A 69,682-nucleotide genomic window follows, 5' to 3' on the forward strand; every position below is an offset into this window, starting at 1 on the left:
ATTCCGTCTCTTTGTGGACTCAGACATCTGAAAACGTGACAAGGGCTCCCAACCATAGACTGTATATAAAGATGGACAGCTTGACAGCTTCACAAAGGAAGCCAAAACATCTTGATCATGGCTGGCAGCAGTGAACTAGCAAACTAGTACATGTCAGATAATTTCTGTTCTTATCTGCTTGTTCAAGTGCTCATTTCTTTTCGGATAAATTTGTTTTAATTAATGATTTGATCCAAAAAGGGGTGAAATGTCATGTTTAACGCCTGTGATTGACTCACTACTGCGCAGACATGGTTATGAAATTGCATGATGCCAGTGCCCAGCATATTTTGGCTTCACGTTTAAACAATGGGAGGAAATGGAGACGAATCTTTAGGTTACACGTTACTTGAAGGCATCTACATAAGAGTGACATGACACTGTCATGAGCGTGTCATAAACTATGTAAACAAGTCATACGCTTATGACATAACGCTTCTTTAGTAAGGGTCATTCGCTTTTGTCATGACAAGTTATGGAATACCTGTCACATTTCGGCCAAAATCCTTGAGGATTTGTGCAGGGGCATGGCAGCGTGACGGGGTGTTACTGTTAAGCGTACTGTAAGTCTGAACTACCAACATTGCCATCTTGAGTTCAGCTTGCTTCCGTTTCTGCCTCTGTTCTTTCATGATGAAGTTGATAAAATCGCCCGCGGTGCCCTTATAAACCTTCTTCTGACGATGGTGCCCGCTGTGTTTTAATGTGCTGGGTAATCATTTTCCCGCGTGGCGCCGCTACCTTAAAATCAATCGTACACTACAAAAAAGCGTGGATGTTATCGATATGACTAGGTAAGATGCATGTAAATTGTTACGCCCAAAAACTGTTGAAATTTAAAGCTGTATTTGGATTTCTTTGCGAGAACACCACCTTCACCCGTCGTTTTTATCTGCTCACTTCCCGGGTCTGAACTTTCCGCCAAGCTTCATGCGAGAGATCAACTGCTCAACTGGGTTATAGTTGCCAGGTTGAGGTGACAAACGGTTAAAAATTGTACAAGGGTGAGTGGATTGTGTGAATAGGATGCGTTTACACAACATTCAAGCAACCGTCAACATTAAACAAACGAGTTGGTCTTATTTTATTTATAAAGTGAGCTAATATGCTAAATTACGGAGTTTTCCAGGAGAAATAACAAACTGGGAGGTCCGGGAGATAGGGCTAAAAACGGGCAAACCCTTGGAAAACGGAGTGTTGGCAGCTATGAGTTATGTTTATGGTTAGAGTTAGGGTTAGTTCATGTGTCATGACCGTGTCATGACAGTGCTCAGCGTTCATGATAGTGTCATGACACTCTTTATGTAATTACCTTCAAGTAAAGAGTTACCCATCTTTATATACAGTCTATAGTCCTGTAACTAGAACAAAGAACAATATGTCCCTCTGAAAAGTAGCAAAGTTGAAGTATCAAGTATAGCATATGATAAAACACTGTAATTTGGTACAGTACTTGGGTAAATGTACTGAACTTGTATGTGAGTTCCTTTTTCACTGCTACTAAGATTGTATTTGTCTTTGGGAGAGCAAACCTCTGTGCTCCCTGCATGATGTAGCTTTTTACGGGTTTAGACATTTTCCATCCAGCCCCTCCCTTTTTTTGTCACCTAAAGTTCTCACCCCTCCTTGGGTTTTGTACGCTCTCTTTCTTCCCAGTGCATAATATCCTCCCTCTTTCTCCCCCCCTCACCTATGGGAAATGGGCAGTGTCCCTCGGTTTGCAGAAGCTGGCTGATCTCCTCGTCCCACCCTCCTCAGCCCTCCAGGTCTTTCTCCAGCACCTCTAGGTCTCGCTCCAGCCCTCCCAACCACCGCTCGGCTCCCTTGCCTCCAGCCTTGCTCGGCCCTGAACAGCACACAAGTACAGCATGGATGCAATCAAACCGTTTGTTGCTAATCTTTTTTGCCTGTGTGTGTCTTGTTTAAGCGTGAAGTTCTGCTAAGCTCTTTTTGTTTCTTTGCATTTAAAGCTTTAGTGCATAACTTTTGATATTAAAAAGGTCCGATGGCATGACAATTTACTTTAGAGTTTCTTTTGGCATTAATATGCATTCCCCCAGCCTGCTCATGGTCACCCAGTGGCTAGAAATGGTGATAGTGTAAACCGAGCCCCTGGGTATCTGCCTTGAGAAAAAATGAAAGCTCACGGGGCCAACAGGGAATCTTCTCCTTAGAGGTCATAAGGAACAGGCCGGCCTCCCTTTCTCTGCTTTGCCACCAGAGAATTTGGCCCACCCATGAGAGAGAAAGAGACATCATGGCTTTCAACGAAAGCAAAGTGGCAGTTGGTCCATGCCACACCCCCACCCTCCACCCCGCCCCCCCTCTCTCCTCCTCAATAGCAACAGACACAGAAATGGCACATCCTAAGGAAAGCTCATTGTGGGACTGGCTCTAGTGGCTGTAATTCTACACACAGTGCGCTCATGGAAGTTTGTATCATGTGGACGCCAACCCTTTTTGTTGTCATAACTTAGGGAATTCCTCGGGGGGGCGGACGAAGCTTCATTACTATAGTTTTAAAAAGACAGGGGACTACAGATACATTTTTTTTTTTGCTAATTCTGGCATTTTTAACCCATGTAAAACCATGTGCTTTTTCATTTGCAAGGTCACCTTCTTGAATCAACTGAATTGATTTGAAGGGCACTGGACAGAACTGAGCAACTCCAGTCATTTTAACAAACATATCAGAATTATTATTTTGTAAAGCATTGTAGTACTATTAACTACAGTTCCCATTAACCTCATCAGAGCTGTTTAAATGTATTACTTGTGCTACATTTACAGCTTCTGCTACAATTACAACAGGAACCATTGCTTCTAAAGAGGCCGTTTACACGGCAACGTTTTTCAACATAAACGCGAAAAGATGTTTTCGTTCTAGCGGTTCCTTTACACATCACTGGCATTTGGGGGCTGCAAATGGAAACTTTTGAAACCGTGGGTTCCAGAGTGAAATCTTTTGAATCGTGACCCCAGCATCGCCAACGAAAACTAACAAACTGGTGTCTGTGAGCCAGACCCGAAACGGGCGCCTCTCATTCCCACATAGCCCTCGTGACCATAGTAAAACTCCCAGGTGGACCTCAGCAGTCCATTCAAAACAATGCAGTCTAAACACTGAAGCTTTTAAAAACGAGACTGTTGTCATCTAAACGTAGCCTAAAGGCTACTTTAGCTACTCTTCTGAGTAGTGCTGCTACTACTAGTTGCCAGGAGAATCCCCTGCCATTATAACTACCACTCTAGTCTTGCATGGCCAGACCTTCCTCCACAGTGCTGCAAAGGAGGGTCTGGCTAGTCTACACAGCATTCTGGGATGGGAGAAAAATGTGCTCTGGTTTCATTGGCATTTCTTTAAACCAATCACAATCGTCTTGGGGGGCTAAGCACAGGACGGGAGCAACGACTCTTCAAAAATAGCCTCGAAGGAACTTGTTTTGGTGGAACGTGTGTCAACGTTCAAGGTTGTTTTTAGTAGTGCGAGAGAAAACTCAGATTGGACAGATAGTCTAGCTAGCTGTCTGGATTTACTCCTGCAGAGATCTGAGGAGCAGTTAACCATAGTCCTCAGGAAATCCACCAGAGTTTAAAATGCCAACACAAAGCGGAAAGTGACGGACATCCGGTTGAAAATTAGGACATCCGGTATGAATTTGGGGCGGCACCTGAACTATCCTGGACATTAAACGTCGTTGATATAGACTACTACCACTCCAACTGCTACATCTATTGGTATCATTACCAACCGGTACTTTAGCCCCTACTCCTCACCTCTGCCCTTGGTTTTCTCAGGCGGAGTGCCATGTCTGCAAACAGAGCATCACTGTCATCCAAAACAGCCACGACACTGACAACTGAAACACAAACACACAAACAAGTTGTCAGAGTAAAACAGTAAATACTTAAAGACACCATGAAGCACAGAATTCCAATCTCATCTGCAAAAGTACTGCCAAAGAAAAGCTCTGACCAATAAAGCACAGGTGAATCCACTGATACTTCTCAGCTATATGTCATCAATAATATCTCATAGTTTTTACAGTTTAGAAAAGGCGTGTTAAAAACCCGTTTCAACCAACAGGAATCTTATTAGATTGAGTAAAGTTGTCATTTCATTTTAACACGGGAATTTGTGTTTTGTCTCCTATCTTCTGTGTTTTACAACTTCCAACCAACTTTACATGAACTAAGAAAAGCTGACCCGCTTTGATATGTGACAATACTTATTTTTAGAAAATCCAATGGCTTTTGGTATAAAATATGGTTTATTTATCCTAAGACGCAGGAGGATTTAATCAGCCCAAAAAGCTATACAATGCAGAATCTCTATTCAGTTTCAGACAGCTACAATGTTTTTGTACATAGTTTTGAACAATAGTTAAATGAGCAAAAACAAAAAAAATTACTAAAAGTTTTCTGAGATTTTAAGCCATCCAACAATAATTTTTCACCAATCTTTGGTGCTATTGTTCTTTATTAATTGTCCCACTAAATATATATCGAGGGCCTGAAGTGTCTGCCAAAATTCTATTTCTAGCAGGCCTAAACACTTTCATATAAGACATTAAGACCACTGGTCCCCAAATTTTCACACCAAGGACCTCCTTACTAAAACAGTAGCAGTAGACAAAATAACAAACCAACATCTGATAAAAAGCCAATTTCTGACTGATGTTTTAGTGAGCTAATACAGTGGTTTTGGTGAGCAGTTAGAGCAGCCACTTGAAAGCAGGGGATGGATGGAAATGAGACTCGGGGAAGGGAGAAGAAAAAGGCTCTTCCTGGAAGACTAAAAGAGTTGTTTAGAAACTGGAACTTAAATAAGCTTTGCAGTGAAACCACACAACAGCTCCTGTGGCTGTGTGTGTGAGAGAGTGTGTGTGTGTGTGTGTGTGTGTGTGTGTGTGTGTGTGTGTGTGTGTGTGTGTGTGAGTGAGTGAGTGAGTGAGTGAGCCCGATGTTTTGCCCGGGCAGTTGTGAAAATGTCAAGCCAAATCTATTTATATAACCCTTTATCTTATGTGCTTTACATGGCACATGCCATACAGTACTGCATTGTATGATAAGGCTGCATGACCGGCATTAATTACTTTGCTTAATGTTAAGATCACAATCATTAATCACAATTTTATTAATCCATCCTTGAGAAAATACTCATTGCAGTGGGAGAGAAAACAGTTGCAAACTATACTTAATCAACCTATAATTTAGAATAAGTAATAATAAATGATAATCGCCTGATCTCGATAATTTGAAGTGAGCGTCAACGCCGACTAAAATGACAGCCCTCAACGTGCACAGACCATACCAACACTTTAAGAGTGAAGGTCAGATTATGGTTGTGCATAGAATCGACGGCGCATCCCCGCAGACCCCTCTGCGTCAACGCCGGGACCCTACGCCCGTAGCTCACGCACACCTCTCAAAAAATGTAACCACATGTCGACAGAGGGTTAACTTTTTCCTGCTACACATTTCCAACCGTGGTCGAAAGCACAAGGGAGAAACTTGTTCCTCCCACTAGTAGGGTTGACATCGAGAACCGATTCCTAATCGGAAACGTTTCAAAAATTACAATTACATCGGAATCGCTTTATTGGAATCGTTTGGAGGATTTGGTTTCATATCCGATCATCACTTTCCCAACTTAACATGCGCAAGTTTTGGTTTCCGTAGTGGCCAGCTGCTTGTTGTGTTGCAGCCATGGAGCACAGTAAGCGCTGTGCTCTAGTGTGGCTTTTATTTTACGTTGAAAAGCTGTAAAACTGCAAACCACCGCTGAATCAAAATAAAACTTTTTTGTCTTATTTGTGAAAATAGGCATGTGTCCTGTTTCAACTCCACCCTCAAAGAATCGGAATTGAGAAGAACCGAATCAGAAGGAAGAATCGAATTAGAATCGTTATCCAAATCCAAATGATGCCCCACCATACTCACTAGGACTCTAAAGTCGGTACTGCCCAAAGCTAAACGCTGTCACTCTCTCACTTCTCCCTCGCCCAACACACACACACACACACACACACACACACACACACACACACACACACACACACACACACACACACACACACACACACACACACCTTACGAGGCTACAGCTTAAAGTTTCACGGAGCCTCCGCAGAAATGTAAAACAGGCTTAAAGTTACTTGAAACCATGTGAGAAGCATGTTTACTGTGTCATGTTTTCTTCAGGAGGTAAGGTGTTGGATAAGAACGGTATGTTCCAGGTACATTTCCATGTTCTAACACTTGGGACTCTCAACTTTATTGTGAATAATAAATGTTAGTTCTTGAAGGTTGTGAGCGCCTGTGTCACCTTGAGGGACTCCAGGCTTTGTTGAAACTCCTCCAACTTTCTCTCCACTCAGTGTCCTTTCTTGAATCGTCCTCTGAGATCCCTGGAGCTGGAGCTGACACACACAAAGACAGTCAATAGACAACATTCAGGTATTTGTGAGGAGCATCTCTACTACGTTCTCGTATAATTAGTTAATTTGTATAATTAGTTTGTCCATTAGGTGAAAGCTGTGGTGATTTTGTTATGCACTGTAGAGGTTTTATCTATTAAGTTTTGTCATGGTTTATATGTACAGAGTTGTTAAAAAATACTGGAAGCACAAACAAGAATGTTTAAAGTTGAACTTAACAGTTTAGTACAGTACGCCATGCTTGGAATATAGGCTCCCACTGGATTTTCATGTGAAAATTGATTTTTTTTTTGCACATTTTGCTGGTATAGAGTCTAAAGAACAAGATGTTTTTTTATCTTCAAATTTTCACGATCCATCTTTAGTGTTTTTATCTGTACGTTTTAAAATAAGCGATTATATCTAGTCCGAAAAGTGATTTTCACATTTTCTTCTAATTTTTCAACAATTAATTCCACTTTTGCACACAAAACCCCAGTTAATGTAGAAAGGTTGTTTGTTCTAAAACAATATCCATAGTTTTCAAACTCTGAGTGTCTGAAAAGTGCAAAAACACCTCCTCCCTAGTTGCCTATGTCAAAAACTTTGACAAGCTTTCCTTGACCGGCCATGTCATTCTATTGTCTACCTTAAGAGAAATATGTCTTGAAATAACCTATAAGAGTACAGTCATCTCACATGTAACAGAGCTACACAGCACACACTGAAGAGCACACACAGTAAGTTGGGTAGGACTGTTTTGCTAGCTCATTTCATGATGCTAGCTTGAAGAGAACATGGAACCTGCTTCATTTGTGACAAAGAGTTGAAGTGTTCTGACAATAATTCAAAGTTCACATCTTGTCCAAACTCTGAGAATACCGTCAGAAATATATTATCCCATGCTAAAAAGAGAAGCTCTCGCTGGTGACCACCGTGTGTTAGCTTCTGCAACAAGGAACGGAGCTCCTGTGCAGGTTTCCGTTAGTATTGCTGTAGAAGCTTGGTCAACAAAACTAACTTGCTGAGACTTAAAGACACATATCTGAAATCAGATAATACCAGGCCACCCTCTGCTTCTTCTTAGGTCGAGGCTGATGCTGGACCATCAAGAACAAAGAGAAAAAAGCAGATTATATGACAAAAACAAAATGTGTTTTTTTTGCCAGAGTGACCATGAAAGCCATCAACTCCACAATGTTCCGACTGCATCCATGGGTGGTAGAATCATACGCATCCTGGGAAATTCAAACAACCCCATCTACAACGTAATCAGAGCTACATTTGTAGACAACTTAGATGTTCAAGCACATGACACAAACTAATATGAGCTGTCAGCTTACCCCTGGTCCCTATTTACATCGGATGGCTTACTCTATATTCCAACAGACCAATCAGAACTGTTGAAAGCAACACAGAGGTTGCATAAAGAAGATGCCTCAGTACCAACAGACTTTTCGGTCATTGTCATAGATGGTACGGTTGAATTGCAGGCCTTAAGAAAAGACACTCATTCAAACAATTGTGCAAAGTTGGCAGATCAGTTCCTATCACTTATCTGCAATAGAGGAAAAGGTTCACATGAACTGTGGGTCTTGTTTGACTGTTACCTTGATAAGTCATTGAAAGATCAGACACGAGCTAAACGCACCAAAGGCTCTGAACCATTTCTCTTCTAAATCTCAGATGCCATGGATGTCCAAACATAACCATGAAGCAGCTCCCTCTCTTAAAGAAATGAAGAACAAACTTACTCTGTATCTTCAAGGGAAGTTGCTACAAACCTTTGCATCAAGTGGTCAATTGCTTGTTTGTGCAGCTGGCACAGAGGTAATGTCAATTTGGCAGATGCAATCCCCATTGGAAATGCAAGAACATGACCATGAAGAGGCAGATACATTGATGTGCCTTTATGCTGCCTCATCACACCCTGGTTGCACAATTCATGTGCACTTGGTGGACACTGACGTTTATGTGCTGCTTGTCTTCATCTACAGTATTCTTCAACCATGTCAGTTGCTTTTGCACGCCCGGAGGGGAAAGAACACAGCCCTGAGGGGATCCGGTGCTGATGGTCTGTGAGTTGGAGACGTGTTTCCCCAGCTTGACATGCATGAAAGACCTCAGGTGGGAGCTATTTCGAAAAGGAAAAGAGGGGGAAAAGCTTCCACCTTCACCAGCTGCCTTTCTTCCTCATGTATCCCGGACAGACTATTTGACCCATGTATGGAAGTCCTGCACTAAAGCAAAGCTCAAGCTGCCTTCTCCTGTAGATCATGGGTGGCACTTGGAGGGACATTCGTTTGTGCCAGTTTATTGTTTAAATGACCCAGCACCTCAAGAGCTTCTGGCTTTTGTAAAAGTGTGGCTGCCTAAAGATCAAGTGTGAAATCCTGTACTGAAATGGACTGCCATGCACACCAGCGTGCACTTGTGTAGACTGTGAAAACCAGGAGGAGGTCAAAAATGACAGGAGTGATGTTGATGAAAGTGAGGAAGATGAGTGAGAATCCAGAAAAAGTTCTGAAGGCAAACCTGAACCTGACTACATCCAATGTTAACTATCCAATGTTCAGATGTCTGTAATTGAAATGTATGCAAATTAGTGCATAATTAATGAGATACTGTTAAATTACATCCATAAACATATATTTTTCAGAAAACTTATAATGCAAAAAATATTGTCTCAACATAAATAATCAACTAGTGAAGTTTCATATGAATATCAAGGAGTTAAATTTTTACCCTATTCACCGGTTCTATGTTACCTATGGAGGACAGTTTTAGGCTGCATATGCTAATTAGCAGGTTTACAACTAAGAAAATCAGCTAAGTAAATATGATATTCATAATCAGCATCCAAAAATTAGGCAAAATACCCTCTTTACCAGCATTTTCTCACATTTGACACCCGAGTGATAGTAGTCCCAGTCTTAATTATGCATTATATAAATGATGATGTCATCTAAGTGTGAAAATGGATCGTGAAAATTTGAAGACAAAAAAATAATAAATCTTGTTCCTTAGACTCTATACTAGCAAAATATGCACAAAAAATCAATTTTCACAAGAAAATCCAGGGATTACACAAGACATCATACTAGTTGTAGATTTAGTCTGAAGCGTGGCAAAAGGTGCTGCAAGTCATCAAAAAAAAACAGATGCTACTATACAAACACAATTTTGAACGGTTTCAATTATTGTTTGTTATGGGGTTTATTTAATCTACGACCATTATTTATTAATTTTGCCGTCGTTTGATTGGATTTTGATTTTTGTCTACTAGTGACCACTAACAGTGTGCAATGCACTTTTACACAATGTATTCGCCACTTATGAGACATCAAGGTCTCTCCGTCTTCTGGCACACCCGTCGGTGTGCAAAACACACCTCCTCCAGTACGCTTTCATCCATCCATACGACAATGGCAAAGTTTGGACCATTAAATCCACACTGCCCATGCGCTACATGTAAACTATAGGGCTTGTAAACAAAAGTCAAGTTGACTTAGTTTAGCATGACTGCATTTTGCCATCAAATTTGTTTGATCAACATTCAATATTCTAACACTTTCTATTTCGAGGTAATGTCTGGGAGATCTTTTTTGGAAGAGGACAGAGAACTGTTTGTTGGTTGTCAGTTAATGACAGAAATGTGATTTGACATGATGGCTTATTGTTTCGAATTCAATTAGATTAAAGTCCTTTATTGGCCGTGTCAGTTTCTTAAAGCAATTTAGTTTGGGTTGACTTGACTCAAATGGATCAACACAGTAAGTAATACACAACATCAGGTTTGTTAACACATATCTGTATGGGTTCCACAGAGAAAGAATGTGACAATCTCTGGTCTTAAGTGTTTTATTCTAGTATCTGGTGATCCTTTAATAGCTGTAAATGTTATTGTCAGAGATTTTGCCACTTGAGAATTTGGAAAACTCCTGGATCAAATTCATCTGTGCATCCCTGGCATTAATAATACACATAATTTGAAGATCAGATTATGGAGCCCTCCTCTAGTAGAGAGACTTTGAAAACTGATAGTGTAAAGTCTGAGAAAACCAAAATATGTAATCTATTATGAAACCTCAAGTGTGTCTCTGTACCTGTCTCCTGGCTCTCTGGGCGTCCACACTGTGCACTTCCTCCTGGTCCGCCTCGCACAGCAGACAGTCCCCGCTCCACTCCACCGGGGCCTCCGCCTCAGAGCCGCTCCCCGCGGGCTCCAGACCCAGGCGGTGCTGGGCGCACATCCGCTCCGCCAAGCACTCCACCGCGGCCACCAGCTTGTGCCGCCGCAGCGTGCCGACCTCCCGGTGCGGCAGAACGTGGAGCTCGCAGAAAGACGCCAGGCAAACCAGACACGACTTAGCCGCCCTCAGCTTGCTCTCCGCCGGGCAAAAGTCGCACGGTACTTCCCCGACTCCCTCCAGGTAAAGCTCCGGCTCTGGAACCATCTCACTCAGCTTGAGTTTGTCGACGACTTCGGCTAGCACCGTGTTCCTCCGGAGCACCGGCCGAGGGCTGAACGTCTCCCGGCACTGCGGGCAGCTGAACTGGCCCGAATCCGCCTGGTCCCAGTAGTTGTTGATGCACGACATGCAGTAGGTGTGTCCGCATGGGGTGGACACTGGGTTCTTCAGGAGGTCCAGGCAGACGGGACACCTGAACTGGCTCTCCGCCACCGAGATATTTGCCTGGGCCATGTCTGGTGGCGTCTCCTCTCACCTCGGGTGGCTTCTGAGCCGCCTGTTGACTCCCGCTCGCGTTGAAGCTTTTTCCCGGCTGCAAAATTACGAATCCCACTATGGCCACGCCAAGACCCGCCCTTCAATAGCGTTCACACACTACTATTGGCCAGGCGTCCATGCTTACGTGTACAGGTCCTATCCCCTGACCAATCCCCTAACCCTAACCTTAACCACTGAGGTGAAATGCCTAAACCCAACCAATCAATCAACGATACCATGGGAACGATACAGCCATGGATATGGAATACAGCCCAAACGTCTCTGGCACTTCCGCAATGGCATCCAGCCTGTTATTGTGGTAATTCCAATGGGTAATTCGGCCCTCGGTTATATCTGACAGACAGGATCGGCTTTAAAGGACCAGTTCCCCCAAATTTCAAAGAAACACATTTTCTCACAAATGATTTGTTCAGTGTTTCCATTTCTGCCTCCACCCCCAGTTCAGTGGTGGTGAATGGAATTTTATTTATCACATTTTGAAGTGTTAACAGGAATATATGCCATATTTAGCCCTTTGTTATGAACTTTATAGGCATTTTTTTTACTTGATAAACTCTGCATATTGACAAACATAATAGAAAAGGTAATATTTTTAAAACTGTGAACTTAGAATTTGATTTCAACCCGTTCTTATTTTAATGAATTTTTATTCAATGTATGTTAAATATTTTTTTTTTTTAATATTTAGCTTATTTATTCTTTGTTTTATTTTATATACATTGTGGGATTTTGTGTAACTGTTTTGATTTCTAATTGTTGTCTCCTTTGGCTGATGATGAGTAGGCTACATTGATGCTAATGTCACCATTTGTGATATGCTGTGGTGGAAAAATTGTTCAGACACTTTACATAAGTACATGTTCTAATACCACACTGTGAAAAATGATCCACACCAAAGTGCAGTTAAAGTTTCAGCGCATCAAGAAAAGTTTCCCCAAGGGGACAATAAAGTATAATTGAATGTAATTGAATGGATGAATATCAGCAGGAGATTTACAGTTTTAGCAACATGGAAGGGGGACAATACACTTTTTATGACGCATGTCTTCAAAATTGCTAACATGAGAATCAGAATTAGATCTATTGCCAAAGTAAGTTTGCACTTGCATGGAATTTGCCTTGGTGTGTTTGGTGCATACAATAAGCATATTAGAAATGGAACAATAAACAATAAGGAGAGACATATTTAATGAATACATCTAAGAGTTCTTTTTCATACATGGTTTGAATGTGTTGTTGCATATGATGCACTTATGTGGAGAGAAGTTGTTTATAGAAAGTTGAAAGCAGCAGGGTGATACTGTAAAACTGCATACAGTTTGAGAATATGCGACGCCCTCTGCTGACCATTTCCCATAGCACACATCACTTCTCTTTGCCATAAAGAATAAAGTGAAACCTCCAGTGTTTTTCAAATGATTGTGTGCATTAGTTCTTGTAACCCCTTTTGGGCCATATTCAATCATATCCAAACAACAACAGGTGCTCATGGTAATACATTTCTGCCTTTTATTATGTATCTTTGATTATTCTGAACCACCTCATGTGAATGCTGTAAGTGAATAATAGCTGTGGTGATTTTGCTGCCATATGTGCACATTTTATTTACAGCTGGATTCAAACTAGACATCTGGATGGGATATATCAAACAGGAATGCCATGACCACTAATTCAGTGACAGTTGTATAGATCAGTGGTTTTCAACCTTTTTGAGCCACGGCACAGTTTTTACATTAAAAAATCCCACGGCACACCACCAACCAAAAAATGACACATTATAGCATAATAATCAGAATCTGCATTTTTCTTTTTTAAAATGTATCCATCGCTTTTGCAGGCTTACATCGATGATCTCAGCCCTACTGCTTACATCCTGTCACTGCGGATGTGCGAAAAAGATGGCAGCAGGGCTCCAGACTAACTTTTTTTTCATTAGGAGCATAGTGGCTCCCAAATGAAAATTTTAGGGCACAACCAAAAGGTGCTGTAGAAATAAAGTTGCCTTGCCTTACAACCTCAGCCTATCAGTCAGTCACCAGGGCACAGAAACCACTGCTGTGCCTGCTCGGGTCCGAGGAAGTGTAACGTCAACAGCACCGCGAACGCTTTCGGCTCGCCATTAATATCATATTACAGCAAACGCTGTCTGCTTGAAGTTATGAAAAACTGTAACCACACTTGAAACCACTTTATCGGCATTTCCGTGACTCACTGTGACTTCCACAAAACTGCAGAGCCGACGTAGTTTGCATCGTCTGCAGCTCTGCGTGTGTGCGAGTGTGTGCGTGTGTGTCAGAGCTCTGCTATCTGTCAATTTTCAGAGAGGTCAGATAAGCTCTCAGGTACCGAAATGTCAACGTTTAACGTGAAAAAAAGGGGGCAAATTTACTGGTCGCACATGTACGACTGGATGTAAAATTCAGTCGCACACTCTCAAATTTTGGTCGCAAAATGACTGCCCTGCTGGCAGTAATTCTATTGTCTTTAATCAACAAGGTCATTATTGCGCTATACTGCCACCTACTGACACAGAATAGTATTTAATTTCTCTGCCAGTCAAATTGAAGCACAGATGCGCAACAATGGAAAATTATTAGCAGTAACTCAATAAAAGATTTGTTGGACCAATTAAGTAAAATCGGATAATTTCTCACAATGGTTGATAATCACTGGTATAGATAATAGATGGTTTCACCTGATGAAAGATTTCATCAAGTGTCAATATTTACTTACTAAGATTCCTGCGATATTACAACGTGAAACATTTTTAGATTGGGTTCCAACTACAAAATAATTGCTTACTTTTTTTTTTAAGGGCTCTTGGTCGTTAAAACAAAAGGAGAATATGCCAAATTTTGAATTGTTACTTATGAATATTATGTGAGTTATATGTTGTCTGCTGTCATCTCTGATGTTTCTGTCATTCTGTGCCGGCTCCGTGAATTGAATTTCAGCAACAGTTGAGCCAGAGATTGAAAGTAAACCCTACTGTTGTCCTTGGGTCAAATTGGGTTTCATAGTTTTCATATGTATTAGAAATTTGGGTTCCTTTCAACCTAATTTCCACAAAATAACATGGATGGTTCCATACAATGCTCTGCGCAAGTTAAATAAAGGATCAGTTCACTACTTTCATTGAATTTGGGGTGTTTTATTCAATGATAGCATTTAAAAAAATAAAAATTGCTTTTTAAAAACGCACCCTGACTAAAACTACATACCTTCCTCTGATCTTAAGTATTAGTCAAAATAGTTCACAATTTCAGCTTTTTAACTCAAACATTAGGTATCATTTCATATAAATTAAGTTTATTAACCATTAGTTCCGGAAAAAAAGTGTAAAACTAATAAGTTGGTGTTAGTGGTGAAAAAGAAGCACAGAAAAGTGTTAATTTTGGACCCTGGAGGACAACAAGTTGAAGGGTTAAGAGGGGGGCATTCAGGTGCTACAGTAAGCTTTGTTCTGTGCCAACACACACACACACACACACACACACACACACACACACACTTTACCTCTGGTGGGTTTAGTTTGTCAGTGGGAGCCAGGATTAGTGCTCCATGTCACCTTAAATGCACCAATACTTTTACAAAATGATTTGTAGGATGCAAAACGAAGCGAGTAATAACACTACAAATAGGATCCCTGGAATTGTTGAAATGACCTGCATCACACTTACAGTAAATATTAAAATGTTATTGAAATAATGATCATCAAAAGACATATTTTTTCATGTAAATTTTGTCCAGTTTTAATGTAGAAGTCAAATCAGTGCTTACTGGGGCTGTGGGCCAGGGACTTATTTCCATCCTGGTTTTAAAAGTTTATGTTTTGTTTGGCTGACGTGAAAATGCAGTAAAATATCCTACAGGCCTTGATCGTATGTCTTCCTCACTTGTGTATCTGTAAATGTCTCTCCAATCCCAGTTCTTGAGTGCAGTCCAAGTCTCTGTCTGACTCAGAGCTTAGAGCAGGCGGACAGACAAAGCCCTGAAAGGGGGTCTGGTCCCTTGACTCCCCTGGCCCCTTTTGTTCAAAGTGGGGATCTGATGTACTCACTGTTTTAGAAAGAGCCCTTTTCAGCTAGGCCGTAAGGCGATCCTGGGCCTTTCCTAGCTAGGGTGTGCCTCGGGCGTCTCTGGTTTACCCAAGGGGAACAAGGATGGGTGGGGTGGAGTGGGCTGGTCCTCCCTGGGCCAGGTAGTAGTGGTGAGGGGTGGAGAAGAGGAAAGCAGCTGGTCAGTGGAAGAGGGAGAGAGAGAGAGAGACCTAGAGAAAGGGAGGGATAGAGGGATGCATGTAAGGCGAGAACGCTGAGAAAGGACAAATAAACAAAGGTGGCGATGAGGGTCTGAGGTGAATTAATTGTATCAAGCTCTTTCTCTCTTTGGTGGCAGTCTCCAGAGACAGCAGCACAGAGAACAGCAGACAATGGACACACTATTAGACTATAGACCAGCTTAGAGAGACCTGCAGCTCTTAAAGAGGCAACTTGCTGGGTAACATGTACATTTAATGGGTCCTCTCTGAAACATTTACATACAATGTTTCTTCAGTTCTACACTGAATAAATGTAGATGAAATGACACGGTGTCTGTATGTTCCCACGGCTGATATCATTTCACTTAATCGCAAAGATTTGTTTTAAGCTCTCTCCAACATCAACACTTAACATTGGATTAGATTAGATTTATAGATATGCAGACGTTCAACGGTCAGACAGGGAGAGATAGCAGCTGCAGCACAAGCAAACCAGAATGCAGTGGAGTAATGCAGCATGCGTCTTTGCAGATCTGCGGTTAGTTGCATGCAGTGGTGTAGTCTAATGCAGGGGTCTTCAACGTTTTTTAAGCCAAGGACCCTTAACTGAAACAGAGACGGATCAGGGACCCCCTACTACATATATTGTATAGAATTAAGTTGTATATTAATCTGGGCCTACAATAAATTTTAGGGCAGCCTTAAGCCTTTATAGATACCTTTTTTTTTTTTTTTGCATAGAATACTAAGCTATTCAAGCTATTCAAATAGCCTAATAATTGTTGCCATGATTTTATGAATTCTTTTATAAATCATGATGTGGAACAGTTAATCCTTTGGGATGAACTATATCTGTGCTACCTTAGTGACTACCTTACCTATATGGGCCAGTAAGCCTATCACCAGTGTGGATTTATATTAAGACTTTTTAATCTTTTTTAAATGTTCAAAACGAATAATTTGGAGGCCCCTGCAGTGACTCTGATGGGCCTCTAGGGGTCCCAGACCCCTGTTGAAGATCCCTGGTCTAATGTGTATTGTAGTGGGTATACTGTACTGTATATGTATGGGCCAGAATGGGACTTTGGGGGAGAGGGGGGTTGGGTCTGGGTGTCCTCCCCAGGAAATTTTGAGTGTCAAAGACTTGATTTCCTGCATTTATACACTTGTATGCACCAATTCAAAGCTGAAATACATTTGTTTAGCCTATGCAAAAAAAAAAAAAACACATGACAATTTAAAATATGTCAAAAATATAATGGAAAGTATGTTGTTGTGTGTCATTGCGCATTTTTAAGTGGGTATATGGAAATCCTGGAGCTTTCTTAGTGAGTATACTGCGTATGCCTGCGTATCACGTAGACTACACCACTGCCTTCTTTGACACATTGGTACTAAAGGCCCCAGCATCATAGATCTGTCTTTACTCACTTTTCCTCAACTGGAAAACCTATGCTTTGTCTTCTCTCCATCTACACAAATCATACAACAAGACTAGAGAGTCTGCAGCCACACTAGCAATCCCAGGCCCGTAGCCAGCCTAGTGGAAGGGGGGGGTTCTTTTTTTTTTTTTTTTTTTTTTTAAAGTGGACTTAGCAGTTTCCCCCCTCATTTTGTATTTAACTATGAGGTTCAAATACTTCATTTTTGGTGACTTTTTATGCAATAATTTGTGCACAAGTCGCATGCCAATGCTTTTAACAAGATTAGGGCCTCAGTTTGGTTTAGATCATTTTTATTTGGGGGGATTCTAATTATTGGGATTCTAATTAACAAAAACACTTGTTTATTACAACAACAAAAAAAGTAGTTCACAAAAAAATAACTTAGATTATGTGAGGCTGTATTTACTTAGGCCCAGCGGTGCTTTAAGATAAATGCTAATGCCAGCTGTTAAAGGTGCAGTAGGTAAGACTTATAAAACTAACTTTCTGTCATATTTGCTGAAACTGACCCTATGTTCCAGAAGAACTACAGGAAGTAGGTCATTAAAAAAAATCCGGCTCCTCTGGCACCACCTACAGCCTGTAGTGTGATTTGCAAAATTCCACCGATTCCTGTTCAGATGCACCAATCAGGGCCTGGGGAGGTGTGTCTAACTGTGTGTCAATCACTCATCATGCACACACATTAATTCTCCCTTGTGGGGGGAGGGGCTTAGGAGACCGTTTTGGGCTTTAGCAGAAAGTGGGGAGGGACTGAGAAGTTGTCGATGTTCAAATTTTTTGGCTAAGTCCTGGATCTTCACAATCCTACCTACGGCACCTTTAACAAGCTCACAATGTCAATGCTTGCATGCCGTCATGCTAAGAATATTAAAATCTGATCGGCAGATTTAAAAATGTACAGATAGCACTTTCATGCTGCACAGAGTATGCACCTATTTCATTTTGGAAACTCCATGAGCTGTTTGACATTTGAACACTAGATACTGACATTGAATTTGTTGGACTCATTCTTGATTCCCAGTGGATGAACCCTCTTTTTAAAGCAACACTAGAGAATTTTTCCCACTTCGGCCCCCCTACAGGTTGGAAGCGGAATTGTCCATTATATTACATTATGCAAGTTTGCTAGATCGGGTAGAGGATCTGTAGTTTGAATGAACTGGACAATGTAATGTAATGGACAATTCCGCTTCCAACCTGTAGGGGACCGGAGCGGGAAAAAAGTTCTCCAGTGTTGCTTTAATAGCCGCTTTCCGACCAAGTAGTTACAGGAGCGTAGTTATAGGAAAAGTCCACTTCTAAACAGATCTACTAACTACTCTCCCCCATTTGCATTCGTGACTGGCCAAGTGGCCATAGGGGACTATAGGAGGGTAAGGGAGTGATGCAAGCACGGCAATGGTCTTTATAGCGTTAAAATCAGAAAACAAATACACCAAAAAAGTATGAACTAAATACTAAATCTAATGTATATAGCATATTATTCATAATTTAAACAAGTCTCCCAAAGAGAAACAGGTAGCCTACCCCTCTCCTCCACCTGCTCTGCCTGCTGCGCTGTGTGTGTGTGTGTGTGTGTGTGTGTGTCCACGCCAGTGGAGTTTAACTCGAAAAGACAGTTCACCACAGGTTCCCGTTAATCTTATGATGGACATGTGTTGTGATATTTAAACAAATGAACCGTCAACGGTGAAATAACAACCTCTTATTATTTAGAGTGGTCTCAGAGACCTCCAGCTGACAGCGGGTCTCTGAGCAGGACTGTCCGAGCGACGAGCCAGCGGCCGGGGCGGGCGCCTGCTGGCTGTTGTCTCACTTAATGGCGCTTCTCAACTCCAAAAACTTTGAAGCAAATTGTCAATTCGGCATCAATTTTCGCAAGAATGCCTATATTCGAAATCTTAACAGTTAATTTCTCCCCTAAAACGCGTTGTCAGAAGGGAATTTAGTGATGAATAAGATGGCGAAAATTGTTAAAATTGTCCCGTTGTTGGTCTGTCTGTTCCCGGAAACCCGACCCTCGTTGACCTAGGTTACTATGCTGAGAAGGGAACAGCAAAAAAGACCCTGCCCGGAAGTAGGAGCTGAAAGAGTTACAGGAACTGTGGCCAGAGGAACTTAAAAATCCCCAAATTGGTCCAGTCGGAACACGAGAAAAAAAGGGGTTCTAGGAATTTTATGTTCTCTTAACTGCAAAAATCCCTCCGGTCGGAAAGCGGCTAATGACCACTCTGACTTTTGTTGGTCTGCCTAATCTGAAGCAGCCAGCCAAGCAAAGTTGCGAGGTTCAGTTTTACACTGACGATTTGATTTTACTCCCCACTTGCTCAAGGACACTTGCCAGTCCTAATCCCTCAGAAAGTAATTTTTCCTTTTACTTGTTGCATCTTTCTCATTAATCATGTTGTGTCATCTAAAAAAAGAGAAGGCTTTCTTTTAATGTGTCCTGACTTTTCTTTATCATTCATACTTTTAAAAGAATTCACAGCAACTCAGCTTCAAAAACTCACACAGGAGCATAAATAATGTAGATAATTTCTTTCACATCCAAAAATATACTCACGACCCTACATCAGCGTTAGAACTGTTCTCAAACCTTCGCCTGTAGTGCACCGTGGACGAGACTGGCCTTGTGGGTTTGGATCCTGACACACAGTTCCCTTTCAAAATAAGATGGCCATTTTTAGAAAAAAAAAAAAGAAAGAAAAAAAGCCTGTTTGCTGACATGATGCTTATTGCCAGTGAACCTACCATTAACATTATGAGTCATCCTTGGGCTTTTGCTTAAACAACAGCTAGGTTTTTGAAGATATTATCAGTGTAAAATATAAACAGATTCATTTCAGGAGGGTAAAACTTGAATGATCCCCAAAACAAAGAAGTGTACACTTGTGTTTTGGAATCAAACCCTCTATTTGCAAAAAAAAAAAAAAACTCATTTATTGAGCAGCTTTGCAGTGTTTCTGTGTACAGCGTTAACGGTAATTCTGGCGCTGAGGAGGAAGGAAGAAGGCGGAGTGTTTCGCTGCGGTTTGCTGTTTCTGGTTGAGTGAGTAGATGACACCAAGGCTCACTGGGGTGTGATAAGTTGTCTGGTGCATAGTTTGAGATGAATTCTCATTTGGTGAATTTTTGTCAGCTCTTCGTATATATATCAGTGGTTTCCAACCTGGGGATCAGGATCCCCGATAGAGGTTGCGAGAAAAGGTTTAACGAGATGATAACAATAACATTTTCAATTCTCTTAGAGAAGTTTTTTTCTGACTTTTCTCACATATACTGTACTAAAATACTTGGTTACACTTTTTACTTGAAGGTATCTACATAAGAGTGACTTGACAATATCATGAAGGTGTTATAAACATTAGAAACAAGTCATAAACTTTTATGACATAACGCTTCTGTCATTAAGTGTCATTCGGTTTTTGTCATGACAAGTAATGGTTATGGTTATGGTTATGGTTATGGTTAGGGTTAGGGTTCATGTGTCATGACTGTGTCATGTGTTCATGACAGTGTCATGTCACTCTTATGTAGATACCTTCAAGTAAAGTGTTACCAAATACTTTTCTCTTTTTGTGGTACTTTTGAGTTTCATCTCTTCAGGATTCTTAGAAAATATATAAAAAATAAATAAACAATTCAAAAGGGAGATATCACTCTTTGGTTAAACACAACTCATTGAAGCATGCAACCTCTGTAGTCATTGTGAGTATTGCTTGTGAAGCACAAGAGGTTGGCGCCAGTGCAATATGCTGCATTTAGGTGGTTTGAAATGTGTGCTGTGAGTCAGAAAAACAACAAATTCCTTCTTCAAATATAGCCTACTATTTACTCATATTTCCATGTGCATTGTTTTATTTAGTACTCTCAAATAAAAGGGCAGCTTATAACCGGAAGTATACTGTTGTAGTTTTTTTTTGAAATCTAAGTCAGGAAGTCTCATCATTTGATTCCGTGTAGCTTGACACTGGTGTCAATGGGAGGGCAGAGCTGGGACTGTGACAAAAGTCAAATATATCCGAGTGACAGCGGCGTTATAGAAAATGAGAGGAAAATCTGTCTTATTGCCATGCTGCTGGAGTGCCTCTTTAAAACAGGCGAAATACTAAACAAGTGATTATTAAATTATTGATGAAACCTCTCCAGTCCAAGTCTCCTATAGTCATGCAAATTGATTAATGAGGAACACCGATGAAAAAGTTTGAAGAAGGAAGACGGAGAGGTGATGGAGGAACCACCACGAAATTAGACATTATATATGAGGGGACCAAGAACATGGTTTTCACACTTTATGGAATGTAAATAACTTATTTCTATCATGCAGAAGAAATGGATACGTCGGAGGTTGACCGTTTTGATTCTCACCATCTTCATCATTCTCTACGTGGACTTTCAATTACGCACCAGCAGCCCTCCAAAGCTCAGCGTGGCTCACCATCCGTCACCATTTGTGCATCAGCCCCCCATCCATCGGGCTCTATCCCCGGCCACGGACGCACAGACCCCGTCTAGCAGCAGCACCGGGAACGGAGGACACCCAGCCTCCGGAGTTGCACATGTCACCCAGCCGAAACTGAAGCTGGAGGACATCTTCGTCGCCGTGAAGACCACCGGGAGGTTCCACAAGACGCGTCTTGCGCTCCTGCTGGAGACGTGGATCTCCAGAACCAAGGCGCATGTGAGTGTCTGTTGTGTCCGTGCTGTTGTGGGCTGCTCTAAAAAGTCTTACATTAACACACTCAGCTGCTGCTGTCACCCAAAGCCACCTGCACCAAAGTTATGTTCATATGTAATCCAACTTTCAAATATATATATATATATATATATATATATATATATATATATATATATATATATATATATATATATATATATATATATATACACACTACATTTAAGAGAACAGCCTGTTTTGGCTAAATGATTTAAGATGAAACTCCCGAACGTGTTTAAAGTTATTATATTATACATTTATTGAATAAAAAAAAAAAATCTAAATATCTGAGCCATCGTTTGGCCTAAAAGAAGTCATGTGCTGAATGCTTTCATTTCATCATAAGGCCTGTATGATGAAAGGAAAGCATTCACTTCCTTCCTGCTTTGAAACTGCAGGTCTGATGATTGACTTTGGCTGATTAAAGTTAAGTTTAGTTCCCGGGCGAGAAACAGTTGGTCAATTACACTGCCAGGTGATGTAAAGAGTGTAAACAACATACATGTGAAAACTTTCTGAATACCAATTTGTAAAAAGCACAACTTCAACCAGTTTTCTTACTTGCACCTGTAACATTTACGGCTCGCAGGGATGTAGATGGAATTTCCAAACTCAAAATATAACGCTCATCACTGTTTAAGGGTTTAGATTAGTTTAAAGGCTCCTTGGAAGGTGACATTAGGTATTGTATTTTTTTGTGTGAAAGATCTGACATGAGTGAGCCTTTGAGGCTCAGTCAGAAAGTAACAAACCTATTAGAAAGCGTATCTGTTATTCTGCCATCAGTCCAGTTTAAAAGGATTCATTACAGATCAGCTTAAGATTTTGAGGATACAAGAGTTATGGTATTGAGTGCTACATTGCAGGTAGCAGTGGCCCATTTTTCTCCCAATCTCCTCTTTCAGTTTAGTTGATTTAGTTTTTTTTGCTCTCTCTCTCTCTCTCTCTCTCTCTCTCTCTCTCTCTGTCTCTCATACACACACACTCAAGTTTACAGTGCTCAACCACTTTAATTATTTTTTGTCATTGTACTCAAATAGTTTAACAGTAATAGCTGAGACGTCACGTACGTGCGTACGTGCTTCGACGTGCCACTTCATCGAGCCACGCACCCTGCACGCACCGATCCTCTGGAAAATTCAGCCATTGTTGCATCCCGTGTTAATGGAGAAATTTAGAAGAGTAGCTAATTTGCAGCTTGTGGAGAACTTCGGTGATGTATATTTGTAAGGGAAAGAAGATACTGTGGAAAATTAACCGTGGGACTGCCAGTGAACATTTTTCAGGGAACACCGCTGTGGCATGCAGCAATTTTCTGAACCTGACAAGCTAACTTTTGCCATTGTGCTGACCGCACTGACTGCCGTTATATTGATGTTCTCTTTGGGCGCGCTAATTTGGTAAGTTATGTGTTGATTTAACACCATATTATTTCGATATTTTATTATTTTCTTCATCAAACACATTTTGCTGTCATTGGTTATTGTATGCATTAAAGCTAATATGAGTTGAGTTTACTGTAGCTAAGCTTTCTTTATCGTTATTAACCTAATTTAAATTTAACGTTTTAAAAAGTGGGAACCAGTGTATTTAGATTTATTTTTCATCTTAAAGTGAAACGTTTTTAGTGTAGAAGTTTTCTGGATATTTTTATAACCGTTAATGTTCCAACAACCAGTCACGTCAAGTCTGACCGCTTTTTTTTTTTTTTTTTTCATCGACGATGTCTGGGCAGGTTTTACAATACGTAGCTAATGTCAACTAACGTTAACGGTTTTGAGGTTTTAAACACATTTATTTCACGCGATACGTTGACGTGTGTTCTACATTTTGTAAGGCCAGTTAAATATAGAATGTAGGCTTAGAATACGTTTGTAAAATAACGTTGTCACAGTCTGTGAGGTCCAGTATCCTCTGTCGATGCCTGGTGACTTCCAGGTTAAACATTTAAAAATAACGTGAAGTTAAAATAAGGTAACTTTCTGAGATTAACGTTATCTCCCTTCTTAACCCGATAGTGCCGTTTGTTCATATCTTTGTTTAGCTTATTGATTTACGGTTTGAAGACATTTTGGTTTGTCTTTATGAGCTAGCTAGCTAGCAACGTTAAGGACATTATTCTGCCACAGAGGTTAAAATAAACATTCCACATAGTCGTAATGTTACCTAACTAATTTGTGTTAAATGCTCCCAAGATATTTTACATACAGTTAGTGCTTTTGTGAAAGTTTTGCAACCTAGGTAATGTTTCAATCTTCTCTCTATTAAGGCTGAAGCTGAGGCAACTGGCTGACATACGGAGTCTTCTATCTGGTATGTTCACGTGAATGAATGCACAACACTGAAATGACTCCAACCTATCCATAACTGTTTTCACTATGTATGCAGACTTGTGGATTTGATAGGGGTGTAATATAGATTTACAATGGCTTGGATGTGCAAACTTTGTGCTGCTGCTGCCTTTGATAAAAGAGCACAGTTGCTTGAACACTATCGTTTGCATCACAGCAATTGTTCCTCAGTCAGTCCTTTGCCTTGTCTGTATGAAGACTGTATTTGCACATTTCAGTCAGTAAATGCTTTGAAAATTCACCTTACACGGTTACATAGTCCGACAGTTGTGACTAGTGAAAGTCAGGTGGGATGTGTGTCATTTATCTGTCCTGTGTGTGGATTCAAGCAACCATTTAATGATAAAAGTCTTCTAAGTCATTTAAGGACACATTTAAAACAACACGAGATGGTGCATTGCCCATTCAAAAATTGTCACTACGGTACTAATGTGTACTCTTCCTTCAATGCCCATAAAAGTAGGAATCATCCAGACTGTGATGTCTCAGATTTTAAGGATGAGATTGTCTTGACAGAAACTGACAGAAACGGCCAACCGATGCCTAGTCAAGCTGACTCTGATCAGGGTTCTCTTTCTCCTGAGCTGGATGCCCTTGAGTGCAATCCTCCTGAGTCTACCGATGACATTGGTGAATTGCGCAATCAATTGAGAAACAATTTGGCTTCTTTGTTCTTGAAAATGAACAGTGTTCTTCATGTATCAGAGATGGCTATACAGGACATAGTTGAAAATTTGTCACAAATATTCTCATTGTCCAAACCTCTTGTGAAAGACTCTGTCATCAGTATTTTTCGAGAGCATGATCAGTCGATCAGTGATGCCCTTCTTCATGAATTAGTTGAAGCTATCATGAAAAGTAATGTTTTTGTCAGTGCTACTTTGGAAGGTGCAGAACTTTCCACTGCCAAGAGGAGGAAAACATACGTAAGGAGTAACTACCCTCTGGTAATGCCAGTGCAATATACTGTAGATTCCAGTGGACACACAGCAGTGTATGTTCCAATACTACAGATGCTTCAAACTATGTTTAAAAATACTGATGTCCTTGACAAGATTCAAGAAACTAAACCATCACCACCTGGAATGTTCATGTCTCATGAAGATGGAACATATTTCAAAGAAAATCAGTTTTTGTCAGAAGCAGGAGAGATGAAATTGTCACTGATTTTGTATGTCGATGACATTGAAATAGCTAATCCTTTAGGCACATCTAGAAAGATCCACAAGCTTTGTGCAGTATACTGGTTGCTGGCCAATGTTCCCAGTCAGTATAGGTCCAGCCTGCATGTCATACAGCTAGCTCTGCTGTGCAAAGTACCTGATCTACAGAGCTGTGGTTTTCAAAGTGCACTTTCCCCTTTGTTGAAAGACTTGCGCACTCTTGAGGAGGATGGCATTTTCATTGAAAGTTTTGGTCAGTGTATCAGGGGCACTGTGTTGTGTGTTGCAGCTGATAATTTGGCTGCCCATGGGCTTGCAGGCTTTGTGCAGGGTTTCCGAGGACAATATGTCTGCAGATTCTGTTGCTGTACTCAAGACCAGATACAGTCTGGTGAAGTTTCAGAAGGAGAATTTAGCATGAGAACGAGGGCCTGCCATGATCTTCATGTGCAGAATGTTGTGCAAGGAGAAAATGCATCTCACTTTGGTGTTACGGGTGAGTGTGCTCTCAGCAAGACATTGCAGCATTTCCATCCCATCACTGGTTTCCCACCTGATATACTTCATGACCTGTTTGAGGGTATTGTGCCAGTTGAGTTGGCCTTGTGCATCCGTGAGATGATTCGTCTGAAGTATTTCACTCTTGAATATCTAAACACAAAAATTCGCACATTTCCTTATGAGCACTTTGATAGGCTTGATAAACCACAACCTATCCCAAAGACTTTTGCAGCCAAAGTAAGTATTGGCGGGAATGGGCATGAAAATTCCACTTTGCTACGTTTGTTACCACTTATGGTAGGAAGTAAAGTACCTGAAGGGGATGAAGTATGGGCCATATTGATGGACCTTAAGGAAATCGTGCAGCTGGTGTTGTCTCCATCTTTCACTGAAGAATCCATCCAGTACATGCAAACTAAAATAAGTGATCACAGACAGGGTCTCCAAGCGGTGTTTCCAGACTTTAAGCTTCGACCAAAGCATCATTATGTTGAGCACTACCCTGAACTGACGCGGCGTTTCGGACCTCTTGTTCACTTATGGACCATGAGGTTTGAGGGAAAACACCGCTTTTTCAAAAGGGTGGTACATGACACACACAATTTCAAGAATGTCTTAAAAACTCTGGCTACCAAGCATCAGCACATGATGGCATATCACTTTAGTGCGCCATCATTTTTCAGACCCCCACACAAGCCTCAAGTGTCACCTCTGTCCAAGTTACCACACTGCCTCAAGTGGCAAAAGATTTCATAGAGACAAAGACAGATAGCCAAAACATATACAGTACATCAAAGGTCTCCATAGATGGCACAGTTTATGCAAAGGGCATGTTTGTTTCTGCAGGCCACACTGGAGGACTTCCAAAATTCAGCAAGATTGAGCACATACTGCTTGTGAACAACTCTGTTTCCTTTCTATGCAGGAACTACGAGTGCTGGTACAGTGAGCATTTAAGGTCATTTGAGCTGACATCCTCAGACAATTTCTCTGTACATCAGCTGTCAGAACTAAATGACACAGTAAGTCTCACAGCATACCATATTGACGGGCATTTGCTATTGACACAAAAAAGATTTATTTCTATCAGAGATTTACAGGATTAAAATGTTTTTGGAAGTCGGGAACTGTACAGTCTCATCGAGCATTGTGGAGAAAATGAACTCTGGTGTAATATCGCAATCAATTTGCCATTAGTGACACCGTTTTTAATGAACTGTATACATTTGAGTTTATGATACTAATCCAAAGCAATGATATTTTTCATTTACAATTTGCTGGAAATTGCCTGAGTTTGTCTGGAACAAATCCTGATTGTGTGTTGCCAAACTAATGGTTATTTATTCATCCTTTCTCGCATAGGAAATGGCAGCTCAAAACTTCCTACTTCATGTCCATACCTCCACGGACATTGTTAGGAAGATGACTTTATCTTCCCGTCCAGAATCTGTTGATGAGCTAAAAACAATGATAAAGGAAAAATTTAAGCTAGACTTTGACTTTAGCTTATCATACCAAGATCCAGACTTTGATGGGCAGTTGTGTTCCCTTGTAGAGATTGAGGAACTTCCACATAAGGCTGTACTAAAAGTTATAAGGTCTGAGAGTGATGTCAGTTCAGTAGCATCAGATGACACAATAATATTGCCTCATGCCCTTACACCAGACAGGACTGAGAGATGGCCTGATGTATTTCCAGTGCCCGCTTTTTCCTACGAGGTAGAGCTCATTCTTGGTGAGGGAAATGTTACATATGAGAGAACAGGGAAAACCCTTAAACTATCTAGGGGACAAAAGCACGGCATCCTTGAGACCCTTGCGGCCAAAATGCATAGCTTCAAAGCATATCCCAATGATAGGGACATTTCAATGGTAGCTGAAGCGCTTGTCACTAAGCATCCTTGTCTAAAAGAGCCAGGATCTCGGACAGGATGGTACGGTTGGAAAAATAGTCTAAAGTTTAAGATGGGGAACTACCGCTCTAAGTTGAGCGGGCAGGATTTAACGAGGTAGCTGTAAATTCTGGGAAGAAGAGTAGAAACAACCCAGAGAAACAAGCTCCTCACACTAACATCAAACGACCAAAGAGGGCAGAAGTAAATTTTCTCCCTAATTTCCCAAGAGGCGAAGATGGTGCAAGCCTTGAGCAATTAAGACTCCAAATTGTGGATGAAGTTAAGATGAGTGACAAAAACCTTCCCCTCATTGCCAAGTTAATGCAGACCACCTTCGCTCTGCGGCGCAAAGAGGTCATCAATGATGACCTACCTGTTGGAGAAATCCTGGAACGCTGGCCTGCCCTTAAAATGGAGTCACAGGTAAAATTATTTTCCCATGTAGACCTATTCTAGCAGAGTATTGATAAGTATTCATTTTAATTCTTTTGTGTGACTGTGTCAGTAAATTCAACAATTTGACTGAGATTTACATCAACTATAGCATATGATAGGGTTTAAGGATCTGCATGTTTTTCACCAAATTTGACACAGAACAAGATCAATGTTTTGCCATTATTGGCATATTTTGTAGGGTTGGGCATCGAGAACCGATGGAATCGTTTGGAGGATTTGGTTTCAAATCTGATCACGGGTTCCAAATTTAACATGCGCAAGTTTTGGTTTCCGTAGCGACCAGGCGCTTGTTGTGTTGCAGCCGTGGACCACAGTAAGCGGTGCTCTAGTGTGGCTTTATTTTACATTGAAAAAGCCCGTCAAACTGCAACCCCACCTTTGAATCAAAATAAAACTTTCCTCTTATTTGTGAAATAAGCATGTGACCTGTTTCAACTCCACCCCTCAAAAAAAAAAAAATCGGAATCGAGAATCGATAAGAACCGGAATCGAAAGGAAGAATTGGAATCAGAATCGTTAATATCCCAACGATGCCCAACCCTAATATTTTGTTGCTATATATTTATGTATACAGTCAGACTTAAACATTTTTTTTTTTTTTACATTTCGCAGGTCTGTGCTGAGTTTCACAGAATTGCAAACATGAACCTGAAGAACCACTTCTTTGCGGAGTTGGACCGTCATGCCCATCGTCTTCAGAGCTTGTTCAGGAAGAAAGCTGCTCGCACAGGAAAAGTTGCTGACGTTCTGGGTCAGCTCTTTAGAGCTTATGACCTCCAGGTTAGTTAGTTATGCTTCTTGGTTCTGCATAGTGATACTAAAGTAGATTTTGGTGTAAGCTTTTTAGAAACCCTCAACTCCTTAGACTTGAGAAAGGTCTTTATTGTAAAAGTATTATGTGGCTATGCTGTTTAATATCCAAAGTGAAGAAATATGTTCTCACACTCCAGGAACAAGTTGATGTCCATGTTAGACGTGCTGCTGTTCTACGTGCTCTCCCTGCCTATCTAAATGAGGATGACTCTGGATTTCTGAAGCTGTGGGATGTAAGTCATATTAATTGTTTAGAAATTAGTCCATGACAGTTAATCATAGAATAAAATTGTTCATTTTTGTCCAATATTTACATTGTTTCAGTTGTATAAAACTTAGAATAAATTGTGTAAAGAAATTGTGTAAAATTGTCCTGGGGTCATCATAAATGGAGCTTGATTGTGTGAGGAAAAAGTCCTCAAAGATTGTATCTTCTTCTCCTGCTCAGACATCGTTCAGGTTCTAGTTGCAGGTTTTGAGTAGAACGACAATAATTGTAGTTATTGTAGGGTATAAAAAAGGGCAAGTCAGAAAAAAACAACACATGCATCCACATATTCCAGAACTGTTATATTTTCACGGTTTGAAGTTTTGAATAGGTCCACTTTGAAATTAAGCTTTTTAGGTTTCTAAGTTAAAAAAAAATGTGTAGCTCTGAATCATTCATATTCTGTAAATTGTACTACACTTTCACAAGCTCTGTTCAGGCTGCCCTTAAAGCAACATAATGCTTTTGAGATAGTTTAGACAGTCTGGGGTGACAGTTCTCTCTTCTTGTGTTTAGGAGGCGCAGTCTGATGAACCTAACATTGATGACCTACCGGTTGGGCTTCTCTTGATCAGTGCCAATTCAACAGATGCCACGTTCTTCTGCCCAGACAGGACTGCAGTTGTGCTTGAGGGTAACATAGTTATCAATTTCCCCACATTGGCTGATGCATTTGTGATGCTTTTTGCACTGATTTATGCTCTGCATTTAAGTTACCCAAAAGACTTGGCCAACACATTTGACTTTATCCAGAAAGTGTTGATGGGCCTGGATGATGGGAAGTTGAGGCCCAGGGTGTTGAGCCTTAAAAATGATCTGTTGGCAGTGGAGTAACCTAATGTGTTACAAAAACAAAGATGACAATGTTGCCTCTTTGCTGGACTTTTTGTATTCATATGCACCACTGTCATTTGAGCATACCATAGAACAATGAAAGTAGTGAGTTTACTTTTATTTTTTATTTTTTTAACATCTTATAAATGTGTTTTGGAGTGTAATGTTCAACCAAATGTTTGATGCAGGGTTGGTACTTTATGGATGTGTAAAACAGTATGGGCATTTTTTTCCCTCTGGTTATATTGCAATACCCATATATTTTGATAATTCTAGCTATATTAGGGCTTTATGAACCATATGGGTACCAAGCCTTTGTTCACTTATAGGAGTTAGGATTTTCCTCAGGCCACGTTCTGTTAGGGCTGGGTATCATTCAAAAGGTTTCGATTTGGGTACCCATGCCAATACAGTGTCTTCAATACCAGTTTCTGAACAATACTTTTTTCGATATCAATTTTATAAAATCCATTATAGCAAAACTAAATTACACATTACGGTACACATTTTTTGATTTATTTTTCAGCTACCACGTGAGCCGTCTCAGTGTAATGTAAAGTTTTCCTTTATGACGTGCAGCGTTAGGCAGCCAATCGCAGACATTAGATCTTGGTAGAGGCATGCTGCATGCTTATTGGCTCACTGACGCCAATGAGATTTACTCCTTGGGTATTGAAATTTGGAAGAATGGCGAGGCGTCTTTTGATACTCCGTAAGGAGGCAATAAAAAAGTATTGAATTCGGTACCCAGCCCTAGGTTTTGTAGGTGTTTTTTTATATATATATATATATATATATATATATATATATATATATATATATATACTGTGTACTGATGTCACTGTTTGACAAGTGTTTACGGATGTTTTAATGCATGGAAATGATGGTGGTATGATGTATATCCTTAAATGTGAGCATATACCATAACAAGATTTTATATTGTCCACTTCAGTGATAGAAGCCCTTTGGCCATTTTCCAAGGCCCTTGCACTGTTTAATAATGTTTTAAATTACTGTTTTAAATCTTTTACATGTGCCAGCAAATCTTTTATGGTCGCTTAATAAATAGTGACTTGCATTTAAAGTGTCTGTTAACATCTCTTTCTTAATGTTTACACAAAATATGTGTATTTGGGGATTTTGAGTTAAAGCTACTTAAAACATTTTATGTAATCAGTTTCAACAAATAATTAAAGTACTCCGTCTTGCAATTTAAGTTTCAATTAAGCAAAGTGTTTAGCTCTATTGAACTTAAACAGTTAAGTACACATAAAGTAAATATTTTCGTAAATAAAATGTGACATTTTATGTTAATGGTAATAACAATATTTAAGTTTGATAAACTTTATATTATGTGTACTATTAAAACAAAGTACCTAGTAAATGTACTTGAACAGGAAAGTTTGTTTTACTTATTTAATTTATGTTAATGTCACTTAAATGAACATAGTAAGAGATACTTATTGGAGAACGTTTGTTTAACTTACAAATCTGAGTAAGCAAAACTTAAAAATTTCGATGTAATCAGTTTCACCAAATTTTTTGAGTTAGGTTAACTTATCGGGTTTTACAGTGTAATAGTGTATTCCTCTTTCTCACTACGAAGACAAAACACAAGATTGTTCTATCTATGCTTAGCCAGTTCATGTATTGAGAATACTTAACCCACACAAAAACAGACCCACTTATATATATAGCCTACCCGTGAACACACAAAGATGCAAGTATAGACGCAGCAATACAAGAAAACACACACACACACACACACAGGAAGCTGTGCAGGCTGGTTGTCTGGACCGAGGGGAAGCAGCCGCTGTGTAGCAACTCTGTTAACAATACTGAAACGGAAGCTGGTCATAGAACAGGAAGTGGGAAGGCAGATTGCAAAAAGAATGAACCTCATCTTACACACACACACACACACACACACACACACACACACACACACACACACACACACACACACACACACACTTTGTCCATTTTACAGGGTGAAGAGTAATTTCTAACCAGCTCGGCAAATAGCTAATCTGCTTCCAGCATGAAACAGGGCATTGCGACAGAAACTGTCCCCTAACAATTACTTATTTGGTCCCTAAAATGATCTAGAGTCCCTGTCCAGGTCTTGGTCCGCTAAATAATTTTTACAGCGCCCAGGTCAGAAATAATCTTAACGTTGCATACACTTGGGTTTTAATGGCTAAAGTACGATCATCTGATGAAAGGTAGTCTCGCATTGCCAGACCTTCCTCCACAGCACTGCATAGGAAGGTCTGGCTAGCCCACAAGCATTCGGGATGGGAGAAAAAAGGGATCTGGTTTATTGGCATTTCTTTAAACCAATCACAATCGTCTTGGGTGGCGCTAAGCCCGTATGGAGCAACAGTGCTTCTGCAAAATAGCCTTGGGAAGGAACTTGTTTTGGTGCAACGTGTCGTTCAAAAGGACAGATAGTCTAGCTAGCTGTCTGGATTTACCATGCAGAGATCTGAGGAGCAGTTAACCATAGTCCTCAGAAATCCACGGAGTTTAAAATGCCAACACAAATAAAGGGGAAGGTGCGGACATCCGGCTGAAATGAAGGACATCCAGTGGAATTTCCTGCGGCACCAAAACAATCCCGGACATGAAACGTCATCAATATAGACTAGAGGAAAGGTAACAGCCATGCTAGCAGTTCTGTGAGGCACAGTTCTGTGAGCTAAATGCTTATGTCAGCATGCTAATGTGCTTTCATTTGCAATGCTGACATAATGTTGCGATGATGTTTAGCAAGTGTAATGTTTACCATTGAGCGTCGCTTAGCGTGTTTGCATGCTAAGGTTTGCAGTGTTTAGTGCAAAATGTGAAGTACAGCAGAGGCAGATTTTTTTTCTGATTGCTAAACGACAGTGGTCACAACTGAATCCACATGTGCAAAACTCTAACCACAGTCTGCATTACCAACAGTCACCTGAGCTAAACAATTCACGTCACCTGCAAAACGTATCCCGAACAACACAACTCTTAACACGTGTCAAAACAGGCTCAGTCAAGCCAAACACTATGAAACACACCTATGACCAACACACACCGTCACAAAGAACACACAGAGTAAAAATACTACCGTCAAACACCAATACAGAAATTAGAAACTTTTAATCCTTACAGTTTGAATAATTTGAGTGACTTCACACAAATTAATATTTTAGTTCAGTATCAGCTGTGGTGGATTGAAGAAACTCTGTGGCTGCCTTCCAAAAACTTTTAGGACATTTTCATCAACCATTATTGTATTGTTATTTCTCTAGCGGCTGTGTTGTCTAATGAAATGTTGTTAAATGTTAATGTTGAAGAGTTGCAGTGCTTGGCCTCAGAGTAGCAGCAGTTATTTATTAAATGGGATGGCTCATCAAGAGTAAAAAGGCTTGTGTCAACACGTGTCAGTTTAAAGTGTGAAGTGTTGGGAAGGGAGTTAAGAGTGAAGCCCTCAGTTATCAGTCAACTGGAACGAGTCCGACTTACTGCTGAGAACCTGGATACAGCTCTCGCTTTGGACGTACAGGGTTTGGAAAGCCCTGACCCAGGGAACCCCTCACCCCATACTCCCCCAGCACCTACCACAGTATCTCCGGGGGACCCGGTCATACGCCAGCTCCAGATCCACAAAACACATGTAGACCGGATGGGCATAGTCCCAACCCCCCCCCCAGGATCCTTGCGAGAGTGAAGAGCTGGTCCGTTGTTCCCCGGCCAGGATGGAATGCACATTGTTCCTCTTCAATCTGAAGTTCTACTATCAGCCGATCCCTCCTTTCCAGCTCCTTGGAGTAGACTTTACCTTTAGTCTTTGTGTGCAGTATCTCCGTCACTGTAATGACAAGCCTCTGGAGAGTCCCTGCTCTTGGCTGTTACGGCAGATGACTTCACTGTAAAACTGCAAATTGTCATTTTACATTACTGTTTGTGGTGAACAGAGACGCAGGCAAGCTTTTTTTTCTTTATCTTTTTATGCTAAGCTAGACTAATCACCCTCTGGCTCCAGCCACACACTTAACATGTAGACATAAAAGTAGTATCAGTTTTCTCATCTATAGAATGAAAGCCAGTTAGGATAGTTCCCATTTCCCAACTATTCCTTTAAAGCTTTGTTCATTCACTTAAATATATTATAATGTTGTAAAAATGAATAACGTTAAACATAAAGTCTTGCAGTCAGGTCATTGGCTTAAATCTGCTAAGCAACTACACTAAATCTACATAAAGTAATTAAAATGATTTCCTCTCCTTCACTTTCATTAAAATTCCCCTGAGATATCTTAATATGCCCCAGTTGAAAATAGTTAAGGTCCAAATGCCAGATTTGAAAGCAAGATTGCTATCACACAGCCAATGAAATCTTGAAGTATTGATCAAGAAGCCTTATCCAGATGTATTGCTGCCATTTTGTGCTATGGGGCAGTACACATCTTATTTAATGGCCCTTTAACAGCGTAAAAAACAAGCTGAGATTTATGCATGTCTTCCTGACCTCAGTAAAACATCTTCTCAAACTCTGTTTACGAGACGCTCCATGCTGATGGTCTGCCATTTTTGTACCTCGGCCCAGGTTGACTGATTTCAGTGCACGTAGTTTGGTTTGAGTTATGACCGGAGGGGAGGAAACTGTGATGGTGGCCCTTTCTCAGGGTTTTACTGTGGTAGATGTTGATGGTGGTTGTCTTGGTGATAGTGGTGACGAGGATTGATCCATGTACGTTTGTACTTCCTCCTCCTCTTTCTGCTAGAGGGATGAGAGGGAGAAATGGACAACGGTAAAGTAGAAGAGTGTTAAGAATTGATGGAGGTACTGGTTGATACAGTAAAACTGTGCTTCAATAGATGATGCAGCCTTTCTTTTAGAGTGCAGCAGAGAGAATATTATGGAGATGAATTACTTTAATATAGAAACATACACAGCGAGGAACACTGTGATGCAGTATCGTTGTTAAAGCACACAGCTTTGCACACTTACAACACACTTTCATTTTGTTGATTTAATTCGTACACTGCTGTTAAGGAATTAGTGAAGTAATCATCACTTTTCAATGCATTTTCATGACAACTAAGCAAAGACCCATCCTCTGATGAAGGTCATTAAATGTGGTTGAAATTCCTGGAAGAAACAGAAACAGGTCATTTAGTCCAGAATATTTTGTCAAACTAAACCTAGTATTAATGGTCCCATGGCATGAAAATTTCACTTTATGAGGTTTTTTAACATTAATATGAGTTCCCCAAGCCTGCCTATGGTCCCCCAGTGGCTAGAAATGGCGCCCTGGGTATCCTGCTCTGCCTTTGAGAAAATGAAAGCTCTGATGGGCCGATCTGGAATCTTTCCCTTATGAGGTCATAAGGAGCAAGGTTACCTCCCCTTTCTCTGCTTTGGCCGCCCAGAGAATTTGGCCCACCCGTGAGAGAGAGAGAGACATCATGGCTTTCAAACGAGCAAAGTGGCAGTTGGTCAAGGCCACACCCCCACTCTCCACCTAAGTTTTATCTGTCCCCAGATGGACAGGAAGTCCCCACAATGTGAGTGTGTGAATAACAGGCCTACTCCTACACTTAGACGTGTGGACTGTCCTCACTCTCAAGGTCTTAAACTCAAAACCTCACAATGTAGGAAAACAAGAACATACACATACACATCTGGATGAAACAGTAGCGATGTCACACTCTATTGGATGGCTGCAATACAGTTACTTGCCATAATTCAAAAGCTCCTCTCTCTCCAAAGTCCTCTTTCTGAACTCAACTCTTTGACCATGAAAAGTTTATGAAATTAGAAATACTGCTGTTATCCATATAAAATAACAGGCCCCTTGCTTTTTAAAAAGTTATAACTGGATGATATTTTCTAATCTGATCATGTAATCTAGGGATTACAGTCATTAGCTGGAGCTGCCTGTCAGGTAGTCTGGAAAGCTTCTCTCTTACTGCACCTCACTTATTCATTCCGTCTAAAGATCACACACACACACACACACACACACACACACACACACACACACACACACACACACACGTTTATCATACATTCAGTGTCTCTCTGTACCGTGGGAAAAAAATTTCACACCCAGATCGCTTCACACTCTATCTCCTCTGACTATCACCTCTTTTAATATCTCTGTCTCTTTAAAATACACACACACACACACACACACACACACACACACACACACACACACACACACACACACACACTCACACCCTCACACACACACACTCTCGCCTGTTAGTCACAAGTCACATCTCTTGTCTTCTCTATCCCTTGCAATTCACTACATATAAATGCAATGTTTAAACAACATTATAGCAGCAATATGTTTGCTGCATTTCATTTATTTTGTCCTTCTAAAAAACTGCTGCCCCATTTTAAATGCACTATTAATGCTGTAACTTTTCCCTCATACTTTAGATTTGAATATTTTGTTGTATGTACATTTCCAAATGAACAGTTCTTCTTTCTGTTTGACTTTCCTTCACACTATGCATGTGCTTCTTCAAACCCCAAAAAACTTGCAAAAAATGCTCTCAATTGTTAATACACTAAATAAACACCAACCTTTTGGAAAACAAAAGGACCTGCTCAGACATGTTCGGGGAAGACAACCTTCTGTCACCTCTAACCTTTTCGGTCACTTTGATAACTCATTTTGAATTTCAATACAGCCAAGCATCCAATATAGGTGTTGGCATTAATCTGTTTTCTGTTTTCGATGGGTTTGTGAGCATTAAATATTAATCTGATGGTGTGACTAAAATAAATAAATAAATAGCAAAAGCAATTAACTGTATCTACCTCTCAGTGTGTATTATGTTGTAGTTACTTTGACAGAGTGTCGAAAGTATGCTTGAAAGAGTTTTAGTTTTATTGTATTTCAGCCAAAACTCACAGGCACACTAATACATTCGCAGGTGTTGAATAAAACATGAGTTATGGTTTGTGTTTATCTTATCCAACGGGTGATTTGTCCTGCTCTGAGGTTATTTAGTGCCTGCCTGGCAAAAGGAATTCAAACACACTGCAGTTTAGCCTGAGGGTCTGCAGAGATGGAGTGTGGACGGGGTTGCCAGTTTAAATCCCCTGTTATAAGCCTCCTCAGTCTCAGTGAATCATGCACCATAAAGATGTGTATACTGTGTGTGGAGTGTCTGCTAAATGAAACTAGTGCAGGATTCCAACTGGTTTTGAAATGTTGGGGAATTTGAAAGGAATCGTGAATGACTTGGCATTTGAGTCAAATAACAGCCAGATAATATGATATATTTTTGCAGGGAAGTTAGCAAATATGTTCCTACGGTATTTTTCAATAACATTTGAATCTTCTTTAAATGATTTACTTACCTTATCCCTTTAAATAAAAATGTGTCAATGAATAAATATTTTCATGTGTGTGTCTTTGCAAACTCACTCAAGGTCCATCACAATGTCCCTTGAGAGCTGAATAAAGACATTTGAATTGAACTTAACTGAATTCTGTTTAAAAATAAAAGAGCTATTATATATTACAATATTACATTTTCTACAATTTCTTCTTTGTCTGGTAAAAGTTTTTCATTGCAAGTAATGGTATGTTAAGTTTCTTTCTGAACTTGGATAGACATAGACATAACTATGAACTATAAACTTTTACTATTTTATTTTCGTTCACTTTTGATTATATAAAATCTTTTCGTCTAAAAAGAGTCAAATAAAATGTAATCTGCTGCTTGGGAGCTTCAATGGTCAAATGTTTCTACAATTTTACACCACCAGAGGTCAGTGTTGTACTACAAAGGGAACTACAAATCTATCTATCTATCTATCTATCTATCTATCTATCTATCTATCTATCTATCTATCTGATTGAGTGACTGTAAGAACAAAGTGTGTGGGCTGTGAGCGTATCAGTAAGCTGTTTATGAATGTGTGTGATTTGAGACTTATTTGAATCATATATCTGCCAAAAAACAAATTGACTCTGCCATATAGTGATTCCCGGACCACTTTGGATCATAAGTGTGTGTGTGTGTGTGTGTGTGTGTGTGTGTGTGTGTTCTGCGTTTGTATGCAGTAACTTTTTTAGCTCACATTGGGGAACCTTTGGGGAACCTTGTTTCCGTCGCTTTGAATTTGCTCCATTCAAAATGATATTGATCCTGTGTGTGTGTGTGTGTGTGTGTGTGTGTGTGTGTGTGAGAGAGTGTGTTTGTGTGTTTAGTCCTTAATGAAGGTGCTTTCAGGACGTTCTGCTACTGTTGTGCAGAAGAAGAAGGATATGATCAAAGCTGGTGTATTTAAATCCCTTTATTTCTCATTGTTTTTCTAGACTTTCATTTTCACAGACACGGAGGATGTGGACTTGCATTCAAAAGGTAAGCAGCGATCTTGAATCTAATTTACACACAAAGTCTCAAATTTAGATTTAGATCAACATGACATTGATTGACAACATGATGTGGACACATACTTTTGTGTACTTCTAGCCTGGTGCTGTTTTCCATGGTTAGGTCTTGTTCCCTAAATTCACATTCAAAGCTTAACCCTCCTGTTGTCCTTGGGTAAAATCTGACCCATTTAAAAAAAAAAAAAACATTATCATCAGAAATTTGGGTGTCTTTAAAACCAAATTGCCCAAAAACATGGATGGGGGGGGAAGGGAGTTTAGGGTGTTTTATTCCATGTTATAGCATTTGAAGAAAAAAAAAACTTTACTAAACTTGGCGCCTGGGTAGCTCACCTGGTAGGGCGTGCGCCCCATGTACAGAAGCTTGGTCCTCCCCACAGCGGTTGCTGGTTCAATTCTGACCTGCAACCCTTTGCTGCATGTCATTACCCTCTCTCTCTCTCTCTCCCCCTTCAAGTCTAATCTGTCCTGTCAAATTAAGGCCTAAAAATGCCCAAAAAATAAAATAACTTTATGTCTGTGATTATCCATCAACATGTGTTCCTTTGATCTTAACTATTAGTCAAAATAATTCATAATTTCAGCTTTTTTTATTAACTCAGAAAGTAGACATAATTTCATACGAATGAGGTTTATTAACAATGGATTCCATTCCAAACTAGTGGTGGTTGTGAAAAAAAGTGTAGAAAAGGTCTAAAAAGCGTAGAAAAAAAGCCGGGGAGGAGGACAAGTGCATGCATCGACAGGAAGACGACAAAAGGGTTAAAATAAGAAATGCTATCATCCCTGATTTCATATTTTGTTCTCACTTTCCTTCATTCTCTTGCTGTCCCTAATCTATTCCTCACAATATCCCATCTTGCCTCCACTTTCTCTCACCATAATAATAATCATCAATATCTGGCCTACATGATAATTATGTGTAAAACCTGTGAAACTGAGAAAATCCAGTTGAATAAATCAAACACTCTCTGTGTCTCTCTTTGTCCAGGTTATAACATGGTGGTAACAGGCTGCCAGTCAGATCACAGCCAGCAGGCTCTGTCCTGCAAGATGTCCGCTGAGTCACGACGGCTTCATGGCCTCAGACAAGAGGTGAGACAAATTAAGGTCCGTCTGTCATCCTGCCTATACTGGATTTTGAAGATCGGATTAAGATTAGAAACGTTAATATGATCACTGTGGGGAAATCGGGCTGTTACGCGTCAGGTGGTGCGAGGAGAAATCAAACAAGTTAATCATCTGGGGTTAGAAAGATTCTTAACAGGAGCACATCTTTTGTTTTTATCTTGCCAACATCTTCGTTCGCCAGTATTTCCCAGAGGTCACATGTTCATTCAAACAGTGTGGGCAATACAAAAGTATGTCTCTTAGATTTTGTCTTCAGTCCTCCTTCTCACTCTTTACAAGCAGATATTACTTGCACCAAACGCCAGGCAGACAACGTTAGCGAATAGCAATGAAGCGTTGAGGCGCTTTTTTAGCAGCTAAACAGTGAGATGTTTTCTCTCTCAAGTTAGCAGAGACCATATCAGAGTTAAGAAGGAGAGTGAATACCATACTTACATTAGCCTCAATGCTGGTGTTTCTCTTTATCTGCTGATTTATCTGATGCTAACAATTTTGCCAATATCACTTTATGGTGATGACATGTCAGTGTTGTGTTGATAGCTTGTTTCTGCTGCCCCAGAGTGGCCAAAGGAATCAATTATTGCACGTTTAACTTAACTCATTTCCAAAGCAATAAAAAAAAAAAAAAAAAAAAAAAAAAAAAATATATATATATATATATATATATATATATATGACAGTAGAATAAAAGTAGTATTTGGAGAGGGCCACATTGTGTATTAGATCATACTCTGTGAGTCGTTTGGATTTTAACTCACGACACCGCTTTAGGCTGCCAGTATACTGAACAACGTGTTGTTGATATTTGGTCATATTTTTGATTTGTGGAATATACGATGAGGCTCGACAGCTTGCGTTTGGTGTGTGACTGAGGCTTTCACTGCTGTCGTCATTAGCGTGGCAGAGAAAATGAAAAGAGCGTTTCAGTATGGTTTCAGGGCCCACTTTGTTATTTGGACTGAAAGGGAAGTGAGGCTGTTTGGTTTGGAAGGAAGCCTTTCGTGTTGTTGGGCAGCCATAAGGATGGCAAAGGAAACAAGCCACCACTTCAGTTTGGTACCAGAAGCTTTGTCATTTGGACTCTGATTTTGCTGTAAAAGTGTGTTTGGTTTAGAATGAGGCTTTCACATTGTGTCCAGTCATTAAGGCGGCAGAAGACAGCTTTATTACTCACAGAATACGGTGAAATTAATGTATGAAGATAACAGGTAGTCCAGACAGACAAAAGAAGACAAAAAGTGAGTTTGTGAAAAGCGCTATATAAAATTCAATTTATTAATTTTAGAAGTGCGTTGTTTTTCCCTGTATTTCTTTCCTGTACTTACCAATTCTTCCTGGAAGGAATTCTTCAAAATTTACTTTCAACTGGGACTAATAACACATATCTGTGATACATAATTCTAAGGTTCACTCACTAGCTTTTTCAGAACCTTTTCTGACTTATTCTGATCCTTGAATATAGCCAAGGGTTACGCTCTCCCCCATACAAACATTAGTAATCTTAAACTCCATGTCCACCACTGGGTGATGATGACACCATAGAAACTTTCATTAATTGAAGAAGGTAGTGGGACACAGTTGAAAGTTCCAGAAATAGGAAGTATGTAGGGCTGGGGATACATCAAATTAATTGGAATATATGTTTTTATACTATGTGTAAAATGTAGACCTATACATCATAAAAATATTTTTTTTTTTTTAAATGGCACAAAAGTTTGTTTTTAGTCTAAAAGTAACATAGATAATAGCTGGCTACATTAGCTGTCTTGAGTCACGACAGCTCCAAGTGATGCCAGTTTGTTATTATAAATGTTCTTCTGTATTGCACATGAAGTCCTAAAACATGATTTTCAATCATGTTCTACTCTTCTTGCATTTTGTAAAGTTTAAAAACAAAAATCAAGATTTTTTTATTTTTGGCCAAACCCCCAAGCCCCCAGTAGTAAGTAAACCTTGGACTTTTGATTTTGAGGAATTATTTCCTGTGGTAGACTTACATTTCCTCCTGTGAGCATATTCAATGTATGCACTCAAATAAAAAGACACAACTCAGGCACAATGATAAAGCAACTTTAGTCCTTCAAAGAAAAAACAAAGCTAATGTTGATTTGTAGTTCAGGCAATTTTAAATGTTTTGGAGTTGGATTCATTCAATGCAAGAATGAAACCAACAAGGAGGAAAATTGGTATTGAATATCTGATCTGCTGGCTGCAGACATCAACAATAGGAATGGAGAGGAGCACAGAAACCCAGACTGTTAAAACAAACCATATTTTAACTGCATCTTTGTTCTGTTCTTCTCCTGGGGCTCCTCAGGTGGTTTTTGTCATGTGGACGATGATAACTCGTGCACCCGGAGGCCCTCCTCTCCCTGCTCTCAGCCTTTCCCCAGGACGGCGACATCTACGTGGGCAAACCGAGTCTGGACAAGCCCATCACTGCTCATGAACTGCTGAAGGGCAATGCAACGGCACCGCACCACAGTGTTGATTCAGTGTAACCCACAGTGTTGGGAGTAACGCGTGTAACGCTAGTTATTGTTAGCGTGAACTATTAACTCGTCGTTATTACACATAAGTACTTTCGGGCCGTGGATAGAGTAAGAGCTCGGAGACAGCTTCAACTGTGTAACTTGGTCCACTTTAATGACACTCTTCGTTGCCGTAGGACAACTCAAGACTCATAACAAAACGTGCTTCATCATCTCAACATCTCATCATCATATCCCTCCGCCAAACGTTACTGAATAACAGGCAGGGTATAACATGTTGGATAGCTCCCTTGTTAACTCAAGGAGCAGAATACACTATGAAGCTACAATTAATGGAAATATGTGACTTATTTCAGTAGCCTAAAAAGGTCATCTGTTAACTAAATAGTCACAAAATAAATCTCATTTTACAGCGTTACAAAAGTAACGCAATTACAGTAATGGATTCCTTTTTGCTGTAATGCAGTAATATAACGCTGGCTGAAGCTGGGCAGAGCTATGCTGAGTACATGCTGAGGTCATCTTTTCTCATAGTCAACAGATACACTTTGAAAAGGTTTTAAACTGTAGTATAAAACACTATTACATGTGATTTTTTGCCTGGTATGTGCTAGTCTATATCAATGATGTTTTATTTCCGGGATCGTCACTCATTTCGGCCGGATGTCCATTACATTCCGCTTTCTTTATGTTGGACTTTTGAACTCCGGTGGATTTCTGAGGACTATGGTTAACTGCTCCTCAGATCTCTGCAGGGTAAATCCAGACAGCTAGCTAGACTATCTGTCCAATCTGAGTTTTCGGTTGCACGACTAAAACAACCTTTGAACGTACACGTTCCACCAAAACAAGTTCCTTCCCGAGGCTATTTTGCAGCTGCAGCATGGATCTGCCCGGTGCTTAACGCTGCCCAAGACGATTGTGATTTTTTAAAATGAAATGCCAATAAACCAGAGCACGTTTTTCTCCCATCCCGGAATGCTGTGTGGACTAGCCAGACCCTCCTTCGCAGCGCTGTGGAGGAAGGTCTGGCAAAGTGAGACTACTTGAAGCCTGACAAGATGGATTTCCGTGCGATATGTGATCACGCGATTCTCATGCGATGTCGTGACATCGCGAGAATCCAGCTGCCCGTACAGGTACTACAAAATTGGGGAAAAGTTGACAAAAAGTGAGTGCTTTTTGTCAGTACTATCTTCAACACAACTTGCAAACCATGACATTCTACAGGCTTAAATAAGCCTAGAGACAAACAGCAATGCCCAGGGGAAGGGTGGTAAGAACCAGAAGGTGTTTTGCATGAACTCATCAGTTAGGTGTGGGTACAGGACTTATAGGAGACCAGATATGGCAAATCATTTACCTCTGTTTCCCCAGAGCTTATTCCCCAGGATTGTAAAAGGCCTCTGAAACAGCATTTGCACCACAGCACACTAAAACTCCTCTGAAACCTATGCTGAATTGAATTTATGGGGGGCCGATAACTCTGTAAGGCAGAGGGACCCCTCTGAGATACATTACTTTCTTTAACATTATCTCCACTAATTTATGTTTTCATGCTGTCCTGCCTCCCGAGATTCTTTACCATCATGAATTCCTACCTTCTTCTTTCTTTTCACTTTTCGACTTCTCATTTTTTTCCATCCCACGGGAGACGGACCTGCTGTGTTATTCACTCAGTGATCTGGCTTCTTTCTTTGTTTCCTTCCTTCTTTTTGCTCATTTACTTCTTTGCTGTTTTCTGATGTTTCACTGTGGAAACAAATTAACTCTCAAACCAAACCAAAGTCCTTCCCTGTAGCCTGTGGACAGGTTACCTGCTGCCACTCGTAGCCACACATCCAACCATTTTAATGTTCCAACTGTTAAACCTCTTCTTCTTCAAAGACAAGGTATGGACAATACCCAACATAATCCATCATCACATTTAAAAACAGCTTGTAGTTCAAAGGTCGAAGGGCATTTTCAATGGACATTTTGAGATTTAACCATGACCTGTTGGCCAGTTTACAGTCCACATTTCCGAAGCATTTTTATCGTCGGTCAGTTGTTTCTCTTGAAAAACGTTAACATTTTCTCTCTTTTTGTCCCTTTGTTCTCTGTTCTACCCTGTCTATCCATTCTTTGTTCCTTCCTTTTTTTTCTATCCTCTCTTAAGATGCTCTTGGCTCCACCGAGGACACTAATGAACTGTAAAACAAAGCTGCATTCCCTTTTTCATTGGTCTTGTGCCCAAATACAACGCAGCCAGGTTAAACACTGCCATTCAAAATCCATACTTTCCTAATCCATACTTACACTTTCTATTTTCACTCTTATCAGTGCTGCCAGGAAATGGGGGGAGAATGAACGGATGGATGGAAGTACATGTAGCTCCGTGTCTTTTGTTCACATGGAAGGGTTTTCGGACCCAAGTGGATCAATGAGTGATAAGTGTCTCGTTTGAGATATTGATTTGGTAAAACATGCATGCACGCACGCACGCATATTATTTTGGAATACTCATGTACCTATTTACAGGTGTGTGTGTGTCACTGAGTTCACATGCTTTACAGTAGAATTAATGCTCCTATTGAGTTAAAGTGCATCCTGGTTCTAGCAACGTCTCTGAATAGCATTCTCCCAGCTCTTTTCAATCTATCTCACTCCTTTCTTGGAATTACTCTCTCCATCTCCCTTGTGTCACATTCTCCTCTCTGATTGCACCCATTTACACGAGAAAAATAGATCTTTATTTATTTATTTGCTTCCATAGTAACTCTGTCTGTCTCTCTCTCTCTCTCTCTCTCTCTCTCTCTCTCTCCCTTCCCTTCCCTTCGTCCTTCCTTTTTTTTCCCACTGCTCTCTTCCTTTCCTCATCTCTATCCTTCACTGGGGTTGGATGGGTGATGGAGAAAACAAAAAAGAAAACAAATGTCAAGCTCCCTCTCTGTCTCTTCCTCTCAGTTTCTTATGTCTCGCTGACTGTCTTTTTTTTTATTTTCCTGCCACTGTTGTGAGGTTGGAGAGGTGGAAGGGAGAAAGAAGAAGGCAAAGAAAGGAAAGGAAGGGAATTAATGGAAATGGTGGGAAAGGGATGAACTTTAGAATAAAAAAAAAAAAAAAAGGAAAGAATTCAAAGAGAAAGAGCCAAAGGACATTAATAGTAGGAAAGAAAAGAGAGGGAAGACAGGCAGGAAAGGAAATTAAAGGAAAGCCTTTAACACAAAAAGGAGGAAGTAGAAGATAAAGATCCACAGGAGGGAAAAGAAATCAAAAGGAAGAGGTTGAATGGGAAGGGAGACAGAGAGGTGCTAAGAACAAGGCAGGAAATGGGGAAAGGGAAAAGAAAAAAAGACTGGAAAGGAAATGAAAGAAGAAAAGAGAGAAGGAAAGAATGTAAATAAGGGAAAAACAGCCAGTCCTCATCCAGAAAATGACCATATGGGTTGTTTATGCAAGCATCTCATAACTGCCTCTCATAACTTTAGGGTCATGGTTTTTGGTTCTGTACGGTTCTTGTTATTTTTTTTTTTAATTTTTAATCTTTAACACTCCAGATATATACTTCAGCATATGATATATAGCTAAAATTAGCATATTGAATGCATGTTGCACAATACATAACGCAGTGGCAGTTCTATATATTGTTTTATTTCCGCTGTCATCATAGGTAACATGAAATCCAAAATGTTGCCACACACCAGACTATATACAGTATGACGCTAGCGCATCCTCCAACTCCAGTCAGCCTTCCTTATCTCTCCTACTTGACATTTCTGCATGTGACGTGACCTGCAGCACTCCACACTCCACTTGAGGAGCGGTCGCCCGCGCCTCTCAAAATCTGACAAAAATCTTTTAAACTGACCTTTGTCGATCAAAAACAGACAGATTCAGCAACTGCACGCCCTATTTCTTGCTTAAAATGTTTTCAGAAACACGTTTCGTGAACTATTTTCGTAAAAATACGACATCGTATTCAGAGCGAGGCGCCGTTAGAGTCTGTTTTAAAATTCGGGAGCAGCCAGACCCACGTCACACGTTTGTCCAATCAGCTGCCATGTGTTGCGTTTGTCACACTCATCCCCTCGTCATTTCACAAGTGTTTTAAACATAGGTGTCGAAAGCGGGCGCAGTACGGCAGTAAGTGGTTAGTGACCATTAACGGTGTACTGACGAACCATGTGATGCACACACGCTCCGATCCGAGACAAGCGAACCGAGCGGTTCGGATGTTTTTTTCATGAACCGTACCACCCTAGTAGTAATTAAGGCGAGGAGCAAACAAAGAAGTATAAGGAGGCAGGTTGGGGTGCTGGATAGGTCAAACATAGCAAAAGAAACTCCCGCGACTGTCTAACTTTCAAAAAGATTTAAAGTTTAATAGTAGGCAATGTTTCGGTACTAGACCATCTTAAGGCAAATGGTCTTACACCCTGAGAAGCCATCTTTTGTAGGAGGTTTTTGTGCACCAATCAACAACTTCCACATGAAATCAGGCATTAATACATAACATTCATTCACATATCCTTACTATAGATTGAGCTCAAAATTAAATACAACTCCCTCTATTATTTTTCTGTACTGGATGGGTAAAAAAATAACACAGGACTTTCAGTCAGAAGACCGGGATGTGTGATACCAAAATCAACTGTCATTTTAAATGTAGCCTACTAAAGTTTTTCCAAACCTTAGTATGTGTCCGTGACGTCCCGTTACAGCCTTCTTTAGTAGTTTTACAGGACTTATCTAAACCGATCCCTTATGTTTTCCCAATTTTTGTTGCCTAAACTTAACTAGTTCCATTTCACAACGTTTTACGTGTTTGAAACCGCGCCAGATCACGTTAAATTGAACGGTCACATTACTACGGTAACATGTTTAAACTGCCACTGTGCAGCAGTAAATAAAAATGGCCGTATGTGTCGTTTTGGGGAATCTTTGGAAATCAACCTATGATGTTTAGGTATGAGGATGTTGTGGAAAAAAAAAACACGGATACATAGTTGAAAGAAAGACTTGGAAATAATAATATAGTAATAATATAGAATAAGGAGAAATAAAAGGGAAGGAAATTAAGACAGAAGATGTACAGCAAAGCAAGGAAAGGAAAGGAAAGAAAACACGCACAGTCTAGTCATTTGTGCCCTCCCCTAAACTCCTAATTTGGCTGCCGCGTCTTAACACACCTAAACACTTTTACTGCAGATAATAAAACAAACATCAGCTTGTGAAATGGCAGAGTTAGCAGATAAAGACATGCAATTCATTTCAGGTGGTTTGAAAAGAACAAACAATCAATACATTTTGAAGGGAAACCAGATAGGAGAGGCAAGGAAAAGAATTACACTTTATTATTTTAGGGTCAGTGAGAAAAGCACTCTTCTGTATTTCTTACCTATTACAGACTTAGTTTGTTTATCAGAGCGAAAGATCTCTAGTTTGTCAAATATTAATAGTATTCCTGTGTGTATTTATTTTTTTCAATATTTTTCTGCAAACAGATTTTGTGTTCATTTTATGCGGCATAGGATTTGTCTTTATTCCCAAATAAAGTGGTTACTAGGGCTGAGCGATATGTAGAAAATCTAATATTATGAAATCCTTGACCAAATACCTTGATGTCGATATTGTGACGATATTGTAGGATTGAAAGTTGGTGCTTTAACAAAATATTATTTACACAACAAGATTTTCGATAAATAATCATCAGAAATGTCAGTTTAATGTGTTAAATGTTTAAAGTGTGTAAAGGCAAATAATAGAACTGCTAGAACTGTTGAGTTCAAAAATGACATTATTGTTACCCTAATGCAGCCTTCAAAACCAGGAAAAATCCACACTTAATATGTTACGATTTCGATATCCAAAATCTAAGGCGATATCTAGTCTCATATCACGATATTGGTATAATATCGATATTATATTGCCCAGCCCTATTGGTTACTCATGATACTGCAGATGATTTGTATATTTGTAGTATATATTGTAGATTTTACATTGCTTGGCATTCTATGGACAGCAAAGGAAGAATTTCTTTGTACAGGAAACATGTTTTCTGTGCATACGACAATAAAACTTTGAAATTGAAATTGAAAATGTGTGTAATCATGATGTGTATTACCATGTGTGTGTGTGTGTGTGTGTGTGTGTGTGAGAGAGGTAACAATACTTACAAGAAGATAAGCTGGTACAAAGCTCTTGTCAAGCATAAGAAGTATAGGAAAAGCTCTACACTTGAACGTCAGGCAGCCTTTGTCCCTCACACACTAAGAACTGTTATTCCATTTGAAGAATGTGATTTACACCTTAATGGCATTACAGTATTCAGTCTTTAAGAGCAACAGCACTGGATCAAAAGGTTTAAGGTCATGCGTTGGTGTAGGAGAAGTGCTTCAGGGGTAAAATGAAATACAATCCAAGAGGACTTTCATGGCTTATCAGATGCAGGGATACTGAATAACATTTATACCCAACAGGCGCGCATTTACAACTCTGAGAAGTTGTCACAGCAGCAATAATTTTGTCGTTGTTTGCATGCTGTTTGCTTATATTTGATTGAACCAACATAGTGTGTTACTGGCCACTGGCCTTTGTGTTGGCATCGCCCCCTATGGCAACACAGAGTTTCATAAAATGAAGAGCAAACTGTGTTTTTGGTGCAGTGCGCTTTTGTCTGCAATTTTTGAGTTTTGCATCAGGCGTGATCACTTTTCATTTCTCCCCATTTGCTCATTCGATCGTTGAAACTAGAGACGGGAATTTTGTGTAAAACAACAATATATATGTCTGTTTCTGTGACAGTGGTTGCATAATAATGCATCTGAAAATCTGTGTTTGTGTGTGTCTGTGTGTGTTTTGTCACTCAGAGGGAAGTGCGGTTCTGGTTCGCTACAGGAGGAGCAGGATTCTGTCTGAGTCGGCAGCTGGCGGAGAAGATGGTTCCATGGGCCAGGTATTTACCGACTGATGCTCCCTGCACACAACACAGTCTCACGGCAGTTCGTCAAATGGTCACGTGATTTGTGTACACACGCTTATCTCGCTTTTTTTTCGTGATTTTTTTTAAATAATGTATTTCAATGGGAAGCATCTTCGGATCACAGCACGATTCTTTCTGTCAGTCGGGTGTGGAATGAACACGATCGCAAAAATTCCATGATGAGCCCATGGAAGATTTCCGGTTGGGTTTAGGAAAAGAACAACGGGAAAGGAACGTGACACGCGGGACACGATCCTCGGTCTCTGGGCAAAAGTCCTGTGTTGTTTGACCCATCCATCACCCCAGCCATCCTCCCTCCATCACGAAACGTATCCGTGTACACAAATCAATAGATTAAACTACGTGACCATTTCACAAACTGCCGTGAGACTGGGTTGCTGCACACGTGTGTGTGCACGTTGTCTCAATTGGGACCAAATGTACGGATCATTCAAAATCAACAGTCTACACAATTAAAATAAGTGCATGCATTCTTTTCATTTGAAAGGCAGGTTCTATCATTTCAAGCCAGATTTTATCAGAAATTATTTTAATGTGTTTGCTCTTTTTTAGTCCATTGCAAAACTAATTTACTTCAAGTTGACACGGAAAAGAACTTGAAGAGACTTGAAACTTGCTTGCAAGAGGTAATTCATCACAGTGAAAATTTGATTGCCCTTATTTCTATTTATGTTTGTCAAAATGATGTTATAGTTGCTCAGTAATGACGCTGAGACTCCATTATTTTTGTTTTAGATAGAAACCTTTAAGAGACAAAAAATACAGAAGACATAGGATACATAATGATTTTGATGGCCTCTTTGCAGGTTTTCTGTTGTCAAAGTCACAGTTTCCTGCAAACACTTGAATGCACCACCATTTTCAAAACAGCGTCTTTAACCCAACTGCATTAGCGAAAGCAGCATAACTTTGACCAAAAAAAAAAAAGAGTAAAGCATGACCAAATGTTCAGAGGATGAATCACCAATCTAAAGTAACTTTCAGGTCTCTGCAAGTTTGTATTTATCCTGCTCTCAAAGAGCTGAGACTAATGGCTGCCCAGGGCCACAAGGTAGGGAATCAATCTAAGAGTTTACGGTGTTCTTGGAAAAGGTCAGCAGTAAAGTACATGCAATATAGTTAATGGGCCAAAACATGCAAGATCTGCAACAATTTCCTTTTAGGTTTAAAGTTAGGCAGTTTTAGAGTTTTTTTATTTTATTTTATTTTATAGCTTTTATTTAAGAAAATTACTGCCCCTCATAACCAGAAAAAATCAGTGGTGGAAGAAGTATTCAGATCCTTTACTTAAGTAAAAGTACTAATACCACACTATAAAAATACTCTGTTACAAGTAAAAGTCCTGCATTAAACATGTTACTTAAGTAAAAGTATGTAAGTATCATCAGGAAAATGTACTTAAAGTATTCAAAGTAAAAGTATCAAATGCAGAAAAATCCTGATATTTTAGAAACTGGAAGCGATCAAAACAGTTTGGTGTTTAATTGTCTAATCATCTCAGCTGGACTTGTAGGCCATATATTATTATATTGTTGGGTAGTTTCATTTATAATAAAATATAATATTTTATATATATATATATATATATATATATATATATATATATATATATATATATACGAATTCCTCAAATAAAAATGGGGCCTTTATTTACCTGAACTGCAGAAGGTACCAAGGCTTTTATTTGAAGCAGGCTTTTGTTAGAGGCAGGCCTTTATTTCTAATTCCATCTGTTTGATAAGTATAATTGTTTTAAATAAACTGCTTTAAATGAAAAGCCATAGAGTTCCAGTGGACAGAGATCATACATTTTTTTTAAGAAACATTTGCAAAATATCACCATATACAACAACAGCCAGAAGGCGACAAAGCAATTTGGGTCAGAATTAATCAAACACCACCATTGTGTCAGTTTGAACCCTGTAAATGTACCAGGTATTTATTTCAAATACAGGTACTACGGTATTGTTGGTGGATTACAATAAGAGCATACAATAGTTTAGTAAAACACATTGTTGGTTTGCAGCACAGCAGTATGTGATTAGCGTTACAGACGGTAGTTATTTGTGTCTAGTAGGGCTGTGCCTCGATTAAAGAACTTCTTAGTCGACTAACCTCATTCAATTGTATGGACTAATCGATTAGTTGATTTAATCAGCAGATGTTTCTCAGCAAAGAGTCATGCAAAAGCATCACTTTAATTTTGTGTTTACCAGAGATGTGCTCCTCCAGCTAGCCGCTTTGCTATTGTCGGCTAATCTTGTCAGCTCATCCTTCTGTTTCTTCCAGTATCGGATTCTCCTGGGTTTTTTTTTACACGATGACGATAGCGAACGACAGCAAGCAGCTTTTTTGTTTACATTCAACATAATGGTTGCTTGAAGCGCAGCAACCCGTTGATGCCGCTTGTTGTTGCTGGCTGCCACCCAAATCGTTGGTCTGATTGGTTGAAGGACTAGCCTATCCAATTGCGCCCAGAGGCATTTGAGCGGCGAATATAATTTGAAGGCCCCATATCTGGCAAAAAAAAAAAAAGCATGTGTTTTAGTCCTCCGTATTTTGTCAAACTTAATTAATTTATATTTGTGTGGGTGTTTGTATGTATGTGTGTACTTTTAGGGGCTCAAAATTGAGCAGACGCCGGCTACGATCCGTCTCCCTGACGACTGTACAGTGGGCTTCATCGTGGAGAAGAGGCTGGGCATCTCCATGGTGCACTGTCCTTTATTCCACTCCCACCTGGAAAACCTGCTGCTCATCAACCACAGAAGCATTCCACACCAGGTACCCCCCCCCCCTCCCCCCAACACACACACACACACACACACACACACACACACACACACACACACACACACACACACAGAGAAACACATGCAGATGCTCTAACACTTTCTCAGCTGTGTGTGTGTGTGTGTGTGTGTGTGTGTGTGTGTGTGTGTGTGTGTGTGTGGGTGGGTTTTCGCCCACTGCAGGTGACTCTGAGCTATGGGATGTTTGAGAACAAGATGAACAGCATCAAGGTGAAAGGACGCTTCCTAAGGAGGAAGACCCCCTCCAGGTTTGTCTGTCACTCTATAAACCAGTGAATCAGGATATGGAAGCACACATCTGCCCACAGAGATTTACCATTCTCCTGTAAATACCACTTGTGGCCACTGTTGAGCAAGTCACATCACTTAAAATTAGCTACCCAACTTCATAATGAATAAATCAAGGTCTAAGGCCGGTTACACACTGCCCGCGTGACACGCACGCCCCGAAAACGCGTGCATGCTAGAAATAGAACCAACGGCTATTTTTCACGCTGGGACACGCATAATGATGTTGGAAGCGTTTCCAGGCAAAATAGAATAGGAAAAGATGTTTATATGTCATTTAGGCATAAATACATATTAATAAATGACATGTTGATGTTTGAAAGTCTCTAGGTTTTGATATAAATGCAGATATATAAATGTAATAAAAAAATAATTGATTTTCTAATATTGCACCTGTCAATACAGAACTTAAATATTCTGTAGCCTATTTTGCCGCCAATACTGCCAACATTGTCTTTGCTGTAATCAATCCAGTATACAAAGTTTGGACACACTTTCATTCAATGCGTTTCCTTTTTATTTCATGACTATTTACATTGTAGATTCTCACGAAAGGCATGTGTCTATGAATGAACACATATGGAATTATGTGCTTAAAAAGTGTGAAATAACTGAAACATGTCTTATATTTTAGATTCTTCAAAGTAGCCACCCTTTTTTTTTTTATTAATAAGGGAAAAAATTCACCTAATTAACCCTGACAACGCACACCTGTGAAGTGAAACCATTTCAGGTGACTACCTCATGAAGCTCACTGAGAGAACACCAATGGTTTGCAGCGCTAAAAAAAAGCAAAAGGTGGCTACTTTGAAGAATCTGAAATATAAGACATGTTTTCAGTTATTTCACACTTTTTGTTAAGTACATACAGTAATTCAATATGTGTTCATTCAGTTTTGATGCCATTAGTGAGAATCTACAATGTAAATAGTCATGAAAATAAAGAATGAGAAGGTGTGTCCAAACTTTTGGCCTGTACTGTATATTTATGTTTAACATGGTATTTCATTTTATCAATGGAAACATACCTGTGTGTACAGACAAGGCTAGCAGCAGCAGCACCAAGATCAGACATGTTTCTGGTGTGTAAAGAAAACGCCACACAGCCGCCACGCAGGCAGCGTAACTGGCGTAATGCCTACATTTATCCCCCTAGAGGCTGCAATGTATGCCATACCCCACAATACGAAACTAAGAGTCTTGCTATTAGTGTGATGACGTGGAGGTTTGTATATACCATTAAAAATCATCAAAATCAAAAAGGTTGGGTCTGTGAATGTTCACAAACAAATTTAACATTAACAAACTTGACATTATATGAGTCATTTGATGTGATGGAAATGGAAATTGATTTATTTTAAACAGGGACAATGCACAAATAAACATTAAACTTGTTAAACAAGAGAATATGTCTTGGGCAGGTTATAGCATCAATTGCTAATTTCCACCTGTAGTCCCACGTGATGGTGGCACAACAAAAATACTCTATTTCATATCACACAGACGTAGAAGTGGACAAGAAACATAAGCTTTTGTGTGGACTAAAATAGATGTTCCGAATCTTGAATGTCTAATATGGAAATTAACACTTAAAGGGGATATATTGTGCTAAATGTCAGGTTCATACTTGTATTTTGAGTTTCTACTAGAACACGCTTTAATGTTAAAAAAACACATTTATACTGTCTGTCTGAATATACCTATACACCCTCTGTCTGAAACGCTGAAAAGCCCAGTCTGCTCTGATTGGTCAGCATTTCCAGGTCATCCACATCTGGCGCTTAGACATCTCTTCACCATCATTGCAGCTGGGGAATGACTGTAACGACACTGTAGTGGCACTTTCATATATATATTGTATAGTTGTGACATCACAAGAGGCCCATGACAGCTCGCTTAAAATGCACAGTTCCAATATATCGGTTGTGCGATTTCTCGTCAATTGACCGCTTTTATACTTTACAGTATGTATATACCAGCACCTCGGGACTTGCTTTATAATAAAAAAAATGACATATTATTTTTAATATGGGACCTTTAAAACCTGTAATCAAGAAATCAAATGTAAAAGCACAAGTGCATATTATTAATTAATATTCAAGGCAGATTTCCCTGTGCATTACATCAATAGTTCATCTTTATAGCAAGATGCTTGATAACTACAAGCTACTCTGCTTTTAGAAATTCCCCAGCACTCTGTTTTGCTGCTCAGATGATCCGACCTGAAGAGTGACACCCTGTTGCTCCACTTCATCATGTTCACTGTACCAGTCAGAGATAAAAAGCAATTTTGATGTAACACAACAGATGTGTTTGTCTTTCCCAGTCCTCACCTCCGCCAGCTGTAAGAACACATCACCACAAGCATTCTGCAGTGAGCTCTTTCTTTTTGTTTCCATCCACGGGTGTCATACAGAGTTACACTTAGCATCGCTGCAGTCAGAGCAAGGGCAGGTTGAATGTTTGACGTGCAGTACAAAAAAAAGTTGGTCAGGTTTCTAAACAGAACTTTCTTCATATCTTATAATAGTTTTTGAAGTATCACTGTTGTAGTCAAGACAAACTAAACTGAGACCAAGTCATTACTAAGACCAGATTTGTGTTAGACAGCCAGAGCTTCTTCTCCTGTCTCCCGCATTACCTTTCTTGGGAGCGTGTGTAAAGGGGGGCAGGGAGAAGGGGGCTTTACAGTAACAAATTTCTAATTAGATATGAGTCAAGTTATTAGTTTTAACACATATGCCTAAATCAGACAATGCCGCAGGCAACTTAGTGATATCCTGCAGTTGTGGTCTTGACCGGTCTTGAAATAAAATTCAGAGTCCTCTTTATCCAAGGCCGAGACAAGGCCGAGTAAAATGTCGTTGATTCCGAGACAAGACCTTAAAAAATTGGTCTTAAGACCGGTCTTGAGACCAAGACTGATCTCGAGTACTATAACCATAGAAATAAATGCATAGAAAGGCCATGGGCATGCTTCCTGTGGTCATTTGATTGGAACACAACAACATGGTGACTGTCGTTAGTTGTCACTGTGACAATACGCATCAGTGGGGGCCGTAAACTCTGGTCGCAGCTTGCTGGGAGGAGAGCCGCCGACGCAGCTCGGGAGATGTTCTCGCCATGGGACTGTCTCTTAATACATTCATGGGAGTGAGGCGGAACAGTTAGACCCAGCAGCAGTGGGTCAGTGGACCGTTAACGTTACATCCAGCCCGCTGTTCAGCTCATTCTCTGTAACCGATGCAGCATAAAAGCACGGAAACAGCTAGTTGGTGAACTTGTTAGTTGGCTAACGTTATTTTGCTAACCTGCACCCCTTACCACAGTTTCCAGAAAAACGAGGCGAATAAAGCTGTCACTCGTGGCGATAACAATGTGTTTGGGTGAATGAAGCATTGAGTTAATTGACTCATTTTAGCGGCTGGCGCTCAGCCTCGTTACGTTACTACCCACTGCTCATTTGTCCGTTGCTGCAAAACTTCACCTCCGACGACTAACGCGCCAGAAGTTGGCTTTTCCTGAAGTTGGCTTTTCCTGAAGTTGGCTTTTCCTGAAGTTTAACGTTACCATGGCAATGGTACACGTAAAAAATGGCTGCCGCCTGACCATCCTGCTACGTTGATTTGAATGGAAATGGCCTTTCTATCTATTTTATTTCTATGAATACAACACTGCCAAGTATATCCGTGGAAATAAAGTTTATTTTTCCAAAGAAATCAAGTTGTGAATGTAGCAGAATGAGAAATACGATTAGCAAAACAGCATCACTAAACGGGTTCAGAGAAAGAATACACATCTTGTAATATGAAAATGCAATAAATAATAAATTACAAGAAAAGATAAAACAAAGGACAGTGGACAGTCTGGTACACCCTCAGGGCTGAGGCTCTATAAGGTTTTTTGGACAAACTTGTTCACTTCAATCGCCAATTGTCAGTTGTTACTCTGGTGCACTGACACCACGTTGCTCACATGGTTTCACAGTTTAGCAATTCTTGAGGGACAAGATGTTAGATATATAAAGTGGGGTTACTGAAAGTGTCTGGCCTTCCCAGCTGTGAGCAAAAGTTTCTCATAAAAACTAAGAATGATAGAAATGATAATACAAAATGTTTAGAAATGTTACTTAGGGATACACAATAATGGCAGGTGTGCCAGATGTTTCACATTCAAGTGCAATATTAAAGGAGACACTGCAGGTCAATAGGGAAAATACTTTACCCAATAGATATCACCATGATGCTTCCTCAGTTGACTACTATTAAGACAATAATTTTGTTAAGTTTTTTAAATATGCAAATTAACCACTATCTTCTGTTAACTTTTGGTCAATTTCGCAGAAATTTACAGGCCCAAATGAAAAGAGTGGTAAAATAAACAACTAAATGTGTATGTTGGATGTTTTTTTCCCCCACTAATCTGAAAGAAGACATGTTATGAAAGCAAAATAGCCCAAAAAACTCAAATTTGAAAAAGGATGTTTTTGCCTGTAGTCCCTCCCATTAAAGTATATATAATATGAGAATAATATCAGAAAAGATATATCTCAAATCCATTAAAACCCAACCAAAACTGTGACTGAAACAATATACGCAAGTGTAGTCCAAACAAATTGATGTAATAAAAGAAAATGTTCTCATCTCATGTTTTATTTATAGCTATACAAAAATGCTAATGATTCTCTGGTCAGTGCCTTACTTTCCACCAATTTTTATCTAAAAAACTTTAAACGAGTTTTTTAAAATTTCAGAGACCAAATAGCAAGAACACCAACTCCTTGCCGGAGGTAAAAAATCACAAAGAAAGCATAAACATTTCAATATTATGATTTTACTGATGACATCGCGTTAGATGCTTCTGCGGACTATATTTAGCTACTAAAAAGCTTTCTCTGATTTTAGTAGCAGATCATGTGTATTAGTGCTGTCGCAGTCTTCACTGGCTGCTAATAGAGGACAATACAAAGTCACAGATAACTTTACGTCCCCTTTAACAGACTCACTGCAAACCAACAGACTCTACAGTTCACTGTACTTAAAATTAACAACAGTGCTATTCTTTCCCATTACTTTAATTGTGGTTTTACTGGATTGCCTGTTGTCAAGGCTACTGAGGATCTGATTCAACTAGTTTCACCTTTATATGTCAGTGAGGGTCAGTGCTGACTCTGACTTAAAAAGCTGCTCTGTCAATGTGTATAAATAGGTTTCTGTGGGGTTCAGGTTTTGTTATTACACATATCTTGGACTTTATATCTAAAGTAAGGCACTTCTGTTTAAAGTGCTCATATTATGGCTTTCCCTTTCATTTATTGTGTTATATATCTATTAAGTGCTTTCAACCCTGAAGGTGCAAACTCAGACAACAAGTAGTAAGTGCAAAGTACATTAGCTTTAAATAAGCAAAACTACAAGAGCCATATGAAAGTGCAGCTTTAATAATTATATATACATTTTCTTTTTTTTTTTATGTTTATCCGAGGTGTAGTTGGAAGAGATGTGTTTTAGCCTTGCAGAAAAAATGTAGGCTTTCGCCATCCTGGCGTCAATAGGGAGCTCATTCCACCATTTAGGAGCCAGGACAGCAAACAGTCTTTTTTGAGATTTTGTTGAGTGACTAGTTGTCCTTCAATGTGAGGAGGCAGCAAGCAGGTTGGCTGAGGCAGAGCGGGGGGCGTAGGGTTTGACCATGTCCTGGATGTATGCTGGGGGCTGATCCGTTCGTGGGCCCTGTATGTAAATACTAGTGTCTTCAGCGGATGTGGGCAGCAATTGGTAACCAGTGAAGAGAGCGGAGGCGGTGTAGTGTGAGAGAACTTGGGGAGTTGAAGACAAGTTGAGCTGCTGCATTCTGAATGAGGCTACAGGTGCCGAATGGCACACATGCAGGCAAACCAATCAGGAGGGAGTTGCAGTAGTCTAGATGTGAGATGGTATGGTAATGGTAATTGTACTTATTGTCACATACATACAGTACATTTAGTAAATTCATTCTCTGCATTTAACCCATCCCTCAAGGGGAGCAGTGGGCAGCCAATATGGCGCCGGGACCAACTCAGATCTGAGCCAGTGCCTTGATCAAGGGCACTGACTGGAGAACCTTGTACATGTTTTTTGATGACTAGAGCCTGAACCCAGAACCTGAGCCGCCTTCTGCGTTAGAAGGACGCATCTTCTGATGTTATGCAGCATGTATCTACAACGATCGGGTAGTTGCAGCAATGTTGGCAGTGAAGGAGAGTTGGTCGTCAAGTGTCACACCCAGGTTTCTAGCAGTCTGGGTGGGGACTACAGAGTTGTCACTTGTTATAGTCAGGTCTTGGGTAGGAGAGCCCTTCCTGGAAGGAAAAGGACTCAGTCTTGTCAGGTTGAGTTTCAGATGGTGTGGACATCCAGAAGAAATGTCAGTCAGACAGGCCGAGATGTGTGCTGCTAATTGAGTTTCAGACTCTGGAAAGGAGATAATTAGTTGGGTGTCATCTGCGTAGCTGTGATAAAGAAAAGCTGTGCAGTGAATGACAGACCTGAGAGGTGGGCAAGGTTCCAGGTAGATCCTCTCCAAGTTACCCGGTAGGTTCAGTCTGTCAGGTAAGATCTGAGCAAAAGTACATAATAGCACCCTAATAGGTTTACAAAGTGAAAAACCCCAAAAGTCCACCCCAAAGGAAGTTACCATCTCCAACAGAAAACACGGTTCACAAACTGCTCCAATCAGCCCTGTTGTAGTCCAGCTTTTACTTCAGAGATGAACAAAGGTCATTTTGTAAACACGTAATAATGCTCACCTAACTGCTAGCATTGCTCATACTCTGCTTCTGACTGGCTAGTAGTCCTTACCTAGCTACATGTGTGACTTCAACAAAGATGGAATAAGTGTGATGCCTCACTCTGTAGCTAAAACAGAAACTCAACACACAGGGTGAAAAGAGGAGCTGCAGCAATGTGCAGTACAAAAGAAAAATATGGTGTTTTTGAAAATTAAACCATATCAACCTATTCTGATATAACCTAAATACAATTATGAACCTGACAATTATGAGCACTTTAAAATGCCAACACAAAGAAAGCGGAAGGTGACGGATAACTGGCTGAAAATGAGGGACATCCGCGGAATTTCCGACGGCACAGGAGCTGTCCTGGAAAATGAAACCTCGTCCATATAGACTAATGTTTGTGTGAATCAGAATCAGAATTGACTTTACTATCAATGTAAGTACATGCAACGGAATTAAAAGTTTGACTTATGCTGCAAACATAAAAAGACACACACATTAATAAGAACAGAGCAGAGAATGAAGATGTTAAACGGATTACAATTACAGTAAATAGTAAAATAGCCATACAAGTGGATATATAACGTGAAGTCTTGGATGTGCAAAAGCATGAGTGGGCGACAGTGCTTAGTGTTTTCTTACCGAGTTGACTGAAATATATTTTTCACATATCCAACCAACCTTGTATACATGGGAGTAGGTATCAAGAAATATATGCACGAAACAAATATATTAACATTTAAGCGGCATAAAACATCAAAGTGATGAAGCTTTTAAAAATCAAGCGTGTCTATTAATCACTTCTGTCCTCTACAGGTTTAAGACTGTCCACTGCATGCTGTATCCTTTTCACCAGCTGGTGTCCTTGAACACTTCATAGAAAACTACAACTTCCAAACACACACATGGGATAAGGCTGGTAATCCTGCTGGATGAATTATTTTTCCTGGGTATTGGCTAAATGCAGAAAAACTGATGGATTAACAGTAATTTGATGGAACAATTTGAACACCAGAACTGGAGAATCACAAAGCAGAGGTGGAGTCTCGGAGGACAGACAACTCAACAGGTTTCCCTGTACCTGCTTATAAAACAGATCAGATGGACACTTTCAAGTGGATTTAGAAAAGAGGATATTAACAGGATCCTAACTACAAACTGAACAAGGTTTTCTCTTCTTCACCTGTAATGCTTCAAACAGATGGTTTCATGCAAAATGGGGACTTTTGCATCTTCACTAATGTGTGCAGCCTGTTCTCATGAACCATAGGTTTGAAAAGATATGAAAAGATAAGGACTGTAATTTGTATGATTTCCGTGGGTGCACCACATTGACTGCTGCTGTATAAGAATGCGGCTGGCGGCGTAGTGAGGTGGTCGGGTGATGGGTGGGCGTTAAACACAGGACTTTCAAGCCAAGGAGCGGAGTCCTTATGTTTTTTCACCCAGCGTATTTCCTTGGAGAACGTTGGCACCAAGATCCTGGTTGCAGCTGTCGCCGCGGGTCCTGCTGCACTCCCTGCTAAGCTCTGCGGTGCCCTGCAATGTCATGCTGCGTCCTGCTGAACCCTGCTGCTTCCTGCTACATCCATCCATGCTCTGCTGGGCCACGCTACATCCTGTAACGCCCTACAGCGCACTGATATGACATGAACTACTACGACTACCATTTGAAGTCACTGTTCCATTATTAATGTGACTATTCCTGCCACTGTTCAACGATCCCCAACCGCACCGTCAGACACCACCTACCAAAGAGCCTGGGTCTGTCAGGTTTCTTCCCAAGAGGGTTTTCCTCCACGACTGTCGCACTGCTGCTCTTTAGGGAATTACTGTAATTGCTGGGTGTTGGGGCTTTGTAAATTATAGGTGTGGTCTAGACCTACTCTATCTGTAAGTGTCCTCGAGACCAACTGGGTATGATTGATACTATAAATAAAATTGAATTGAATTGAATTGAATTTGCTTCCGAAGGAAAACAAAGACTTTACCAGGAAATGTGTGTTGCCTGGGAGTGTTTTAATAAGCTCGGCGGAGCTCTGTACCAGCTTAAAGTCACTATTCTTTGGTAACTGAACCACCAACAACGGCGGGCAGCTCACGGTGCTCCTTGCAGCACACAGTCACCTGTTCTCTGGTAACTGAACAAATAACTACCCGCTGACCTGACGGGCACCACGACCCGGCACGTGGTCTCTGTACATGTCTTACAGTCAACTATTCTCGGTAACTGAACCACCAAACCGCTGACCTGGCAGAGGCACTGTAGCTGGTGTCGCGGGCCTCTTTTGCAGCTAAACACATCTACTAACTGCTGCTGATATGGCCAGGCTGTGGCGGAGGTCTGTGTCAGCGTCACGAAGCTCTGTAAGCGTTGGAGTGTCTGTTGTGTATGTGTGTGTGTGTGTGTATGTGTGTGTGTGTTGTTATGAAGGGATGGTGTCCTTGTGCCTATGAAGTCACCACACAATGGACCACGTCTGACCCATCTCCCTCCTTATCCAAAAATATGTCCTCCCTCCCTTCCTCCCTCCCTCCTTCCTTTGTCTTCCTCCCTTCTTTCCCTCCACCCCTCCATCTGTCTCTCTCTGTTTACTCAATCGCTGCGCTGGCTCCTCCAAGGCAATGGCTGAAAGCAAGCCAACCACAATGACAATCCACTGACGAAGAAGATCACAACTGGTCACGCCTGGAAACCCGCTTCCCTCCATCAAACCTATCGATGATCCTGATCTTCTTTTTGGAGACAGTTTTTATTTTTTTTTTAATTCAACCTTTATTTAAACTTAAGAGATCATTGAGGTGCAAAAATTGCCCTCATTTGGAATGAAGAGTAATTACAAAGACAAAAACAGAACAGCAACACAGAAAGAGCACACCATCATAAGAGGGAAAAATGACAATAAACTTTAAACAAAAAAATGGATGAATACAATTTTTGATGAATAAATTAGGATAATACAGATATGAAAAAAAAGTACAATTATTTAAAAGCAAAGTACAAGTAGAAGTTTGCAAGTTTAAAACCAATTTCTAAATTGTCAAAAGGCACCATTGAGTTGATTTTAAAGAAAGTACTGTTATTTATTTCAGGGTCAATGGAACTAAAGTTAAGCAGCTTTTTTCCCAGTTTAGAGTGAGCTAAAAATGGAACTTGGAAGCAAACATGGGGCATATCAGTACCATTATAACTGAAGTAAATAAAGTTATACTTATACTTATTAAGGGTTTTTCACCTGCTACTGCTACTGCAGCTGCTACTGCTAGAAAAGGCTAAACTGTTAAGCATCTTAAGACCTGCAAAATCAAATGCCTTCCTGGGCTGAAGCAATAATTCAAATGGAACTGTAAATTAAACTGCTAGTATGCCAAAATAAAAAGGAGGAAAAAGGAAAATGATGTTTGGCCATTAAGTGAAATCCAGTTCTTGATTTCCAGGGTGGATACATCAAATCCCTTTCAAGTGGGAATCTGCACAAACATTAGAAGCGACTTGACAGTGAGATCACAAAACCTGCAAACCTGTTCCTCACCATGGCGAGAAAAACTACCTAGCTCACATTTTCTGTGGCAAAATCTCATGGTGGCTTGACAGATCTGGTCAGGCGCAAGAATACTAAAATCTCACAATGACTCACAATCAAATGTTAGTGTTTGGAATAGGAGGCAGAGGCCATGTGCAGAGAGATGACACTGCGCTGCAGAACGCTGGTATAGCTCGTTTGCTGTGAATGGAGATGTGATGAATACAGATATGCTGCTGAATGTGACTGGGGGGGCTGGCCTTGTATGTGAGTGGGTGGAAAGTGGTTGAGAATGTGCAGGAATGACTGTGTGGCCCTGACACATCTCCACCATGGGAATACTGAGACCAATCATGTAGAGTAACATGAGCTTCAATGAGAGCCGACAAATCAATTTACTGCAGTGGTTACAGAATGGACTTTTATGTGTTCACACTTTTCAAAGAGGAGAGTAAGATGATAGACAGTGTTTAAAGATTTGTGACCGTGGTGTTGCACATGATGTATAAAACATTTGGAGGATGTGTTTCCATAGTCCCAGTGTCATGCACTGCGTTTACATGCAGCCAATAACCCGTTCAAAACCGGAATATTAGCAATAACCTGGTCGCGCACGGCCATGTAAACACCGGCAAAAACCCGAATATGCTACCTGGGTTACCCCTTTTCTAACCCGAAATTTTGGTCATGTATATGTTGTTGGCATATCCCATCAAAGGAACATTGATTTGTGTTCTGCGCATGTTCTATTAAGCGAAAATCTTGGTCTTGCAATGGCAGAGGAACTTCTTATGTGCGGAAAACATGTTATAATAATAATTATATACTGTAATAATATAGTTATATATATATATATATATCTATATATATATATATATATATATATATATATATATATATATATATATATATATATAATATATATATTTCTGCATATCAATGCAGAAAACCTATATGATTATACGGTAAACAAAAGTAGAGATGCTTGTGGCGAGACGCAGCACAGCACCACACTTTTGAGGCGAGGAGGAAACCAATTTCTTTATTAGTGGTGAAAACCATGAATATAATGTCTTTTGTTGTGACAGAAAGTACGAGATAGTGGATTTATAAGAGGTGACCGAAAAGTTATTTGGGTCTTAATGTTGTCCGTGCGTCAGGCTAACCGCGTCATTTACATCCGGGATATTGCCAATTGATTACAAATTCCATGTATGGGAATGATTCTCTCTGCTCCGCATGTAAGCGGGTTATTCGAATGTTTCAGAAACGAATGGTGACCTTAACCGACCATAACCGAAAATTGACAGCTTGTTAGCGTGGTCATGGACAAATTCCCAAATGATATAAAAGAGATATCTGTGCAAAATTTCTTGTCAGTCCATTAGTTCAATTCAACAAAGTCGGAACCATACAAAGATATAGTTAGTTTATTCCTGCCCTCTGATACAGTCTGTTCTCGCTCCTAACTCGTCAAAATACTGGCGCATGGGCAGTGGCTCTCAGCGTCAAATACCAAAAAATCACCCTTCTGCTCTGGAGCACCGGGTATGTGATAGCCGACCCACGGCCCTGTAAAGATGACGTGAGTAAGGCGACAATGGTGTAGTATGAAAACCTAAATGCCACATAGGAATTTGGCTGGAGTGGTGGATGGGTCAAACAACTTTTCACCCAGGAGACCGGGGTTCGGTGTCCGCCCTATCACTGAAGCGTACATTTTGTAACCCAACCCCACGATAGTTTCCCAAACCTAACTGTTCCATTCTTTGTGCCGTATATCAGTTAAGCGTACGACCCGACCCGACATCAAAAGTGATGCCAAGAGTCCCAACCAAAGCGCATTTACATATGATGCTAAATAAGACTTTTAAGCGGCGTCAAACGACGCTAAAGGCACATGACCAGGCATCCGTATTTTGGCGTGATGGGGTGAGAATGTGTTGTCCGTGCTGAGTTGCATTTTTCGATCCTCAAAATTTCCCAGTTTGGGTATGTTTTAACTCCAAAACCATTAGTTAAGTCTAGAAAAAGATTGTGGTTTGGTTAAAATAATTGATTTTGTTACTTAACTTCTGGTTATGCAGGGCATAAAGGCGTGAATAGTTCTATTTGTTCCGTTTGTCTCCTGGGTGAAAGTCCAAGCATTGTTATATACTTCCACGGTCCGTGTACTTTTTCGTTCATTGATTTAACATTTCATAGCGGGTATTCAAAAACCAATCATTTTGATTTTTAGTTTTAGAATCTAAAATTTGAAATTAAATGCATGAAATTTCCATGGTCAAAAGGGGATGGGAGAAATTTTTATTTCATTTCTATTTCACATAACATAAAAACTCATTCGAAAATAGAAGAAAAAAAGCCACTTTTTTCCTTATTCAGAAACCGGATATTTGTCATTTCAAGATTAAAGTCTGTGAGATAACAAAACTTCCTTTGAATATATAACGTGCATATAAAAAACCGGAATAAAGAAAAATCCTGAAATAAATAAAAAGTAAAACATATATTTAGGCTATTGAACTATAATGACTAATCATTCATATGTGCCTCATTTTATGTATTTCATGATCTTCATAGCCATATTTATGTATATTTTTATGAGGAGGGCAAAAAGCTTAATGTGGTTTAATGTACCTAAACAATGATCAATCAGATATCAGTCAGTTATCAGTCAGATAACGTCCATAATAATTTGATTTTGGGTTAGATTTTTGACAGTTTTCAGTGGTTATGAGGAGCAATATGAGGGAGAAATTTGTCATTGATCATTGTTTAGGAACATTAAACCACGTGAGCTTTTTCTTGCCATAGGCACCAATGAAGAAGAAAACGTTAATGTGACATGACTTCTATAATCGTTGGATTTTGGTTTTGTTTTTTGACAGGCTTAAGTGTTCATGACAAGATACGGCCATGAGAAATATGGTGATGGTTAAGCGCTTTTTTCACGTTAAGCTTTTTTTCCGTTAGTTTTTTCACGTTGTCGTTTTTTTTCACGTTAAGCGTTTTTTTTCATGTTAAGCGTTTTAGTATGTCCCCTGTAGCCTGGGTTAAAGGAAATATGGTAGTGTATGTTTTGGTCATTTGATTTTCATTTCATGAAATACATAAATGAGGCAATACATATAAACATATGCATTAGGGTTTCCGAAGTAATTTTAGCCTGGGCTGAAAGCAACACTGGTAGGTTACACTGGCACTGTTGCCTTGGAAATGACAACATCCGGTCTCTGAATATTAAAAAAAGGCATTTTCAAGTGATTTTATTTTTTGTTATATGAAATAGAAAATGAAAATCAAAGCATGTTTTAAATTTCTCCCATCCCCTTTTTGCCCATGAAAAGGAATAAACGCCTTGTAGTTCAATTACAAATTTTGCATTTTAAAACAAAATCAAATAACCATTAGTTTTTTTGTTTTTTAATACCCGTTTATGAAATGAAAATCGAATGAACGAAAAAAGTACACAGACCTTCCGCCTTCACACTTACTTCCTGCTCTGCCCCATAATAATTATGAGAGGCCACTAGAGGCAGCACCACTGTAAAAGATAACCTAATTCCCTGTATACAGGCACACATGAAGTGACATCATCAATAATCTTGAATATTTCTGACTATCAAATGAATATAAGTTCAATATTAGTTCTCTTTTAGCTTTGTTTTGGTCTCCAACTCCTGAGAAAAATATCTCTAAGAAATGTTGCTAATAAATGATGGTTCTTTTCTTCAACAGCTTGTCGTAAACTTTGTCTTGTTTGTCGTTTTTTTTGATGGGCAGATAGCGTGCTGCGAGTTTATCAGAGCATGTATTTCTGGCTGATTGCCAAATCAAAGCCTCCAGGTGTACTGAAGTCACAATGTGCAACTCACATGTGTGAAATTATTTTGTAAAAATATGGCTGGAGGTAACATGTGAAGGTTGTTTATGGTGCTTATTGATTAATAACATTTGCGCTTTTCAAAAACTAATCTTGTGGAAGCAGTTCACCTCTTTTTGATCACTGCAACTTTAAGTGAGGTCTGGTTTCTAATTGATTTTATTACAATCACTTTAGTTGATACACTTGAATGGCAATTAAATCTGTGTATGTGTTGGAATGGGATTAGTTGTGTGTTAACACAATTACAACTCTGAGTAATGAGCAGGAACCCATATGTGCACCAACATGGTTTAGTTCTCCACATTTAATACACTCTCACAGAAAACTGGCTCTTTGCTGTTATTTTGACTTTGCTGGTTAATATAATTTTAATTACATTTTCGTTTAACCTTTTTAATCAAAGCAAGTGTTTTAAAAAGGTCGGAATCCTCTTGAAAAAGACAAGTTGCCTACAAAACAATACAAAAACAGTCAGTTCAATGGAGCAATTTACCATAGTCTTTAAAACATCCAACGTCTTGAAATTAGCTGGAGTTATGAGCCTCCAACATTTTATTTCTATGGCTGGTTGACTTGGAAATGAAAATCAAAGTTTTTAAAGTCTGATAAAGGAAGTTGGCTCTGGGAAGCATGGTAGCTAATAATTTTTTAGGCCTCTTATCTTGACATCACAAGTTAATTAGCTCATTATTTTGAGACAACAAACAAATTTCCTCTGATCAGCACTTGATTAAATTATCTTCCTGAGAAAACAGATTGTTTTGTTTGTTTGCTTTGTTCGATTGTTTTCTGCATTTCATTTGTCTGTAATGTGATGTGCCAACTTAATATTTGTTTGCACTTGTGAAATATGTAAGAATAGTGGTGGAAAATGTGTTGCAGCTGGAAAACAGGCATCTTGAAGTGAAGCATATTGGCTGTTACCACCTCTGCATAGAAGATTGTACCTTCAGCTCTGATTGTTTGTCTGACTGTTTATTAGTAATATTAATGGAAATGGAACAATTATGGATGCTTCTTTCAAAGTAAAAAATAACCTTAAAGGTCCAATATGTAAAATATTTACTGTATTTAATCAAAAAATATTACCACAATATGTCATCAGATATTAAGAAATCATGCTAAGTTGAAATACTATCTTTTCTGACAACAATGCTAAAGCCATTATCTTTGTCTTTGAAATTTCCATTCAGGACGGAATGTCTGTTTTATTTTGGCCTGTGTGTTGTTAACTGCCTTTTTGTCACCAATTTTGTAATACAGTGTTTACTCAAGTTGTATAACGGGTACTGGAAAGCAGTAGTACCAAAAATGACAGACGGTGACTTTGCCCTGGGTACAGACAACCGAGGTCGGGTTTTTTAGTGGCTGTAGCAGTGATGTTAAGCCGAGAAAGGGTGGCTGTCAGTCAGGCACAAAAGCTCTGCAAGGTCGCAGTCTTTAAGCGGTTGATGTTGTCACGTTTAGTCGCGAGAGCACAGGCGTTTATAACCGTATACATAGCAGCATCTAGCAACACCACTGCGCTGTCGAGATTAGCACCTAGCTAGCTTTAGCTAGATTTAGCGTTCGCAACCTGGCAACCCACTGTGAACTTGGTCAGGGGGAGGAGGGGCCCGGGAGACGACTCGCCCAGTATTTTGAATTTGAACTGCAGTAACCATCCTAAACGCTAGCTGTCAGTATTCCATATTGGACCTTTTTCTGAAAAGTCAACATAATGGCAAAAACAGTAAATGGCTGACGTAGGCTAAACGAGTTCTCGGCACTACTCTTATCTGTTTATAGCAACTAGGGTAACATCTCATAATGAACCTGGTCACGATTTATGGATATTAATCTAGCAAAAGGTGCAATCTTCCAAATTGCACCTTTTAATGACCTGAAGAACCTTTTGATATACACTGCATATGTACATCTTGCATATTCATGTGCACAGGCAGGGAGCTCGTCTTATCCAGGTGTGTGGAAATTATATTCCTACATCCTCCTCGCCTGTGTTGGTCTGTGTCCATTTTACAGTAGATTTATAACCTCAGCTGTCCATAAATGGGACTAACTGTGGTAGCAGAAGACCTAGGTCAATTGGAGGCAGAGTGTTACAGCTGTCAGAGGAACGCTCTCTCTCATCTCCTATGTCCATCACATTAAATCGACAGGGCGTTGTAAAGGACGGCCGGGCACCAAGAGTGCACGGGAGGAATTAAATTATGGGGGAGGCTGCAAGGAGAGCAAAGGGTGAGAGACAGATAGGTTTCAGTCCAGAATGAAGAATGAAATGTATAGAATGCAGAAACTTCCCATTAATTCAAGCAATACGTTACATAATAAGGTACACCAAAGCAAAAGCGTAGTTACCCTTTTCAAAGCGTAACAAATGATTAGTTACCCTTTTTTCAAAGGGTAGTTACCCTTTTTGAAGGGTAGCGATGTAAAGAATCCGACCGACTGATTTAATTTTACTGAATTACTACTAAATATCACGATTTAGTAGATTGGTGAATGGTTAGTTTATCTTAGAGATGTTCCAATACCATTTCTTCCTTCCACGATACCAATGCCTAAACTTGCGTGTCGCTCCATACCGAAACCCGATCTGATACCAGCGTGTTATAATAGATATATTTTTTGTTATGTTTTAACAGCTGTATCCTAATATCTCTGTATGGATGTGATTATGACTGCTGTCATTGTTAAACTCTTTGTGGAAACATGAACATACACAAATAATGAATGCCACAGAACTTTCTTTTTTTGTTATCCAGTTTGACAATCAGTCATAACAGAAAAAGAGAATAAATAAACTACTTTAAAGTAGATTTTCTCTGGGGCTAAATTATGTGGTTTTGAGTTTGCATAAAATTGAGTACTTGCCGACACATACTAGAATTTTAGGCAGTATTGGAGGCTTTTTTCAAAACTGGTATCGGTATTGGGACATCTCTAGTTCATCTACAAAATTTTTGAAGCCATTAGGTGCATCTCACTTCCATATATCTGATAGCTCCTACTTCTCGGTCCTCCTCAGTTCCACTGGAAGTTGCTCTGTCCTCCTTCATAGAGACCGTCTCAAAGCTCTTATTTTCTGCCCCAAGGAGCGAGCATGGAGGAGGGATCTCGAGGGGCTATGGTTGAGGATCTCCCAGGAGCTATGGCCCGAGGATACACGAGGCAGCTTTCCGTAACTCTGCCCATACAGCTGAAAAATTTTACAATATGATGTTTATTTGCCTTTACCCACTTTGTCACAGTATCCACATTATTAGTGTTATGAAAACTCATTGTGTTAATATTTTGTGAAATCAACATTAGTCAACCCTACAATATCGCCAAAATATCGACATTAATGTATTTGGTCAAAAATATTGTTATATTTGATTTTCTCCGTACGCCCAGCTGTACTTCAAAGCCATCTGGCAGTCAAACAATGAAATACATTTTTGCGAATGTTGTGTCCAAAG

The 69,682-nt window shown here is 39.9% G+C and overlaps 3 protein-coding genes and 1 long non-coding RNA gene across 5 annotated transcripts; 3 read left to right on the plus strand and 1 right to left on the minus strand.

The window, feature by feature from the left end:
- Positions 1-1,793: 1,793 nt before the first annotated feature.
- On the minus strand, positions 1,794-11,209 carry LOC114551705 (E3 ubiquitin/ISG15 ligase TRIM25-like). The gene is made up of 4 exons (XM_028572670.1): positions 10,565-11,209; positions 6,368-6,461; positions 3,810-3,899; positions 1,794-1,885 (listed from the first exon to the last, which is right to left on the minus strand). The coding sequence occupies exons 1-4, from the start codon at positions 11,162-11,164 to the stop codon at positions 1,794-1,796; spliced, it is 876 nt and encodes a 291-aa protein (XP_028428471.1). The 5' UTR covers positions 11,165-11,209.
- A 9,685-nt stretch (positions 11,210-20,894) lies between these two features.
- On the plus strand, positions 20,895-41,956 carry LOC114551702 (beta-1,3-N-acetylglucosaminyltransferase manic fringe-like). The gene is made up of 4 exons (XM_028572668.1): positions 20,895-21,599; positions 38,247-38,292; positions 39,316-39,419; positions 41,816-41,956. Exons 1-4 carry the CDS (start codon positions 21,240-21,242, stop codon positions 41,954-41,956), a joined length of 651 nt encoding a protein of 216 aa, XP_028428469.1. The 5' UTR covers positions 20,895-21,239.
- Positions 22,752-27,628, plus strand: LOC114551704 (uncharacterized). Of its 2 annotated transcripts, XR_003691984.1 has the most exons (4): positions 22,752-23,035; positions 23,905-23,948; positions 26,576-26,672; positions 27,013-27,628. It is a non-coding gene; the product is annotated as an uncharacterized LOC114551704 (long non-coding RNA). The 2 variants fall into 2 exon arrangements; XR_003691983.1 differs by having other exon boundaries at positions 26,576-27,628.
- On the plus strand, positions 27,651-30,391 carry LOC114551703 (uncharacterized). Its single transcript, XM_028572669.1, has 4 exons — positions 27,651-27,968; positions 28,614-28,781; positions 28,952-29,047; positions 29,599-30,391. The coding sequence occupies exons 1-4, from the start codon at positions 27,831-27,833 to the stop codon at positions 29,914-29,916; spliced, it is 720 nt and encodes a 239-aa protein (XP_028428470.1). The 5' UTR covers positions 27,651-27,830; the 3' UTR covers positions 29,917-30,391.
- Positions 41,957-69,682: the final 27,726 nt, after the last annotated feature.

This window comes from Perca flavescens, unplaced genomic scaffold (assembly GCF_004354835.1).
Source record: "Perca flavescens isolate YP-PL-M2 unplaced genomic scaffold, PFLA_1.0 EPR50_1.1_unplaced_scaf_38, whole genome shotgun sequence".
NCBI lineage: Eukaryota > Metazoa > Chordata > Actinopteri > Perciformes > Percidae > Perca > Perca flavescens.

Coding starts and splice junctions, on each gene's coding strand:
- LOC114551705 (XM_028572670.1), bottom strand. CDS start 11,164: ATGGCCCAGGCAAATATCTCGGTGGCGGAGAGCCAGTTCAGGTGTCCC. Junction 3,900..6,367: donor AAAGCCTGGAGTCCCTCAAG/GTGACACAGGCG, acceptor TTTGTGTTTCAG/TTGTCAGTGTCGTGGCTGTT. Junction 1,886..3,809: donor ACCAAGGGCAGAGGTGAGGA/GTAGGGGCTAAA, acceptor TGTGCTGTTCAG/GGCCGAGCAAGGCTGGAGGC.
- LOC114551702 (XM_028572668.1), top strand. CDS start 21,240: ATGCAGAAGAAATGGATACGTCGGAGGTTGACCGTTTTGATTCTCACC. Junction 21,600..38,246: donor TCTCCAGAACCAAGGCGCAT/GTGAGTGTCTGT, acceptor TTGTTTTTCTAG/ACTTTCATTTTCACAGACAC. Junction 39,420..41,815: donor TTCATGGCCTCAGACAAGAG/GTGAGACAAATT, acceptor GTGCACCCGGAG/GCCCTCCTCTCCCTGCTCTC.
- LOC114551703 (XM_028572669.1), top strand. CDS start 27,831: ATGAGTGACAAAAACCTTCCCCTCATTGCCAAGTTAATGCAGACCACC. Junction 27,969..28,613: donor CCCTTAAAATGGAGTCACAG/GTAAAATTATTT, acceptor TACATTTCGCAG/GTCTGTGCTGAGTTTCACAG. Junction 29,048..29,598: donor GATTTCTGAAGCTGTGGGAT/GTAAGTCATATT, acceptor TCTTGTGTTTAG/GAGGCGCAGTCTGATGAACC.